The 71,141-nt window shown below is 34.2% G+C and overlaps 6 protein-coding genes, 2 long non-coding RNA genes and 1 other non-coding gene across 24 annotated transcripts; 4 read left to right on the top strand and 5 right to left on the bottom strand.

The window, feature by feature from the left end:
• The first annotated feature begins 11,310 nt into the window (after positions 1–11,310).
• Positions 11,311–13,301, top strand: LOC112276918 (large ribosomal subunit protein eL20). 2 transcript variants are annotated; one of them, XM_090246911.1, is made up of 4 exons: positions 11,311–11,429; positions 12,042–12,157; positions 12,417–12,480; positions 12,799–13,301. In XM_090246911.1, exons 2-4 carry the CDS (start codon positions 12,111–12,113, stop codon positions 13,138–13,140), a joined length of 453 nt encoding a protein of 150 aa, XP_090103037.1. In that variant the 5' UTR covers positions 11,311–11,429; positions 12,042–12,110; the 3' UTR covers positions 13,141–13,301. The 2 variants fall into 2 exon arrangements, with proteins under 2 accessions (XP_090103037.1, XP_024364503.1); XM_024508735.3 differs by lacking the exon at positions 11,311–11,429 and adding an exon at positions 11,587–11,649.
• A 12,360-nt stretch (positions 13,302–25,661) lies between these two features.
• Positions 25,662–31,907, bottom strand: LOC149986444 (uncharacterized). Of its 14 annotated transcripts, none has more exons than XR_016500553.1 (9): positions 31,530–31,803; positions 31,237–31,369; positions 30,534–30,665; positions 30,339–30,412; positions 29,820–29,923; positions 29,495–29,560; positions 29,047–29,113; positions 28,221–28,360; positions 25,662–26,241 (listed from the first exon to the last, which is right to left on the bottom strand). It is a non-coding gene; the product is annotated as an uncharacterized LOC149986444 (long non-coding RNA). The 14 variants fall into 14 exon arrangements; XR_016500555.1 differs by lacking the exon at positions 25,662–26,241 and adding an exon at positions 26,843–27,629; XR_016500554.1 differs by lacking the exon at positions 25,662–26,241 and adding an exon at positions 27,565–27,701.
• Positions 31,908–36,450: 4,543 nt separating this feature from the next.
• LOC112276364 (KRR1 small subunit processome component) lies at positions 36,451–40,666 on the top strand. The gene is made up of 12 exons (XM_024507611.3): positions 36,451–36,634; positions 36,836–37,062; positions 37,313–37,389; positions 37,623–37,733; positions 37,920–37,988; positions 38,156–38,251; positions 38,676–38,777; positions 38,919–39,001; positions 39,131–39,215; positions 39,412–39,555; positions 39,801–39,884; positions 40,176–40,666. Exons 2-12 carry the CDS (start codon positions 36,840–36,842, stop codon positions 40,341–40,343), a joined length of 1,242 nt encoding a protein of 413 aa, XP_024363379.1. The 5' UTR covers positions 36,451–36,634; positions 36,836–36,839; the 3' UTR covers positions 40,344–40,666.
• Positions 40,667–43,844: 3,178 nt separating this feature from the next.
• On the top strand, positions 43,845–48,084 carry LOC112276317 (farnesyl pyrophosphate synthase). Its single transcript, XM_024507503.3, has 14 exons — positions 43,845–43,944; positions 44,249–44,425; positions 44,746–44,770; positions 44,990–45,105; positions 45,268–45,354; positions 45,524–45,640; positions 45,881–45,969; positions 46,142–46,193; positions 46,556–46,654; positions 46,748–46,792; positions 47,094–47,183; positions 47,283–47,354; positions 47,514–47,594; positions 47,700–48,084. The coding sequence occupies exons 2-14, from the start codon at positions 44,264–44,266 to the stop codon at positions 47,745–47,747; spliced, it is 1,083 nt and encodes a 360-aa protein (XP_024363271.1). The 5' UTR covers positions 43,845–43,944; positions 44,249–44,263; the 3' UTR covers positions 47,748–48,084.
• Positions 48,085–51,649: 3,565 nt separating this feature from the next.
• Positions 51,650–53,206, bottom strand: LOC112276819 (aquaporin TIP1-3). The gene is made up of 2 exons (XM_024508546.3): positions 52,747–53,206; positions 51,650–52,332 (listed from the first exon to the last, which is right to left on the bottom strand). The coding sequence occupies exons 1-2, from the start codon at positions 53,084–53,086 to the stop codon at positions 51,917–51,919; spliced, it is 756 nt and encodes a 251-aa protein (XP_024364314.1). The 5' UTR covers positions 53,087–53,206; the 3' UTR covers positions 51,650–51,916.
• A 1,251-nt stretch (positions 53,207–54,457) lies between these two features.
• LOC149986443 (uncharacterized) lies at positions 54,458–55,982 on the top strand. Its single transcript, XR_016500706.1, has 2 exons — positions 54,458–55,175; positions 55,503–55,982. It is a non-coding gene; the product is annotated as an uncharacterized LOC149986443 (long non-coding RNA).
• A 3,280-nt stretch (positions 55,983–59,262) lies between these two features.
• On the bottom strand, positions 59,263–63,256 carry LOC112276333 (uncharacterized). Its single transcript, XM_024507560.3, has 8 exons — positions 62,860–63,256; positions 61,614–61,751; positions 61,311–61,426; positions 61,068–61,159; positions 60,613–60,634; positions 60,416–60,484; positions 60,231–60,293; positions 59,263–59,887 (listed from the first exon to the last, which is right to left on the bottom strand). Exons 1-8 carry the CDS (start codon positions 63,227–63,229, stop codon positions 59,804–59,806), a joined length of 954 nt encoding a protein of 317 aa, XP_024363328.1. The 5' UTR covers positions 63,230–63,256; the 3' UTR covers positions 59,263–59,803.
• On the bottom strand, positions 61,967–62,062 carry LOC112277064 (small nucleolar RNA Z43). Its single transcript, XR_002968245.1, has one exon. It is a non-coding gene; the product is annotated as a small nucleolar RNA Z43 (small nucleolar RNA).
• Positions 63,257–63,970: 714 nt separating the features above from the next.
• On the bottom strand, positions 63,971–66,044 carry LOC112276504 (uncharacterized). Of its 2 annotated transcripts, XR_016500694.1 has the most exons (6): positions 65,934–66,044; positions 65,645–65,782; positions 65,221–65,516; positions 64,778–65,085; positions 64,580–64,640; positions 63,971–64,445 (listed from the first exon to the last, which is right to left on the bottom strand). XR_016500694.1 is itself a non-coding variant. In XM_090247153.1 (5 exons), the coding sequence occupies exons 2-3, from the start codon at positions 65,509–65,511 to the stop codon at positions 65,071–65,073; spliced, it is 306 nt and encodes a 101-aa protein (XP_090103279.1). In that variant the 5' UTR covers positions 65,512–65,516; positions 65,645–65,783; the 3' UTR covers positions 64,259–64,445; positions 64,580–64,640; positions 64,778–65,070. The 2 variants fall into 2 exon arrangements, 1 of the variants encoding a protein (XP_090103279.1); XM_090247153.1 differs by lacking the exon at positions 65,934–66,044 and having other exon boundaries at positions 64,259–64,445; positions 65,645–65,783.
• Positions 66,045–71,141: the final 5,097 nt, after the last annotated feature.

Below are 71,141 nucleotides of genomic sequence, written 5' to 3'. Positions count from 1 at the left end.
TTCATCCAATTAAACCATAGATTCTATTTAACCTAACCGTCACTCCAAATCCTAGCTGCCACTTAACCTAGCTGCCACTACAAACCTTAGCTGCCACCTTGGTAACTTTCCTATTACCTTTTGCTGTCCTTTAACCATTAGCAACTTACATTAGGTAATATCTTTTATTTGTCCAACATTTACTTTATCAATTCTAAGCCAATATCAAAAATTACTAAGATATTTTTGAGAATAAAAATAAAAATATTCTTTTAGATCATTGTTCCTATGATTATTCAATTGATCTTTAAGAAAAATTCAATTGCCATTTGGATCAATCTATAGCTTATCTCAAGTGAAATTAGTTGTATTAAAAGAATACATTGATATAAACTTAGCTAAGAATTTCAGACATCATTCAAAATCTCTTGTATGAGCTTCTAGCTTATTTGTGAAGAAAAAAGATAAATCACTCTAAATATACGTAGATTATTGAGGATTCAATAAGATCATTATTAAAAATAGATATTCTTTATATTTGATATCAAGACTTTTTAATCAATTCAATGAAGCAAAAATTTATATTAAAATAGATCCAGAAAGAGCATATAATATTGTATGCATTTAAAAAAGAGATGAATAGAAGACTTTGTTTTGAATCAAGTATAGGTATTTTGAATACAATATCATGCTTTTTGGACTTATAAATATATCGGCTATTTTTTAATATATTATAAATGATATTTTTTAAAAATTTCTAAATGATTTTATTTATTTTTATTTAGAAGATATCTTAATCTATCCTAAAAATATAAAACAACATGAACTTTGTGCTTGTCATGTATTACAAAAATTTAGAAATATAAAACTATATGCAAAGATGGTCATATGATGGATTTGTTACAAACAAGAGTTTGACAAATGCAAATAAAGTGAAATATTTTTTAAAGAAGATAAATAATAATAATAATAATAATAATATATTTATATATATATATATATATATATATATATATATATATTTAAAAAAAACTAAAATAAAATTGCCAAAAGGAAAAAAAAATAAATATTCTTAAAATTAGACTAGAAGTAAGAAAGAAATTAATAAGAATGAGGAAGACTTCACTCTTGCCCCTATATATACTATCTAATTAGGAGCTATGAAGTGATGTTTTATAGGATCTCTAATACATGACCAACCTATAAGACACATGTCTAACTTATAAAAAAAGCTTCTTATATGTGCAACACATATTTAATTTATACCACAAGTTACCAATATGTGCAAGTTGTAGCCAATTTTTTAGACAAGTTTTCAACCTATCAATTACCTATAGACACATTAAAAAAATAAAATTATATTTATAAAGCTTTTATAAAGCTTTTCAATAAGATATTATCAAATTCATCTACTTTCATTTATTTCTACTAAATCACATTATCTAAATAAATATTAGAGTAAATATAGATGTTTATGATAAGATTCTAAGAAAATTCAAACTATTAGATTGGAAGATTTCAAAGATAATAAAAGATATTTAATTTTTTTTGGTTTTTTTAATTATTATTGAATTTTTATTAAGAATTTTTTAAAAGTTGCAACTCCACTTATATGTTTCAATAATAAAGAAAAATTTAAGTAGAATAAAGAATCAAAAATAATATTCAAAGTTTTAAAGATAATTTTTACTTTTGTATTTATCTTGTATTGCATCGACTTTTCTAAAGCATTATTAATGGAAACAAATACATAGAACTTTAATTTGGTTGCAATATAGGAGTAGATGACATATAGGAGTAGATGAAAAACTTCACCTAGTAAATTTTCATTCAAGAATATTTTTAGCAATCAAGATTAATTATAAGATCCATAATAAAGAGCTTCTTGCAAATGTGGATTTATTTTAAGAATGGAATTATTATCTAGAAGATGCTTTTTGTCAAGTCATTATGTATATAGATCGTAAAAATCTTAAGTATTTTATATTGACACATGTTTTGAATTATTGCTATGACAATTAGATCATGTCTTTGTTAAGATTTAATTTTAAGATTATTTATTCATCAAAAAAATAAAAAGGTTTATCAAACACATCTTTTAGATGTTTTTATCTTGCACCAAAAGAAAGAGACGTAACTTTTAATTAACAAAGTACAATCTTCTTAAAACTAGAATATTTTCATCTTCAACCAATGAAATTAACATTGTCTATTGATTCAATATTTTTTAAGAAAATTCAATTAAGTATGTTCTTTGATCCTCTTGTTTCTAATATTAAAAATAATTCTTATAAGTATCATGATATTTCTAAGTTTGAGTTCAAAAAAAATCTATTATATTTTTAAAAATACATATATGTTCTTATAAATATATATTCTTTAAGCTTATCATAAATTTCTAATTATAAGATATTTTGAATATAATAAGATTTTAAAGATAATATCTAAAGATTTTTGGTGGTCTCAATTTAAAAAGTAATTAAAAAAATTATACAATCATGTGACGTTTGTTCAAGTTTGAAAGTTCATTTTTATTAACTTTATAGAATTCTTTAGCCATTATCTATATCAAATCAACTATAGTCTTTTGTTTCTAAGAATTTTAATATAAATTTTGTACTCTCGTGTTTTTATAACTCTATATTTGTGATAGTAGATTATTTTCTTAAGATGGCACTTTTTGTATAAAGTACAAAATCTATCAAAAGTAAAGAAGCAACTAAGTTTTTCTTTGAAAATATCTATTGTTATCATGGACTATCAAAGGATATTATATTAAATAGGAGAATGCAATTTGTATCAAAATTTTGGAGAAATCTTTTTAAGATTCTAAAAGTGGACATAAAACTATCTTCAGCTTTCAATCCTCAAATTGATGGACAAATGGAGTAAGTAAATCAAGTTTTAGAATAATATTTAAAGTATACTATCAACTATCAAAAAGATGATTGAAAAATTGTTTTTCTATTGGCAAATTTAGCTTATAATAATATGATACATTCTTCTATTTAAGAAACATTTTTCTTTGCTAATTAATGTTATCATCCATAACTTGATAATTTTGACTTTTCAAAAGTTGATAGAATATTATAATATTATAGAATAATAGAATATTATAATAAATTACGAAATTATTTATAAATAATTTTATAAAATAATAATAAAATCTTATAACCGTCTAATAAATTCTCTTAAATATAATTAAAGATTTAAAAGAATATTTGTAAGTATACAAAGATGTTTGATATATTTATAAGCTTTTAAAGATGTAAGAAAGCATATATATATATATATATATATATATAGTATTTTTAATTAATTTTTTATTAAAATTATTGTTAAAAATTATTCTTTATATACAAATTTGAGCATGGATGTTTATATTGCTAAATAGATATGATTAAGTAAAAGTACATAATAACATGAATCTACACATATAGAGTATATTATACATATATATACAATTAAAAAAATATAAAAGAATTATTTTAGAAAATTATTTTTTATTTGAAATATCATAAAGATTTTTAAATAAAAAAATTGATTTAAAGTTAGCTTCTAATAGATCGTATGATTATAAATGATTTATGAATTTAAGAAAGATAAGATGGATGTATGTATGGATATATATATATATATATATATATATATATTTATTTCTTATTTATAATATTTTAATATATCAAAGAACTTATGTTTATTGTTAAATTAATAAAAATAACATGTATTGTGGCAATGATATCAAAAATTGAGAATGTTGATGCTTGAAGTGTATTCATTTTGTATACTATTACAATTAATAGTACTGATAAAATTTTAAAGTATTTTTAAGGTAAATAATATTTATAAATAATTTGAATGGTTTTTATATAAAATTAGTTACGACAACATTGATAATGATTAAATAATTGTGTGGTCTTTATATTTGAGAATAGATTATTTTTGTTCTCTTTAAAAGACATATGAACAATTGTTATATATATATATATATACACACACACTTATATTTATCTTTTAGATATTTTCAATCTACAAATGAATTTAGAATGTCACTCTTTTGTGTAGAACTTCTTTTTAGAATAATAGTGCAATTATGTACTTCTATATTATTTGAATAAATGATAATAAATAAAAATAAACAAGTAAATAAAATACTTTTACTTGAATTATATCTTCTTTGTAAAACATTATGGATTCTTCATAGATATGTACTATATCTAAAAATAGTATTTTAAAGTTCAATATATCATCATTTTATTACCAATTTTTTCTTAATTTAGAAAAATAAATATAATTTTTTAAATATATTTATTTTAATTTTTTTCCTTTCTATTTTTGATTTTTGATTTTTTTTTTCTTCTAAAGTCCCTAATTAACAGATTCTAAAGTGTCATTCACCCATAGGTCGAACATATATAGTGGAAACTTTTATATTAGTTAAATGAATTCTGTTGTACAGTAGACGTATTAAAGAAGACATAATTTCTATTTAGTTATAGATTATTTAAAAAATATCAAGTTTTCTTTGTGAAATAAAATTCTATGTTACAACATCTACAATTGTTTGGAATTAAGTTGGAGAAATTAACTATTTGTATGTAGAATTTCTGGAATTCTCTTATAAACACTAGATGTTTGTAAATACCGGATTTTAGACGAATGTATCCAAATATTTACCAAATATAAGTACTTTCTTGAAAATAGGGTATTTTTGGTACCTTCTGTATAAATCACGTGTTTATGAATCTTTAGGTTGCAAAGATTATAAATTTAAGATTTAAGTTTTATCATGCATTTTTGAAGATACTATGATGCTCCAAGTATCAAGTAACAAGGAAACTTACAAAGTACATAAAAATTCTTTATTTGAAAAATCAAAATTCTCCAATATGGTGCGTATTAATAATAGCAATCAGACATGAGTTAGAAGCTTATATGCTGTTGACAGTACATTGTTTTTCAAAAAGGCAGTGCTTATTAAAAAAAATAATAGTATTATAAGAGAATAATATTTTTAAATTGAAATATTTGTGATGTTTGTAGATCAATTTTATATTTTTTTTTCTCTTTGTAACATTAAATATTATAATTTTTATAATAAAATATGTAAAACCAGATACTTTGAACTGCATGAATTGGCTTGCAGAACTCAAAGGGCAATTGGTAAATCTATTTCGTTTTTGTCTTACATTTATCTCTGTTTTATTTACTTTCTCATTTCTTAATAACAGATGAAATATTGTGTTTTTAAATTTTTGTTGTGAATCATGTCTTCAGCAATTGTGTATGGTCCAATATACAAGTATATTTGTGTATCTTACATTTATTGAGCAATTAGGAAGACAAATCCAATAACATAATGTAGAGAAATATTTATAATACAGTAAGTAAATAATAAAATAATATAATATAATGAATTTTAAAATAGATAAATTAAATAGAAAAATGTTTTATTATACATACAATAAATCACCATTATTTTTTATTATATATTAAAATATTCAAAAAATAAATAATAATAATAATAATAATAGTAATAATATTCATTATTATCATAATCATGATAGTAATGATATTCATTATTATCATAATCATGATAGTAATGATATTCATTATTATCATAATCATGATAGTAATGATATTCATTATTATCATAATCATGATAGTAATAATATTCTCAAAATTGTGTAACAATTTATAATTCTATTATTTTTTATGTAATTATTTAATATATCAAGAGTTGTGTAAAACTTTCTATAATTATTTATACCTATTTTTTAAAAACATATATTCCATTTAAATATATATATATATATATATATAATATTTTTAAATAATCATTTTTTAAAATTCACCTAAAAAACTAATTTAAAATTTAAATATTTTATTATTTTTATAATAATTATATTAGATGTATATATAAATAAATAATAAATATGTATATTTAAAAGAAAAAAAACTATAAATCCTTGAAATTAGACTAGAAGCCAAAAAGAAATTGATAAGAGTGAGGAAGGTTTGGCTCTTGCATTTATATATACTATCTAACTAAGAGCTATGTAGCAATGTTCTATAAGACTTCAAATAGGTATCCAACTCACATCACACATGTCTAACTTATAAGAAAAGTTTTCTATATGTATGTCACATGCTTAGCTTGTATCATAAGTTATCAACATATGCAACACGTGGCTAACTTATTGGCCAAGTTTCTAATCTATCAATTAATTATGAACACTTATAAAGTCAAAGTTGTATATATAAAGCTTCTAAAAAGCTTTTATAAAAGATATTATTAAATTTATTTATTTCTATTTATTTCTATCAATTCATATTATCTAGATAATTAATGAAATATATATATATATATATATATGTAATATGGTATTATATTGTAAAATAATTATATAGTATAAATATAATCAAAAATAAATTTTTGATTAATATCTAATCATTTTGGTTCAATAATAATTCAAGACATTTAAACATGGTTTTATAAAAGCCTCTAAGTTTATTTTTTTTATCTTAATAGGTAATAGATTAAAGGTTGACTGATAATTTTACCTTCTACATTATAAAAATACTTTTATTGCTATAAATTGGTAAAAATAAGATGAAAGAAGTAAATAATTAGTATGGTTGATACTAAAGTTATGTTAAAGATAGGATTGGACTAAAAAAACTCTTTGGATAGTTTGGATTGATATCTAAGAGTCAATTGTTTATGAAATAGGATTGAAATCAGACCTCTAAGTATTAAAACGGCCGCATAGAACAAAGTATAGAGATATTTGGAGATCAGTAATTAAAATTAGAAATCTTGCTTCAAGTTTATTTTGGAGGCATAAATCTTATTTTTATAGGATTTGAAATGACTTTGCAATTTTTGTTCAAAGTTAGGATTAATATTGGTGACTTTGGATATATGCAATATAATTAGGACTAGCACTTTTAACTAATTTGTGTAATTGGTGTCACATCTATGGTTTAAAATTTAATAGTGTTTGGTTAATTAAGTGTGCTAAGTATACATAAAATTTTATATTAATCTAATCATGAAGTTTAGAGATATTGATTTTTTGTAGAAGAAAGTATCAAAAGTTGGCAATTTAGGATTGAATAGGGTTTCTACAATAACCAAAGATTTATTAATTAAAACAAGGTGAAATTTAATATGGTGTAAGAAGACTTAAAGATCAAGCTATATACCAATTTTTAGCTGAAGTTAATAGTTGGAGAAGGAGAAATCGCTATTGAAACATTTGCATCAACTTTTGAATTGGCAACTAAGTGACATCAATGTGGTTTTTTGGACGTCTTCTTACAATTTGTAAGTTGGATTGGGCTAAATTTTTTTGAGCTTATAGAAGACTTATAGTGGCATTTTTGTCCAAAATTTTGCACCAAGTGGATGGTCAGATTAGGAATTACATCTTGCTGAAACTTACTAATTAGAATTAGGACTTGCAAAGAAAAATTGAAATTGCCAAATTATAAAAGTAATAACTCAATTTGAATTTGTATATGATTGAGGTTTCTAAAAAGAGTGTTTTTGAGCACTTTGTATTGACTTTAAGCACTTTTGAATCAAAATTGGAATTACATTCTTCTTACATAGATAAAATCTATTAAGATTTCTTGGATACTTATAAAACACTTCACCTTCCACAACTAAGTGTCTGATACATTTCCAAACAAGACAACATGCAATATAACAATGGTGGCATCAAAAATCTTTTCAACTTTTTTAGTTTCTATATGTAATACTCTTCTTCTATTTATTACTATCTAATTATTTTTTAATATCAAACTTAAAGTCCATGAAACTTCAATATAAGAATAAAGTTTTTTTATCACCTCCAATTTAAATAGTTTTAAGTAATTTTTCCTTCACCTTGTAGATATATAATAAAGTATTATATTTATAATAATAATGCATCCATATTTTGAGCCAAATTAAATTAAATATAAAATTGATATTATTTAAAATAAAAATCAGACTAAATATTCTTCTAAAGACAAGTTGTTCAAAAGTCAATAGCTCTTTTAAGGTTGTTATATTCAATGTGTTGTTGTATTGTAATACTACTATTGAACAAAAGATAGAAGAAAGTATTATATTATAGAAGAATTTATCTTGAAATGTAGGAGCAAATTGCCTTATATATATAAATAAAAGTTAGGGAGGTAATAAAACTTAAAAGTATTGATATTGGTTTTTTATAAAAAATAATTTAATTAATTTTTAAAACCATAAATAAGAAATAATAAATTATATTAGAAAAAATATTATCATAGGAATTTTCAAATAGATATAAAGGATGTTAGTCAGCAAAAATTACTTAAATAAATTTTTAATAGATATCCATAGAAGACTAGTTCCAAACTAGGATCAAAATTAGATCCTAAGATACAAATTTGTGTGCCTAAAGAAAATTGGTTTTTTTTTTTTTTTTTTTTAATTTATTGAAGAGGAAGGTTATGGAGCATGACGAAGTTTGTTTAAGAATTGATTTAAATTGATTTGGATCAATATTGATTTTGCAAGAAATTTGCAAAATCAAAGTTGTTTTAGGTGATTTGAGCTTTTGAGAAATAAAAAAGGTGAAATGCATATGTTTCCATAAAAAATATCTTTGAAAGTCAACACAATATAAGATTAATGTTGTAATAAAAGTTGACTTTAAAGCTTAAAATGCTACTTTGACTTCTCTATTTTACTTTAGTTTATCTTTACAAGTTAAATATATAAGTGGAGCTGTGACTTGAGAAAAATTCTTAATAAAAATCTAATAGTCTAAGACACATAAATTTAGGCAACTCAAATTAGTAGTATTATAAGGCTAAAAAATACAAACCAATTTTTTTTGTAGTATTATATAAATAACAACATATTTAATAAGAAAAAGAAAAAAATAATGTATTTGATTTAATAAATATTTTTTATTAATTTAAATTGAGATTGTTTCTATGAATAAATTAGTTTAAATTAACTAAATATTAGAAATATAAAAAAATTATTTTAAAATATATTAATTATTTAAAAATAAATTTGATAACTTATACAACAAAATTAAATAGAGAATTAATTGGTTAGAATTTAAAAGATTAGAATTTCAAAAAATCTGAACAAAGATTAATTCTTGATTTTAAATTAATTTTGATTAAAAGATAATCAATTTTAATCTAAAATTCATGAAGAACTTTAGCTATTGTGGCTTATATAGAACAAAGAAGTAATATCAAACATATAAAAAACATAAACTAACTTAGAGATATCTTCACAATATATACTATGTAGCCTTTTAATAATAATAATAATAATAAAAATCTATACAAATTTTAGAAATGTACAAATACTACAATTTTGTGGAATTAGGTTATAATTTTTTTTTCACAAATTAGCTTTAAGTCTAAGACGTTGTAGACTTTAAAAGTTCTTTAAAGGTGATATTGTTTTTTGCATAGTATCCTTTATTAATCTAAATATTTAACACTATATGATTTGCGATTTAATAACTATGTATATAGACTATTTGAATAACGTATATTTAAAAATAAAAATACAATCACTTACATACAACAAAACCGATTTAGTCTAATTTAATAAACATGTTGAAGTTTTATAGTATGTTACTTGCAAGAGGATTAAAAAATCGCAATTTTTTTAAAGTGATGGTATAAATCATAGATAGCCAAAAATATGTTAGATATTAAAAAAAAAAAAAAACAAAAAAAAAAAAAAAAAAAAAAAAAATGACTATTAGATAAAATCCTATAATTCTACAAAGTGGGGTAATAATTTATAAAATAGTAGTAAAATATTAAAAATAGTAGTGTCAAAGGATTAAAAATTAAATTTGATATAATATTATTTAAGGTTAGTTATGATTGTATTTTAGATAGAATTTGATATTCTTTGTTGTTTATTATTGAATTTCAAGCTGTTCAAAATATTTTTGACACCTATAATAATAACAATCAATGTATTACAATATTGTAATGATCATAGTAGTACTATATTTGTAATAAAAAAATATAAATGATTGATATTTAAGAGCTTTTTAGCTTTGATATAATGAAAAGATGTCTTACATGTGACCTCTTTTTAAAGTTTATTTTTCGATAATTGAAAAATACAAATTTTAATAGAATGTCTTTTAATGCTTTATTTTTTGTTATTTTTGTTATTTTTTTCTTTTTTGAAAACTTTGAAGATATAAAGAATAAAATTAATAAATTTCATTCCAATTTTTAAATATTGGTTGGTATACAAGAATATATTGTTAAGAAGATGATCAGTAATTGCAAAGAATTTATACCCCAATTATATATATATATATATATATATATATAACTAGTGCTTCTATGACCTTACAAACTAATTATTCTTATTACAAACTTTTAGAAGGCAAAAAGTCTTATCACTATTAAGAGATTATACCTTTAGAAATAATTCTCATTCGCATTCTAATTCAAAAAAATACAAATAGATGGCTTATAACCATTCTTATATATTGTAATAATTTTTTTAATAAAATAATAGTCTCCTTAAATTTCTTTGTTATATTCACAAAATTTTTAAAAAATTTTCACTATAGTTTTTTAAAAGATAGTAATTATTCAGTAAATACAACTTAATTATAGTCTAAGTTTTTTTTTTTTTTTTTTTTTTTTTGATGCTCTAAAAAAATAACTTAATTTAATGCATCTGCATCCAATTCTTGACAACTTCCCCAAAAATACTCCTAAATTCAATTCCTTAATATTGTCTTGTAGATTACTATCCACAAAGTTAATGTGGATAGTGTCTTCCAAGCTCGAAGGACATTAAACTAGTAGGAACAATGAATGTAATCATTATTTTATTGTTTATTACTAAATTTAAGAAATCTATTGTTTGTTAAAAATGCTTGTGTGCATGGCAAAGAAGAGTCTCAATGCATATAAAGTATTAAAATCAAACCTATATGAAAGCAAAGTCAACTTGTTCAACTTCCTCTATTCATTCATTTATAAATATCATATTGTTTTAAGAGAATATATTTACCATCATCACCCATGGACTACACTCACTACCTTTATGCCACTAAAAGAAGCAAATATACCATTTAAAAAATAAAATAAAATAAAATAAACAATAAAAGAACTAAAATTCTTGAATAATTGAACATTCACTACCAATATTCTTAAACCCCAAGTCATAGAATAATTTCTAGATAACCATTCTAAAACCTCCCTTTTAAACCCTAATAGTCATAGCTTGAATCGGTGAACTAAAATACTTTACCACTTTGTTCACAATCAACCCAGCAAAAATCTACTGTTCAATTTGAACGTTGTAACTGTATATTGAGAAGAACGTCATTTTTATTTATTTATTTTTTGTGGTAACATTTGACACACTGAGAATATCCAGGAGATAGCCGAGACAATGCAGCAAGCTCCAGGTTGGTGAAAAACTCCATAAGCTTATTCATGGCTTTGGTGGGGTAAGAGTTGAACAGTTTCATTGGCATGCTGTGAAACCCTAAAACAGGGTCACTGCAGACCTTTCTCCCCCTCCCAAAACCCCCGGTCTTTTTTTTTTTTAGTGTTCTGTGTTTTTGGGTTCGGGCACGCCCCGCAGCAGATTCCGGCGATTTTCATCACGCAGCCATGAGCTTCCGAGTTCGTAACCTCCTTCTTCCTCTCTTGTCATTTCAATCCTAAATGTGTTACGCATTTCGACTTTGCCCGTGGAAATGGAAGATGTGAATATGTGGAAAAGAGATAGTTTCATAAAGAGTATATTAGGGTTGGGTTGGGTTGGGTTTTTAATTCAGGGTTTGTTGGTTTTGTAATCCATTGCGTAGCAGGTTTGGATTAAGGTTTTGCAAGTGTGCGAATGATGTCTTTCGAGAGTTAGGGTTTGGTGATTGGAACCTACCGAGGGTATGCGTTTCCTTTAGCTTTCAAGATAGCGTCGAGCCGGTAGGAAAGTGGAGATTGAATTGTCTCCATTTAAAGGCTTCTATCTGCGTGTGATTACTCTGATTGTGTTTGTGCGCTTGGTACAACAGTTTCACCAGTACCAGGTGGTGGGGCGGGCCCTCCCAACAGCTACCAATGAAACTCCCAAGGCCTACCGCATGAAATTATGGGCGACGAACGAAGTGCGCGCTAAATCCAAGTTTTGGTATGTTCCTCGCAGTTCAGTTTCAGCGAGTCGTATCGAGTGATTTGTGCTGGAAGGCCGGTTCATTTCTCTACTAGGACCTCTGAAGAAGTGCATTTAGACGAAGTTTTGGATAGTCATCGACGGAATTAGGTTTTTCTTGGGTTTCATCATGATCGTTGACCTCGCTAACTATTATGTACGCAATTTTGGTTGTGGTAATATGTCTGTTGTAATGGTTATGCGTCTAGTCCTAATCTTTGGGAATGCTCCTTTTCAGGTACTTCTTGAGAAAGTTGCAGAAAGTAAAGAAGGCCCACGGACAACTTCTTGCTATCAATGAGGTAATGAATACTCATTTTTGCTTGTCCATATATCTGAGAAATTTTTAGCCTTTCGTAATCGTATCTTACATCTCCATCTGAAGATGAAATAATGGTTTGTTGTTAAGTGATCTGTTATTTTTAGCGCATCCTTATGAATGCGTTTCAACGGGCAGACAGCTCTGAGACCGTTTGTTTTTAGTGTATTTCGATTGGTCCTATTAACAAGCAGGAGGGAACGGTCTCTGAGGGTATATAGCAATGCAGATATTTTGATACAGCCTACTTCAGGCGGAGTGTCCAATTTCGAATATTAAGGATGTCTGTTTCGCGGTTCAGATCTTTGAGAAGTATCCAACCACCATCAAGAACTACGGGATCTGGGTGCGATATCAAAGCCGAACCGGCTACCACAATATGTACAAGGAGTACCGTGATCTTACACTTAATGGAGCAGTGGAGCAGATGTATGACGAGATGGCTTCCCGTCATCGGGTGCGCTTCCCCTGCATCCAGATCATCAAGACTGCTACCATCCCTGTGTCTCTGTGCAAGCGTGTGAATACCAAACAGTTCCACAACTCGAAGATCAAGTTCCCTCTGACTACCCGAAAGATCCGGCCACCTTCGAGGAGTCTTAAGACTACATATAAGGCGTCCAGGCCTAACACTTTTGTCTAAACATTTGTTGAATTTTTTGGAATGCCCCTTTAGGAATTTCAATCAGTAAAGCCATGAGAGGGTTCTTTCATTTCCGGTTTTTTTTCACAGTTAATTCATTACAATGATGTCTTAAGTGTTCTTTTATACTCAATATCATTATCTGCTTTTACTCTGGGCCATTATGTACTGTTCATGGAAAAATACATGAAGCATATTCTGGCTCATCATGTCTTTGAATTGGGTTGTTATATCTTTCCTCTTTTCAGCACCTTTTGCAAATGAGGAATATATATGAGCTTTTATTTATTTATTTATTTATTTGGCGATGATCCCTGCACAAACTCTAACTGTCCCGCTGGCTTCAAGTCAGCTTTGTGTACTGTGGAGGCGCGTTCTGCTTAGAATATATGAAGTTGTAGCCTATACTGTATTTCTGTTTTCTCTTACTTGTTACAAAAGCACTCAATTTTGGATCGATGCAGGATTAATGTTAGCGTCAGTTGCTCCAAGATATGGAGGTAACTTGCCATGTATGCTATGACGCAAATTAGTCATGATACTGCGTTCTGTTGACAAGCATCGGCAGCTTGCACCAGCACGCTTGGGTTGGATCTAGAACGAGTTACAACTTCAAGCGAGATGCATAACATTGAGCTGAGCAGTAGCCGGATTCAACTCGCCGAGCCAGGTGAGAGAGAATCAAAATGCCGTAGCCTTCGAAGTATTCATCTTTGAGTGACCATTTGTGAAGATTATTTAAACATACTTTAAGAGTGTTGATTGTCATAGAGATCAATGAAGGGTTTTGCACTACTTTAGCCGACTTTATGACCTCCAAGGTTATTGTGAGGGTTTTTTTTAGTGCTTACAGCCTCACAATAAAACCTGTCTTGTTCGCTTTTGAAGTTTCATCGTCGTTGCCTGAAATTGAAGCGCTATCTCTTTCTTTCCGGCTAATTAATATTTTTTCTAGTGAGGAGGTTAGTACCTGTTGTTTGTGGTCTTGTGTGATTTGGATGTGCTTCCAAAACTCATTCTAAGGTGCAATGAATACGCAGGCACATGTGGATTCAAAGCGTGGGGAATCATGTGAGAACACACGGTCTTAATAAATGCTGGCATCGAAGTGCTCATTCCCAACCTGATGCATGACTTGGTGAAATTTCTGAACTTTTCATCGACTTCTTTTTGTATTGTCTTGAAAGATAATGATGTCCTTACAACCCTAGAGAGCCTTTTCCTCATTCGACTGTTGTGGTGGCTCTGCAAGGTGACATACCCAAGAATTCCCATCAACCATACATCCAATTTGTAGAATTCATGTTCTGTAGCTGTATCAATGGAGGCTTCAGTTGATGTCGCTTCTCATCATTAATTATTACTTATTTTTGGGCGACTATTTTTGTTGGACCCTCAAGGGTAACATAATCTCTTACGACGACAGAACGATGAAGCAGAGGACGGTACCCTGGACATGGATGCTACATTGTCGGCTATTGACAGTAGAGCGGGCTTGCTGACCTAGGTACGCTTGTGGGTCGAAGAAGTTGATCTTTACTTCCAACTTGTTTAACCTTAATGATATGAAACTCTACTCTTTATTCATTTAGAGCTTGTGGAAATTTTTCTATTATTTTGACTAGTTCTTGCTTCTTGACGTGACCAATGGAGTTAGTGGGTGTTTCAGACTGTCTGAGAGCAAGTGTCGTTTACCAAAAGCGCTTTCTTAGTCGTTTCCAACTAGATTCTGAAATTCCTCTTTAGATATTTGGATTAGATCTGTAAGTAAGTTAATCTCTACGACATGATATGATTCGAGATGTTGGTGGACAAGTGAAATCAACTTAATTATAATGAGAAGCTTTTCGAAGAAGTGTATCAAGTACTGGGATTCCGCTTTTGCCAATTCTATGAGACCTCCTCGTTTGAGGAATCTAGTGCAGCCTCTTCGGGGATTGGATCCATTACTCTGTTTCGTTGCCCTAAGATACTCGACCACCGCTGACTTCCGGTAAACGGTGAAACTTCAATGGTAAGATTTTTTCCCCAACTGTTTCGGACCACCTCACGACACATTTAACCTGTATTACATTCATATGCACGACTAGATTACATGCTCTGGAAGCTCCAGCTACTTGTGTCTCGCGTCTAAGTTATACCCCAGTGAATCAACACCTGAAAAGTAAGCTTTCTTTTCTATTTCAATCATTAAGAGGACTGGATGGATTCAACTTGCAAACAACGACAGAACAGATGATGTCGTGCATGACGGAGCCTAGTCAAGCTCTTGAACAATCCAATGGCGTTGTGGAGGGCTTTTCCTTGCGGTTCTGAACTTGAGGAGGAGAGCGTTTTCTTTTCGAAGACAAGCTCCACAATACGAGGCTTTCTCGGTGAAGCTCCACAATACGAGGCTTTCTCTGTGAGCCTGTTCACAATGTGACAGTTGAAGAATGTCCAAACTTGGAGATACTTAGAAACGTATGTGAAGGGGTAAACAGCACCTTACTCTTAATCAATTAATTAGAGAGGAGCTATGTCGGGCCTTCTCTGCCCCCCCTCCACCACGGGGTGCTCTTTTCATTTTCTTAACCAGTAACATCAGAAATTTATTTAATGTTAATATCAATCCCAAAACTTGATAGCTTTATGTATGTAATATTTTTTTTCAACAGAAAGAAAATCCCACAACTGAATAGAATAGTAACAGAAGTAGGGACAGAACCACTGAAATTCTAGTGTTCCCAAACATAACTTATGATTATATGGATAAATTCTAAAAGGAATCTAGAATAGCATTAGCCTTTGACACTAACTCTATTGCATCATCTGGGTGTAGCACCTTCTGTGCCATATGCAACTCAGGAGAAGTTTTACTGAATCTAACATCACCAGCTCTGCCATGTTTCACACAAATGACCATGTTTTGGTCAGGAATTGTAATGACTACAACATTCTATAGGATGAGGAATGTTGAGAATCTGAAATGCAAGTTGTAATATGAACATGAAACAAAATCAGCCAGGTGTTTTGAACTCTTTTTGAGCTTTGTGTAGATCAAATGAAGTTTTAACCTTTCAGGCATGGGGAGTATTTCTTCTCTTTTGTTTGTTTGTTCTATTTATTTACAAGTAACATGTTGGTGTGGAGTAGTAGTCCACAGCACTGAGAATATCTTCAACTGCAGGAGATGAAACAGTGTCAAATCGAAATGTGAAAAATGCTAAGGTTAGATGTTGCTCATAGTGCCAGAACTTGTGTGTCTAGTAACCATTCACACGGCCAGGGGGGACTCTTATGTAGAGGTGGACCTGGTTTTGGGGCCTCCATCTGTGCCTTAGTCTCACCCCACCCCTAAACAAGTTTCCTATGTGATTCCTGCCTTGTGACACATGGTGGTTATCTGATGATTTGATCCATTGACTCTTTCTTGTGAAAGCTCAACTTCAGGAAAAGAAACACATGGAAAACACTCAGCTGTATGGGGATTTGTGTTGTGAAATTCTGTGTTACGTTCTACATTCACCTTTTAGCTAAAAAAACAAGTTGACATGATCCTGTGTTGTTTTTTTTTTTTTTCATCTTTGTGGGTGAGTTTGTTTAACATAGTTGTTAAGGTCAACAGGAGTTATATCATATCACTAGTTCAGAAGAATGACATCCCAGTAATTAGCATTGGATTGAGGCAGATGAGATAGACCCTAACCTCTATTTTTATGTTCAAAAAAACACCCCAAGTCTACTCCTAAAGCCTACTGGGGAGAAGAGGGAAAGAAATAATAGAATAATAACAGAAAAAAATGAAAAACCAAAAGTTGAGGTCAGATTTGCCACGAGAACAGAAACTCTGCTGTTTATCACTGTGAGGTCTGAATAAGCCATGCCTAAGTTAAGAGGGACAACATTGCCATCATTGTTGGCCTTAACAAGAGCATGACAAGAAGGTTTTGATTGAACAAATGAAAAAAATATACTCTAATTGCTGCAAACCAGGACAACAACATTTTTGTAGTCAAGCTGTTTGGACATTTGTGAGAAGAATTTATCCAAATTAGGTTAATAAGACAAACGTTGAACAGAAAGATGATGCCATACAATTGCCTTCATTACCAAATAACTTCATGTCTAAACATTCCATGGGAAAATGGCAAACAAAAAGGAGTCTGGTTCTAAAAATCATAATCACCTTTTTGGTTACCATGACACTAGCATAATCACCTCACTAATTTATATATATATATATACATATATATTTTTGATGAACTATTATCATGACTTTATCTTGTATTGTTGTGTTTTACAATAGAAAAAAATATATTTCTTTTTGTGTATCCAAAGATTGATACATGAGGACCAATTTTCATGTATAAGAAATCCTTTGATTACATATAACCAAGATTATTATTATATTTTGCTCAATTGAATACAGTATAAGTTATAAGAGCAAGAAACATCATATGAAAACATGGTATAAAAGTTGAGAATACTCCTGAAATTGTTGTGTACTTTAAAATCCTATCAGATAATGATAATCATTTATTTGGTTTAGGAAGACCTTGTGGAAACAGGGTTTGAATTTTCCAAAATTTGCAATATTTCCACCGTCAAATCCATCATTTTCCACCAATATAAAACATTCATTAAAAACTTCACTGAAAGTGAAATTTATCGGATTATTTGATTTTATTGGATATGATAAATGCACTGCATATATTTGATATAATAAGAATAATAAAAAAATACTATATATTGCCATTTACATATAGCGGCGTTAATATATATATATATATATATATATATATATATTCTCATAATTTGGTAGACTTAAGCAAAGTTTTTTTTGTACCAAAGTGGAATAGTATGTTTTTTTCAAAATCAGCATGAATTAAAAAGAAATATCATTAGGGCTTACTTTGTATGTTGGAGTTACAAAAATTATGGAAATTGAATTTGAAAATGAATAAGTAGACATGATTTAACACATATCAAATGTTTTAAGTGTGTTATCTAAGAAAGAGTTCTTAAAGCACTAAAATAAATAAGAGAGTATTTGTTTATATATGCATATAGAGTTGAGAAACATTGCACAAGTGGGTATAAAGAAATGAAGCTAAAATGTTCAAAACTTAGGATCTTTGTGAATGTTATAAAAATTACATGTATGTTGAATTGGATTTGGAATTTGAACTTTTTTCACTAACGTTTGTGAAAGCAAAGAAAGAAAGAAGTCATCTAGTAAATCTCCTAAAAAAACAAACTATGTGTTGTTAAAAAACAATAATCAAACAAGTAATTGATATTCTCCATAGCAGTGCATTTGGTTTCACACAATGATTCATTCCATAGATCACCTGCTTCAAAGTTCAAATAGCACCACAAGCAACCCTGTAACACTTTATGTGCTCTCAAAATCATAAAAGTGCTCCCACTGCAACACAAACAAAAGTATAATAATGGTGTGGTTTGTTATGAAATCAAATCAAGGACTACAAAATTAGTAAAACACAGAAATAGATTCAAAGCAACTACGTGATTATAAAAAGTAGAAATAATACTAATAATAATAATAATAATACTTGCACAAGGTGGGGCTTTTACAGGGTAAGAACGGGGCTGAGGGGATGAGGAACATGATCTCATACTCTCAGACCCATTCTGCCAACATATCTTTGCTCTGCTATACTGCCAGGGAACGTAAGGGGAACAAATAAAAATAAATAAATGAATCTGTTCCCTGTGCTAGGGGAACAGATTCCCTGAAGCCCCCATGAGCGTGTATTTCCTATTGAAGGTTTGTGAAAGTGCACAATGGTGTACAAACCTGACTGACTGCCACAATTTTCCTGCAGGAATATGTCAACTTAGAGGAATATTAAACAATAGAATTTGCCAGTGTAGCATTTCAAAAGGTTTAGTCGGGAGTTGATTTTTATAACAATTTTTTGGGGCAGTGTTTGGGGGCACTGAATGCACTTTACACATGCAGCAGGAATGGCTTGAATGGAAGCCCTCACTGTGATACATTTTTCAAACAATGTATAAAATTAGAATTGAGGCTGCTGCTGCGCTCACTGTCTAAGGAGCCAAATCGTTTTTGCTTTGTGAGCCACTGAGCTTGGATTTGTATTGTCGTTTGCCATGCCTGAAATTTTCGAGGTTTTCAAGGTCCGTCGAGGTGTGAACGCCATGCCTTTGACGCAGGGGACTTTGTTGTGCGGCCACTTGGCAGTCGAAGATTTTGTACACAAATCTCATGGTACCATTCATAAAGGAATACTGACTTTTGTTTCAATGGGTTTCATATTTTAATTCCATCTTGAACTTATTATTAATATTCTTCTGCAGCATGTCATTAAGTCGTAGGAAAAAAAAAAAAAAAAAAAAAAAAAAAAACTCATGTACCCATATGTTGACTTTGCCAACAGCCTCCTGGACTTTGACATATATACCAGACCATATATGCATATATTTATATAGAAATAAATAAATAAATAAATAATTTGTCTTCATGTATATAGAGTGAGTTATTAATTCCCATATTGTGCTAATTGTTGTGCATGTCTGGTGTATCATAGTTTGCAACATTTTTTTTTTTTTTTTTTTTTTTTTTTTTTGTTTCCTTCAATGACCACATTTAGAAATAATATATGCAGTTGGTGGAAGAGTTGGAGGTTCTTGTGTGGTCACTGAGCAAGAATTTTGATGATGGGTAGTAAAATTTAATGTGGTCATTTTAGTGAATGAACGATTTTTAAAAAAAATTCTTTCTTTCTTTTGTGTAGAGAGGGTTTGGTTCTATTCACAATCATATATTTGATAGTAGATTTGTTGTCCCTTGATTTTATAAATGTTCTCAATGGCACTGTTATAAATAATTTGCAATTGGATATGTTGTTGCATTTGTGTATGCACACAAGTATGCATTCAAAAAACAACATTATTAGTGTTGGTTGGATTTAATATGTTTACATGTATTAGCCTAAATTAAATATAAATTTATACGATATATATATATATATATATATATATATATATATATATTTATAAGTCTTACAAAACTTGGTATTATACAATAACAATCATTAGCAAGAATAGACAATTGTTTAATTTATGATCTTAGGATATAATAAGAATTTTTCAATCTAAATCATTATGTATTATACTATTGTGTTTCTTGCATTTTTAAGCCTTTTTTTTAAGTAAAGACATTTTGGTGCCATATTCTTTGTAGCTTCTTGAAAGCAATATCTACTTGGTTTTTTTGTTTGCAAAGTATTTTTTTTGTTCCTTAACCTTGTTTTTAACTTAATTAAGATTCTATGTGCCAAATTTGTGGTACAAGCTTTAATCTAATTTAAGGTATAATATTTTAGATATAAATTTATAGAAGATAAATCAAATGTTCTAAAAAAATAGTGGTTAGATATTTTGTAGATATTTAAAATTTAATCATAAATATAATGTAAGATCTAAAAATAAGAATAATACAAAATATAATGACATCTTTTATTAATCTAAAAACTCACACTTTGTTTTATAAAATTTAGGTCATTTTTCTTCAATGTGATCTAAATAGTCTTCTAATAATCATATACATTTAATTAAAACATGCAACTATAATATTTTATTATTGCATGAATAAAATGCAAGAGCTATTTGTATGAATGTATCTATAACTATTATTATCAGATGAGTACAAAGAAGCTAATAACTTACTTTAGAGGATGAAGAAATTTAGAAACATCTTGCATATTTATTATATAGCTCTTAGCATAATATAATAGCAAATTATGTGCTACCGCCTAAAACTAAAGATTGGATAAGTATATTAAATCATATATATATATATATATATATATATATATATTATTGTGGTATTCCAATTTTAATTTTAAATATGTTTTCTTTAGTAAAAACATAAAATTTATTAAACCAAGATCAACCAAAATCAAGTTTATAGGCAATCATTAATGTTATACTAAGATATATATATATATATATTTAAAAAAATATGAATTAATATCTAAATTAATCCTTTTAATAATATATTATTAGTCATTTGGATAAAATTGATATCTTATTTGGCAAAGTTTGAAAGAATTCAATTAATAAGAATTATCAACCTTAAGACTTAAGATCATCTAAATGTAATCTAATTTGCAATTCTAACTTTTAATAAGTTATCAGAATTATTTAAGTTTCAAGCATTAAGTTAGTAAAAATGTAATGATTCTATGGCTTATTTGACTTAGAAGTATTAAAGTAAATACATGGAGAGTCTATAATAATTTAAACATTAAATTGATTGTACTTTATTCATGTTCTACAACCAATATATTTTAAATTATATTTCTAAAAATAGAAATAAGAAGAATACAAGATTCAACTACATTGTTATTATACAATGTAGCTTTAAGCCCACAATATTGAAAAATACAAAAAAAAAAAAAATCTATAAATAAACATAATTTCCCATTACTTGCCTTTCAAATCTAAGCAATCCTTTATGGCAAAGAAAGAATGTCTATAGACTATTTGGATCTAACAAAACAAGTTTATACTTAAAAATAAAGTATACAGTGACATCCACACAACAACAACAAGCAAAAAAAAAAAAAAAAAAAAAAAAAAAACACTACAATTTAAATCAACAAATATGGTCAAGTTTTGTAGAAATCACATGTAATCACATGTAACAAGATAAAATAAAGAACCTTATATATTTAATAAAATCCTTCTTAGGTAGGACAAATAATTAACGGTTAGAAATATGCTAAAGCGACAGCTAGCGTAACTATTAGACAGAAATTCAGAATTCCGGATGGTAGACCAATAACCCCAAAATAATACACAAGTTGAGTGTGATCTAGCTGAGTTTTATTTTTGTCTTCGCATGTATCTTATGTCTACACTTAACCAAAACCCGACATTACATCACAGCTTACAAATAAAGCATCAGGTCTACCCAATTGTGTGTTGTATATAATTAGTGCTCTATTTTATACAGAAACAGCAGCTTCCTCTGTTGGGCAGACACAAGATCCGATCCGGTTACTCTTGAGGTGTCGGTAATCACTAACCATGTGCCGTTGCCATGGTGCAAGGGCGAAATCAATGTGTGCAAAAAGGGAAGTATATATTTATATATAAAAGAAAGATATAGAAAGGGGAGGGGGAGGAGGAGGGGGACTGTAAGTTGCGGTGCCAAAAGGCGACGACGACGACGAACTGGGTGGACTCGATTTCCAACTCAACGCGATTTCGGCCCTCGGTAATGAAAGGAAAGGGAAGGGAAGCAGGGTGGCCAGAAACGCTCATCATCAGCACCATTACCTATGATTGCCTCGTATCTATCCTGGTTGAAATTCAATTTCTGCGCTGACAGATTGCGGTGGTGGCTTTGATTCAACCACGAGCTACATATTACACCCCCCCCCCCCCGCCCTATCTGAAGCTCCGACCTAGACTTGCCTAGCTTCACCGGACGGTTCGTCTCAAGGTTTCAGCTCCTCGCCGCACCCTGGATTGCCTTCTAACCATGACAAACAGCGCCTGAAACGACAATTGACTGCGCAGTAAAATTAAAACTGGAAAATTTGGAAATATACTTATATATATATATATATATATAAATGTGTGTGTGTGTGTGTTTTGCCGCATCGCTTGGAGAAGAAGAAGCCAACAAAGGGAGCTGTTCCGCTTTTCAAGAACTTATGTCGTTTCACCCGCCTTTCGGCTGACAACAAATCCCTCCAGTGCTCCATACTTGCCGACGAATCTAAAAGGTAAACGAGGCGCCAAGGGCGATTTTTCATTAGTACATTCTGACAACGGCGAGCACTCTGGATAGAACTTGGCACTTGATGGTCCAGATTCAGGTCTCGTGCCAAGGCTAGCGATCATCGCGCTAACCGCCCGGGGCTCACCGATGACTGGTAAAGTTCCAGTGTAAAATTTTCGCATTCCCACCGCATTAGTGACTGGTATGCCCAGCTCTCAGCCTTCGAAGTCCCCTTGTTGACGTACTTGACAACGTGTTTAAAGTCGAGATCTCTCTGTGTCGTGATCGCTTTCCAGCACTGACCCAATTGCATTCCCCGGCGCCATTCACTAGGAGACCACCGTCGAACCCAGTATCTTATCATTCATTTCTAGTTCTTCAAAGACCATTTGGTAACCTCGTAATCAGAGAACCTGATGTGGTACCCTGGAAAAGGGAAAAGAAATCACTAGGGGCTGCAAGCATGCAGCAGAGGTGATACCATCTTCAAAAACAGGTAGCTAGAAAATCACAATTCAAAATATTACCAGAGAATGCTCAGTTCAACTACTTGTAGAAACATAACTCAAACGAAACCAGCTAACTGTCACAAAGGTTGGTAGTTTGAGGCGTGGTTTCAACTGTAGAACTTCCTGAGACTTGGTCTTTTCAACGCTTGCATCATTCCTGCCAGCATTCAATTGTAAATTCTCCATATTGTCATGGTCTCCGTCTCTTCACTGGACGTGGGCCCCGAGGTTGGCATCCGAAATCCTTTAAATTGAGACACCACCGGCTCCCTCCTCATGCATTTGACATCTTCACCAACTCCTCCTATGAGTTTGAATGGCACGGAATTGATTTTGTACTTCGCCAAGTAGGGCCCAGTGTGACCGGTTTTCCTCGGACTGTTAGACCTGCTCCTGTATCCCCCACCAGTTTTAAAGGCTTCCGCATCGCTCAGTTGGCTTGTCTTGCGCTGCAACACTTGGGGCGTCGCTCAATCTGCAATGTTTCATGAGCTTGGTCCCCTCCACTCCCCAACTCTATTGCAATTTTTGGGCGTGAGTCAGTGTTTCTGTCGACTGGAAGACAATCCTGCAGGAGAGACGGTGACCATTCCTCCACCTTCAGTGCGGCTCATTTTCGTCAGATTTGTTGGACTTGTAAGGCTTATCGCCTAGCCACCTTGCCAGTATATCCCATGGTAGAAGAAGAAGAAGAAGTGTCGGTGACCCTTAGTGACAACGAGAGAGAGCACGCTGGAATGCTTTCACGCAATAAGCCTGGATGTGTTCTTGCGTGCCCTTTCCCGTTGTCGCCAACTATCTTGTCGATGAGTTCTCTCCTCCTATGTTGCATGGTCTGTGATACTTGGTGTGATTTTCTGTACATTTCACTCCACCCATTTCTCAGGGATTGAAGCCCAGAAAGTCTACTCAGAGGTTTCATGCTGTCGTTTACAGTCAAAAGGTGATCGAGGTAAAGTCGTGTTAATCAGTTGGCTAATTGTTGAAAAGCTTGGTTTCAATTCTTTCAATAATACTTTGTGGCCCTCTGTTTTCTAGAATGGAAAACATCTCCTCCAGGATTGCACAGATCTTCAAAGTGTAGTTGAAGCTAGAACCTTATTGAATCGTTGCTTTTGGGTTCACTCCAATGTTCAATTCTATTCAGCAGTGTACTTTTTCTGAGCCTGTGTTTCGATATAATTGAGTTTCTTTGATTCGGGAACTTAGAGCTCACTTGTGTGAGCACCCTTGTTGAGAGTGCCGAGTGAAATTATAACTGATGACGCCTCTCTCTGTCTCAAGGGCGTGCAGTATATGCTATTTATGTTATTTTACATGTGTGCAGAGATTATTGCTAGAATGGGTTCCTTCATGTCAAGATAAAGACCTTATCAGAAGTGTTGCAGCCAAAGCTGAAACTCTATTTCTTCGGATTGGTGTTGTTCTGTAGTCAGACTGCGTGGCCTTTGATTATGTAGTTTTGCAGTGAAACTTCTACGTTCAGAGATAAAGAGTGGAATTAGTATATTAAATGCTCAAAGGATTAGGTGCTGCACTACTGCTGAGACGTTGCAAGCTTAAAGGAGGTTGGTAACCGCTCTTCAATCATTCCTTCGAGATTGGATACACGCCTGTATCACACAGTTCTATCACGATTTGTCTGGAAGCATTCATTCAGGTTGCATGCTTTGATACTTCTGAAAGAATGAAGAAGAAAACTTAGCAAAGCACAACAGTTGCGGTCCATCTAGTTTTGCGGTCATGATCTTTGAATACAAACACTTTCATTCATTATTCGAAGAGTTGGTATCGTTTCTGCGTCAACCAACCCCCTTGTAGTAGTACCCTCTTTGCACGCAAGTGTGGAATGTCTGCACCTGAATGACAGACTTATTTTTCGTCGCATTCGTTGTCATCGTACTGAATTTTTTTTCTTGGCCTGCAACGCAAATGGCGCACAATAAACCAATCACAGAATGAGCAGCTCCAGATAGAATATATCGCAGTCGTAAGTTAAGAACAGAGATATGTGGAGGTATTTATATGCCGATAATTCGGCCTTTTTTATTTTAATTTTTCATATTGCTCATTGTTCACTAAACCAATTACTAATGGCTTACAGCTCACCAGCACAATACGCCTACTTTCACCCTCTCACAGACTGTGCAAAATCCTGTGTTGCAAGCCTGTAAACGAACCATCTGTAGAACACATCGTAGTATGGCATGAATGAAGTACTTGATACTAACGAGCAAGTGGTCAGTGGAGCAGCAGTCAATATTTTTGTTCCATTTCATGTAATGCAATCCTACAACTCGAAATTGCCCGAGTGGAAGGAAGCGTCGGCTGGTACAATATTGTCAGACACTCAGAAATAATAAACCACGTTCATGATTGTAACATAATCTGCGCTCGGGAACGCAAAGGTACGCCAATGACACCATTGTCTGCTGGCATTCATTTAGCTCTGAAGCAACAAGGACAAGCTAGATTCACTGTATATTTGAGGAGGCTAAGGACAGTACTTCAACTGTATTTTAGTGTGACAAATGAAGGACGACATATGGATCACAGCCTCAATCATGCAGCTTGCAACGTGATACCACGTTAGTGAATGTAGGCGATCTGAAAAAAAAAGATTTGTGTATCTGCAGCTCAGGCACTCGAGCCTCAGTACGCTGAGATAGTATAACTCGCTTCATGTGCCCCGACTGCTATTGCATCTCAAGCTGCGTTTCTGCTGTCTCGAATATCGTGATAAATGTAATCTGGCAGAAAAGTTCCTGTAGATGATTCACCTCAATACCTGGTCTCAAATGTGGGAGTACTGTCACTGGAATTTTCGAGCTGTTCATGAAAAAACAACCAAGACCAGTAGTTTTCAGTCTTTACTAGTGCCACGGTCCAATCTCTAGAATACAAATCGACGTACTCTCCTCGTCCTGATCAACACTGAATTATCTATATGTCACAACGAGTTCGGTCCGTCCACTTTCACACCAAAGCCTGATCAATTCATTCTTCTTAACTCCTTGATCATCCTGCATGGCGAAATTTACAAGAGTTTTCCACGGAGATATACAAGCTTCTGTTCGAGGAGATGCTTGCATTCTGAGTCGGTCTTTCTGGGATAATATCTGATTCGATACAACTAGAGCCTGAGATTTATGGAGAAAGTTTCGGAATTTTCACATTACTGGATGAGTGTTATTGCTCATGGAACCAAGCTACGAGATAACTGGATCTTATAGTTGGCAAGAGAACAATGAACCAATTCATAGGAACATATCCAAGCCTCAGTTTCAAACCTTCCTTCAGATATGTTCTTTATGGCCACGTCTCAAACTTAGGATCTGCTACCTAGACAAGCTCTACACAAAATTGCAAGCACACGGTTCGAAACTATCAACGTTCTCTTTAGTGCACAGTGACAAATCACTCAATATGATGCTCAATTTGAAAACAGTCGTATCGCATAATCTAATCAGGATTTACAACTCAAAAAAGTATTTTAAAAAACTGTGACTGACATGACATCTATACAATGAATTATTTCAAGACTAGACAACTGAAAAGCGACTTTGATGGGTATTCTACAGATCAATGCGCGTTTCAGAGAACAAAGAACTAGCTTTGCAAATGTAAAGCTTATCTTATAAGAATCGGAGCTACATTAGTGTACCCCACAATGCTCAGACTTCAACTCAGGCTTCAGAATGCCGCTGGTGTACACACTTAACTTCGCCGCTGCATCTTCAAAGCTCACACAGAAAATACTTTATAGGATTTCTACTTTTTGTGGCTCATACAGGAACTCATCTTAAACGGGTCATGCTCCAAAAACTAGGGCATAACTCCATGAAACCCGTCCTTCATGTGTTTTAGTTCCTCAGTGCCAGACAACAAGCCAGCACCGAACGCTCTAATCTCGATATCCTACTTCACTGCACCAAACTGTAAGGTAAACGGGTAGAGCTTCATACAATGTCAGTTATTCAACGGTCAGACTCCACGGGGGCCTAGCCGAGAACTCACGCCAAATAAGAAAACTCAGGACAAGCTAGCATGGGGACGTGACCTAAACCGTCATGATAGTTGCGAGGTTCTGGGGTGTACACGGAAATGCTGCCGTGACGAAAATAATAAGTTGAAAAGAACGTGCGGAAGGGTAAGCTGTTGAGGAAGTTACGAGAGTGGGGAAATCCTGACACTGGGCAGATATGCCATCCAGTAGTCTGTTCCAGCTCCCGCAAGATCACAACCAACTGAATAATTCAACAAACGACTCTACATCGAATCCGCAAAAACTGCAAGCAGGTTGAAAATCAGGATACAAGGTTTAGAGTCGTTCCATCCTATCCATCGGGGTTAGCAGGGAAGAGTTTGAACAATCCGAGAATACAACAAGCTAAGATTGTTGTTCACGTAACAGGTCTATTAAGCACACATCTAAACTAGTTTGTAGCAGGTTCCCCCAGTATTAAAACTGTGATCTCTCTGGATAGGTGAGGAGAATCACCAGATAGCCCACTGTAGGTAAAGTTACGGTCTGTAAGTGTAGGATGGTTACAGAACAGACAACCAAACTCCAGAATCAATGGACATATATGTGAGAAGGAGGTCCATGCAGTCTTAACGTTTAGCTTTTAGTTAGAAACAAAAGTTATAAAGGCACACTACATGCAGTCCATGACAGATTTTCTAACGAGATCCCTGTTCTATTTATTTTTTAATATCAGAATGCGTATTAATAGAAGACACAGTTGCGTAAAATTTATTCGGTTTGATGACTCAAAGTTAACATGGAAGAGAAGAATAATTATCACCTTTCAAAATATCGGACATGTTGAAGATGGTTGGGCCTGAAGTGGAAAACTTAGGGGTAATCCAAGAAAACCAAGCGTGAGAAGCGTAGAGGTCCAATAGAATTTCGAACACGAATTTCTCCTGCGGAATAGATTACCCTCTGCGATAATAATCCAATTGATTCCAGTTTCGAAGCAAAATTAGTAACCTTGCATATAGACCCTATTCTTTTAGTGGGAAAAAAAAAAAACAAACAAACAAACAAACAAACAACAACAACAATGATTTCATAAAATTCAATATGAAAAGCAATTACAAACTAGTTGAAAAGAAATTACAAGTAAACTTGAAAGTCATCTAAAGTTCGGAAAATTGGATTCAGATATTTCCTTGTACAAAAGGACTCCCAAACCTACTAAGAACAAGTGAAAATGGACATGCCTAAGTATAACAGGGCATGAAACTTTTGGCCAATGGCTGGCTGTACTAGAGTATTACGCAAAAATAGGCTTGCGAAGAGTCCAGGATGTGTAAAAGAAAAGCACAAGTTCATCCAAATACAATATATGGTACATATACACTGATGTTGGTCAAGATTATTATGATGTTTTTCACGAAAGGAGGATAATTTATCCGATCCAAGTGCTTGGCTTGCACGGCACTTGACTTAGTACGACCCACGAGGCAGGTTTTGCGTTAAGTACACAGGATAAATGTGATAAGGTATTCAATCATTAAGGCATTATTTCACTTGGATTCTAGCTTGAACATAAAATCTAGGGCACAATAAACTTGTATAGCCTCCTTGTTCAGGCTCCAGCAAATCTAAGACAGATTGTGGCTTACAGCGTGCAATAAAATATAGCACAAGCGGTGAACACTGGGAAGGCGGGGAGACACTTTGAAAGGTGGGCTGCATTCGCGTACCGAACATCACCGAATGTTGAGTCTTGGGTAACGTAGCCACCATAAAGCCAACATTCTATCTGTAATCAAGGAAAAATCTAATGCATGCTGCAAACAAATCTTTGACATCAAATGCAGTCAGGAAGGCCTGGCAATGCACACACTTCTCGTACAGTGTGCTGAACAGGTGCGCCGTTGTACTACACTATCATGATTAACTTTCCCAAAGGAGTTCTACCCTAAACAATCCTCAGTAATACTGAAAATCTTACACTTCTTTCGAGCCTGAACTAGAGAAATAATGTGCCACATGTTGATGCAGAACATGACCAGCTATCATGGTAATTGAAAATTATTTTCTACATGGGATGAGGAAAAAATTGCTTACCCTTCCTGTATCTTGGCAACGTCAGCAATATAGTTCTGCCTTTTACATTCAAGTTTCATAGCAGCCCTGCGAACAGTTAAATCAGATATCGAGAACATGGCGCCATTGACTTTTCCATTGAAATGTATATCCTAAAAATAAATAGCCACTAGTTAACACAAAGACTGGACAAAAGTGAGCCATTGCCATTATGCAACTCTTAATCTCTTGAAATAGGACGAAGGCCTAAAGTCTCAGTCTGAGTCTATAATCTCATGCAGACCCTATTCAGACGGACCAAGACTAAGCCTAGAAATAGAGGAATGCATGGGACAACTCAACTTACAGGATGATGACCGCTCAAAATCAAGCTCCGAAGCCAACAAAGTGATGTCCATTTGAAATATTCAAGATACTTCTGGTAATTGGTGGAAAGGATGTCCTGTCCGTCTTCACCCAGTGTTGTAATGGGAGTGCGAAGAAGTTATTAGAATTGGAAAACGAGAAATCCCAGTGGCAAGAACATTAAGTCAATTCGTCTGGCTATTCCTTCCGTTAGTACTGTGACAAATCTTCGTGACCCAAAGAACTGAACGTTGGGATGTAAATCAGCTAAATCCTGAAACCACTATTTCCTCAGTGAAGAGTATTTAATCACCTTAACCTAACAGGCTTGCATGAAATATATCTAGATCTGAGGTATCTCTTTACTATACATCACGCTTGTATGATGCAAATGGTTGGAAACTATTAGTCTATCACAGATAAGAGACGCTTGTTCAGTTACTGAGCGACAAAAACAATGTTCTGTTTTGTGCAAAGCTGGACGTGACTGTTCATACGATTGTTGCAGTAATTGACTCACCTTGTATCTGGTTTAGCCAATTCCTGCTTTAAAGACAAATTTCGATATACTGAAGCTGCTTAAATTTGAAGTTGCTGCAGGAAAATATTCTATCGTTAAAAACAGCCGATCTCTGGCTTTGTATGGGCGAATCATACTGTGCGATGATGCCTATTATGAAAACGGCGCGCTTTAGGGCTAGGAGATCATCATTACCACTTGGTCTCTTTTTGATCGCAGTCCAATAGAGTAAGCAGTTTACTTCCACCGCCATCCGTTAATGCCAGATCTTTCTCTCACCCTTCAATTCCGAATCTAGATCACTACACAGACCTCCAATTTCGCTAACTGCACGAAATGATAATTTCATCAAGCTAGGGTGCAAAACTGTAGAGGAACTGGTGTCAGACACACGGTCCTCTACGACAATAATATGATTGCAAGATGCAGAAAATCAACAACTTTAAAGAAATCAAAGAATGTTGGTTGAAACTCCAAACAAGAACGCTAAAATGTTCATTAAGAAATCGCGCTGCAAAGAGCGCCTGTGTCAGTAAAGAATGCTTGGTTTGTCGACATTCTCAGACAGCCACTCACATTCTCAAAGGCCGTAAAAAAGCTTATTTTGTATTCTAATTTTTCACGCTCGAGGATCGAGAGTGGTCATCCAGTCATATTCTAAATATAAGATGTATAGAAAAAGAAAATAAAATCTACTTGAACAGCTGGCACCCACACATCGCAGCTCCCCAACAAGCTCGACAATTTATTCGCTATACCAACTTGCTGGATGAGTGAACTTTTATGATCGTAAGACAAATAGTATTGTCTGTAGAAGTGGCTAACTGTGAGGATGCAGTTATTGGCAGCAAAAATCGACGAGAAACTAATTTGCACTGAAGGTGTCTGAAGAGGATACCTGATGGCTAACGCCACAAATGCACCCAGTGAACAGAACGCGAGCGTGGACAGCAATACGCGTCGTAACCTTCACGTACTGAGTCAACTTCCTCTTGGATCTCGATCAGCAGAATGCGCCACCTCTCAGTTATCTTCTTGCAAACACCAACCAGTATATTCTCTTGTTCCAAAACTTCAAATCTTAGTTCGAGCTAAAACCAAAAAAAACAGCAGCATACTTGTGCTACATAGCGAAAGATATTGATATCGATGAAGTCAGAAAGCATGAGATAAGATGAGATTCAAGGCTACCAGATCGCCGATGTGAAGGTTAGGGTGGTAGCAGTGCGAACGCACAGCTGATGCTAGAAGCTCCCACTTTATGACAATCGGATTAGAATCCATCTGCTACATGGGCAGCAATGAATTCAGTGGACTGATTGATCCGGCAGCACGTTGCCAGATGGCTCCAGAGCGCCACCCAGCTCTCTCTGCTTCACTACCCCATCTCTTCTCACACGGTCCAAAACCTCAGTTGTTCACAAGCAAAGTTATTGCCGCATCCCCAAGAGCAGCTAGCCCAGCCACGAGCTGCAACAGGTGATGACCGCATGCCTGGCCAAGCTAAGAGCTCTACGTCCCCTCCCTTCCATCCTTTCCTCCTCGCCACCGCGATCTATCCTCACGAAAAAACAACATAAATGCTCAAACAACACCCCAAAAAACAACAGTATTCAAAAATTAAAATGTTACATTGCGTCGGAAAAAAAAAAAAAAAAAAAAAAAAAACTCGCTTGCCATGGCCCCGTATCACCAAATACGAATCGCGAAAGGCTACAACGCTCTGAGAAAAAAAAAAATCACTGCCGAATTGCCAGTAAATGGCCAGAGTAAAACAAAATCTTTAAGACTAGACAGGAGGAATCAAGTACAAAACCACGATCCTCGAATCTAGCACAATACACAATTTAAAAAGCAAAGCTGCACTGACATAGAGTTGCTACAGCACCGTAACTCAACAGCTGGTAACTGATTAGTGGTTCGAATCCCACCTGTGACACAAGGAAAGTGTCTACCTGTACGGAAACATGTGAGTATGATGTTCTTTTTAAGGCCAAATATGCCACAGTCTTCTTCAGCACATCACATTAATCCATTACGTGGTGGGGTAAGGACTTCCCAGTTCTTTCCCAGTTTAGGAAATGCCATGGGGAACGGGAGGGAACGAATCCTCGTGTTGGTTCCCTTCCCTTCGAGGGCATGCTCGCCCTGCTACTCTCTCATCCGCATGTGAACGTTTCAACTTCCACATTGTCAAAATCTAAGATAAAACGGGGTTCACATGAAAAATAGCACACGTGGGGTTAGTTGAACGGCAATCAGAAATTTAATTGGTTGGGATGGTTTTAGGCTATTTTACATACCTTAATTTACAAAGAACACTTATATATATATATATATATATATATATATATATTTTTTATTTATTTATTTATTACATACATACATACATACATACATACATGCATGCATGCTAAATGTATGTGTAAGATAATTATAGTTGTATAAAAAAAATTATACAAATCAAATCTAGAACTTACAATATATGTAATGTCAAGTCAAATGAATTTATACAACTACATATATTGTAAGTTCTATGTATAAAGTAACGTCAAGTCAAATGAATTTTAAAATAATGTCAAGTCAAATATGATCTTAAAGTAGGTATGTGTAACCAAATTTCACAAAAATCATATTTTCTTTATCTCCATATAGATACTACCGATACAGATTTTATGCCAATTTTTTAACAAATTAATTACTATAATTTATTTTATTTTTCTACATTATAATATAAACAATATAAGCTTCTATTCAATGTGTGTAACTATTTTAGAAATTCTAAACTATATCTATTATTTTACTTAATTTTCTCATGTATTGTTTTAAAATACATTTTGCACAGATTGTACTTGACTGGTGCTCAGAATATGAAAATTCAAAATTTGACTGTAACATCAGATATTAAAATTCAAATAACTAGTAATTCCTCAATATATATGTTCATAAAGTCTCAATAACTTGTATATTCTTTAACACACAAAAAAAAAAAAAAAAAAAAAAATGCATATGTATTCAAATCAATTAAAAATAGTAAAACCTAATATAAAATTTAATTAATTAAATAAATAATTATATATTCAAATATTCAAATATAATTTTAAAAATAATCTATAAGTCCAAAAATAAATTCGTGATAAAAAACATCAGTTCTTGCTAATTTATATGAGTGTTTTCAATATATAAGTATATAAACACACATCTAATTTTGTTATGGTTATTATGATTTTCTCTTCTTTATATAAAAAATAACTTGTCAACTTTAGTGTAAATTCTTTGTATTTTTTACTGAAAAGATTTCCAAATGAGCCTTGTCTGAATTGAAGTTGAGTCAAAAAATAAGCTTCTAATCTACCAATTTATTTTTTCTTTTTTCTTTTTTCTTTTTTAAATTCAAAGGTTATAAAGTCCTTAAGCTTTGCAATGCCATTAACTTCAATGGCAAAGCCCACAAAGCCATTAAACTCAACTCACTTAGAAACAACCTTTAAGATGCTTAAAATTACAAGTGATTTTTAACATTCAATACAACAAATCCAACTCACTTATTCAAAGACATGTTGACCATGCTTTAACTTCAATTCTTTAATGTATTCAATTTTTAAGGCACTTGTTATTTAACATATTCAATTTTTTATTCAAATGCATATTAATTTTTGCATCCAAATGCATATTTAATAATAAGTTTAATAAATTAAAATTAAAATAGAATGTTTATATTTTGAAACTTACTTTTTATTTTGTGTTGATTGAATATAATATTTGGCATTATATAGAAAATTTAATATAAATGATTAAGTTGTAGATTATCAAAATAAATGTATAATTCTAAAAAAGAATAAAAGAGATTAGAAAAATCATGTTATGGCTAAATAAGATTAACCTCTTTAGTTTGAGGTAACATAATTTAATGCTCCACAATTTAATAAACATATATATAATTATATATATATATATAATTATTTGTAACATATTAAGTCGCTTGAAATTTTACACTAATATTTATCATTTTTAATTTTCTAAAATTAATTTAGTATTCACACTTAACAAAAATATTTTGGATATGAACAAAGACAACTAGTAAACATATCCAAAGCATTTCAAATATTTTGTAACAATGAAAAGAATTTCGTATTAAATTAAATTAATCATTTCAATAATATTGACATCCTTCATATTTTTGCTGGACTTTCAATTTTATTTTATCAAGTTTTTTTGCTCCTTTTATCATTTTATTTTTTAACCTCATGTTTAACTTACTGTATTTTATTTTTGTTTTAGGTTTTATTTTAATTGCATTGTAAAAAGTACAAAATAAAATTTAAATTAATAAATTTAGAATATATTAATTTATTTTTAATTATTAATAATACAATGTACTAAATATGTTAATTTTATGTCTTGTGCGTATTTAGTTTATGAAATATATTTCAACTCCTCACTTTATTGTGCATGCAATTATTTCAAAAAGAATCTTTCATGAAATGATGATTACTAAAAAACATAACCTTAAATAATGTGGTATGTATTCAATTGTACTTTATATTTAAAAAAAATAAAAAATAGAGAGCGATTTATATAATTAAGTTTGGTTGCAACATTGGTCTTCTTTTTCCTGTTTTATTTACAGCTTATCTTATATCAATTTGTTTTATCACAAATACAAACGTTTGGAAGTAAAACCAGTTTGCTTTTGTTATTTTTTTTCAAACTTGTGTGCAGTATTTATTTCCTTCTCACTTTTCATCCCTAGATCTCACTACCTAACCACAAAATATTAACTTTAAAATAGATATATTTACTACATTAAACCTTGAAATGTTTTCATGGGGCATTGTGTCATTTCCTGGACAATTATAGTGCAACTTGCTAAATTTTTAATTGGTTTTTTATTGTAACCTTGGTATTCTTCACTTTTTGGTTTCTACTTATAACAAGGAATTGTTTAATACAGTGTTATCTAATTTTGTCTAAATAAATGCCATTACAGCCATATTGTCTGGTTTTAAACTGTGTTAAGAGGCAATATTTATTCATCATGTGAATTTATTCATCTTTTCTATATTTAGATGGTTTTATTACACGTTATTTTATGCTAGTTTTTATGTAAACTTACAGAATCTGTAAGGTTTAAAATTAAACCTATACACAGAGAAAAAATTTTAAAAAAAAAACAAGATATATGTTTAAAAAAGTTATGTTATCAATTTTAAAAGATCTCCATTGTTGCTGATATTTTCTGGTTCTTAGCTTAGTTTTTATAAAATTATAATATATACCTCAATGCAATTAATGTTATTCTAGCATTAGGAATCTTACCATGCTTTGGAATTTAGATGTCAAAGAGCATTATTATTGCATAATAAAAAATCAAAATAATAAAGTTAATAATTATATATATATATATATATATATATATATATATTTATTGTTAACATCTTTTTGAATAATAAATAAGTTACATAATAAATTTAAAAAACTGCTTTTGTAATAATCAAATAAATTCAATAGTATGGGTTGGTGATATAGTACTTAAAATTTATGTGTAAACGTCAAAACTAGTTCTATATATATATATATATAAAGAGAGAGAGAGAGAGAGAGAGAGAGAGAGAATTATGAATGCACTTAATAATAAAGTTTTATTTAAATATGCCTTACAAATGAAATTTCATTAAAAGTTTTGGATCAAAAAAATGATTGTGTATTCATACCATCTATCTTTAAAAGTTTGTAATTGATAACATTTATATGTCAAATACTTTCTTAAACAGATACTTTTATAGAAGATACTGTTTTATAGAAGAGATGTTAAGATTGTAGCAGCCCTTTTTCCTCTGATTTATTAATCTAAGGCAGCAAACAATCTCCACACATTTCAAAGGAAAGAAAAAACCAAATCGAACCATATTAATTGAAGACATAAATGAACAGAATAAGTAAGAGATCAGAATTTTCGAAATCATTCGCAATTCGCATTTGACCGGGCCTCAATCTCTTAGTCGGTTCTCATCATGGCCTTGGAGGAGGCGGACTTCAGCGCCTAGGTAATCGCAGGGTATCATATCTCGTAATTTCCTGAGAGGTTTATGCGTCTGCTGTCTGAGGGAGAGTTAAACTTTGTAACTGTGTTTTTAGGGTTTGGAGGTTTCCAGAACAATGCAGTGCTGCGACTCAGGCTCTTCTTTCTTTGTAGTTCGCAGACCCCGCTAACTTCTTTTGAGCTTGCACAGTTCTTTACTTCTAGCCTCTAGTGGATTGGATTGGTATACTTATCAGGAGCAAGGATCAACTGAGTAAGTCACTTGACCTGGACTCGAATTGTATGCTCAGTTTGTAGTGGGGTGCCAACTGGAGTTTTCGGGTTTATCGATATCGAATAATGGAGGAATGTAGTTTATGAAATTCGCGCATTAGATTAGGTTTTGAGTTTGAGATTCAGGGTTTAGGGTTTATGGCTTAAGTATCCATGTTGTTGAATGAATTGTATATGTTAGGGGTATGGATTCCCTCGAGAGGGACGAGGATACGAAGGAGGTAGCTCCAGAGTTGGAGATTGAAGTAACCGGGAAGAAGCCAAAGCACAAAGGGAAGCATGATAAACCGAAGCCCTGGGATACGGATGATATTGAGCATTGGAAGCTCGAGAAATTTGACCCTTCGTTCAACGAGGGTGGTATGCTGGAGGAGAGCTCGTTCGCTACCTTATTTCCAGCGTATAGAGGTACATTCACCAAGCATTTGGGTGAATTGCGTCTAGGTTTACGTTTCAGGTCTTTGAACTCTTGCAAGGCGGTGCGCAACTAGCAGACAGTCTATCAATTGCTTTGAATGCACCTTGTCGCGGGTTTTCTATGGTTGGTGGGTTGAAGCCCTGTTAAGGTGATGTTAGGTTATCGGTCGCGACGGGACTCTCGTATTTGTTACTTTAGGAGTTAATAACAATGAATCGTGACTGGTACTTGAGGGTGCAGAAAAGTACTTGCGAGAAACATGGCCAGTGATCACGCAGGCGCTAAAGGAGCACGGAATCAAAGCCGTACTAGACTTGGTAAGATCTTGTACTTAATTTACATTTTCTTGATGAATTTCTGAGCGCTGTGTAATGGTTTCTCTGAATTTTATTATTTGAGGTTTATCTGACCATCTCATCGAATTGCTTCCGTAGTTACTCTGAGGTCTTATAAGAGATCATCTGATTTCATATTAATATTGATAAAATATGCAGTAGACTGTACCCCACTTTTAAAATTAGAAGTAACATGCGCTGGTGCCAACATGCAGGTGAAAGGATCTATGACTGTATCAACAACGAGGAAGACGCGAGACCCCTATATTATCATGAAGGCTCGTGATCTCATGAAGCTTTTGTCTAGGAGTGTCCCAGCACCTCAGGTTGGATATTTAGAGATTTCGTTTAGATGCATTTTTCTTACAGCATGGGATTGTAATTATCCTTGGGATATGTACAGCGTTCACTAATCAGTCATCAGACTTGTGTGTGTGTGTGTGTGTGAGAGAGAGAGAGAGAGAGAGATTCTGAACATCTCATTACTGTTTTCATAACTATTTTGATTGCAGGCACTCAAAATTTTGGAGGACGATATGCAATGTGACATTATTAAAATAGGCAATCTTATTCGTAATAAGGTGAGTCTGAACTGTAGGCAATCTTATTCATAAAATAAACGCCACATTAAATTTTAGTCTGCGTTTATATTGTTTTGTGCTTTGATACATTTGGTAGGCAAGTTTTGGTATGACAATCTACTATCTTTGTTAATATCCATTCTTTTATTCGTTGTTTGTATGTGTAGGAAAGGTTTGTAAAGAGGAGGCAACGGCTGTTGGGTCCCAATGGTGCTACATTGAAGGCTCTCGAACTTCTAACAGGCTGCTACGTCCTTGTTCAGGTGGGTTTCTTTATTTTACTTTGCGGAACTAGTTTAATATCATGGATATTAATGCGAAGCTGTAACCTTATGAAGTTATACTATTACTATTACTACTAGTGTATTGTTAGTATTATTATTATTATTGTTATTATTGTTATTCATAATTATTAATTTAATTTGATTATTAGGTTAACTATCGTCTCGAATTACTTTAATTTCAAATTAATAGTTCACAGGCTATGCTGGGGGGACAAATAGAGCTTTTAGCATCAGAGATCTCTCAGATGTATATTTCGTGGTTGAGTGATTCATGCCATACAATGTTAGATCTTTTGTGTGGAGTTCATTCCATCGAGTGTTACAAAAGGATCTGTACCTCAGAATTTTGAGTTGTATTATCGATTTCTATGAGAGATTAATTCGATGTTTTCCAATGTTTCAGGGTTCCACAGTCTCTGCAATGGGACCTTGGAAGGGCCTTAAGGCCGTACGTCGAGTTGTTGAAGACTGCATCAAAAATGTGCATCCCATATACCACATCAAGGTAATTGTGACTTCTTAGCCTCTAGTACAATAATTGGCATTTAACCGGCACTATCTGGTATTCCTTGTTCTTGACTTCTTGGATTTTATTTCATGTTTTCCTCTGTTTAACTTGGTTACCCTGGTTTTCTGGTAAGGACAGGCTTTGATGATTAAGCGAGAGCTTGCGAAGGACCCCGAGCTCAAGGATCAAAATTGGGATAGATTTTTACCAAAATTCAAGAAGTATTTTTCTATGCCCGTTTTCAACGTTGTCTTTTCAAAGTGCCAATATCCCTCCATTTTTCATTAAAGTACTTCGCACAAGTCTGTCTTGGAACTCTTGTAGACTGAACATTGTCGTGAATGTTACAGGAAGAATGTCAAAGCCAAGAAGGTCAGCAAGGATAAGGAAAAGAAGGACTATACACCTTTCCCACCTCCCCAACAACCCAGCAAGGTATACTTTCGATTTGCAATTTTTAATCACACTTGAAATTATGGTGATCAATGATATAATCCACATTTTTCAACTAGGTGTGACAGGCTGCTCCAAGTGTAGTCATTGTATGCGAGGTCTTATCTGCAGCGACTTTCTTGTTATGCTCTTGTGTGTTTTTTCTCTTGTGCTTAACCTACATTACTTCAAAATTCAGGTCGACTTGCAATTGGAGAGTGGAGAGTATTTTCTCAGTGCTGAAATGAAGGCAGCTAAAAAATGGGAAGCCAAAAAGGAGAAACAGAGTGAAAAGGCTGTCGAAAACAAGCGCAAGCGTGAGGCTGCATTTATAGCTCCTAAGGTTGTTGAACTACATCCTTATGAATTCCTGTTCTTTTGCGTTGAATAGACAACCATTTTTACGAAAAAACAGCAAAGTTATACAGGCAATTGTTGTTAGCTAGCGAAGGTTCAGTTGCGAGCAGGAGTTACATTCAGCATGTTGCAATCTGAGTTGCTTATCCCATGCATGGCTTGGAACTTTGACTTGATATACTCCACGCTGATCGGTCTTCTGATCATGAAACACTATTGTTTCTGGTTCAGGAAGAAAAGAGAACTGCAGAGAATTCCTCGAAGGCAGATCGATCTAGTCAGAATGATGTCGCCGCTATGGCCGCGTCACTCAAGGTTCGTCTTATTGGATTAACTTTCTGGACATTGACTTTACTTTCTATTTTCATGCGTATGATAACTAGGCGTGTGATGTGTACATTGCGTTGCTGATCATTTTATTCGGTAGATAATAACTGGTTGTTTTAGGTGCTTGATACTAAACCTAAATGGTTGAAGGCGAAAAAGAAAGGTTTAACTGGTTTACAAGGTTTTGGAATGACTTCGTCTCGGGTTTTGTCACCACATGTATGAAATGCAGAGTTTTGTTTATGCTCGTCTCTTATTTTGTGAGTTTCTGATTCGCAGAGCAAGATGAAAAACACCTCAGAAACTACAGGAAACCAAGCGAAAGGAATTGAAGCTTATTTGGCAACACCCTCATCATCGAAAAAGCAAAAGGTTGCAAACGGTGAGCAAAGTGGTGAGAAGAAGAAAAAGTCCAAGAAATCAGCTGAGATTAAATCTGAATTTTGAAGTAGATTAAATCTAGTATAGCAGAGATGGATGGGAGAAATTGGGAAAAAAAAATGTCTTTCAGACTGATGAGTGTAGTTTTGCTATTTAGTTTACTGGTTGAAATTGCAAGTTTCTGTCGCAACATTTGACGAAAATTGGCACAATGGGCTCATGTGCGTTTGCGCAACAGATCTATCTGCTTACCTGATCCGTTGGCTCTTTCTGATTACAAAACCTGCAAATGCTTGTAAAAGTGTTCCCACTGTTTTGAGGATATGATGTGGGCACCAATCCTATTGGATGTAACCTAATAGAAAATTGATTCGAGCTTTTCCGTTGAATTCCTCTTTGTCATTCCAGTCACTTCTAAGGCAGAAGTTCTTCAAGGCAACGCCCCTCATTATTTGAAATCCCCCTTCAACTGCTTTTTCTTTTTAGGCACGATCAGGGAATGTCTCCTTGCATAGGTTGAGAAAAGGGATAATTTCAAGCATCCAGAGTTTTTACAATGTCTTGTAGGGCAGACTTGGAGTTCACTTACCCACTGAATTATCAATCCTTAGGTGGATTATGTATGATTACTTTGTTGTGAAGGATGTTGGATTTCTATTAATGGTTTAATCATGTTGTATCTAATGATGCTATGAGCTGTCTGTAAGGAAATTTTAGCTTGTGTCATGTTTTTCTATTTTTGATATTAATTAATTTTGAATGATCTTATTAACATTGTATTGTATTTTTGCATTGTTAACATGCACATGTCATTTGGTAGTGACCAAATTTGATTTAATTATTTAAATGTGAAAGAAAGTTTCTCAACAAAAATAGGTTGTATTTAACTGAAGTTTCTTTGTAGTCCCTATTGTCAAAGAATTGTGAATAATTTGTTAAACAAAGTAGTTCAATTCCATTTATTTATTTATTTATTTATTGCTTAAAGACCATGCCAGTACAAAAACCCAATTGATTATTTTTCTTGACAATGTTTGACAACTGTTTAAAAAATTGTTAAACAAATCAAATGTTATAACTCTTGACAATGTTTGACAACTGTTTAAAAAATTGTTAAATAAATCAAATGTTATAACTCTTGACAATGTTTGCCAATGGCACAATCAACTATGTATTGATATTCCAAAATTTACATTTGTCCTCTATTTGTTTATTGCTATATATTGGTGCCAAATGAGCTTTGTCACATAAATTCTTAGTTTGCTTGCATGTCACACTAAATACTTTGCCAATAATATCATAATTTAGAAATATACTTCTTTGTATGAATACTTAGAAATTATTATGTAGTCATCTTCTTCTTTTTATTTATTTTGTTAAACTTTTATATTGCTAATGTTCTTGTGTTGTAAATTATTATTGACATTTTGGTGTTGTTTTTATGCCTTTCACCCTCATTAATGTCTAGCTTGTTGAAAAACTTGTAGCAATGGCATAGAGAAGAGAGTAAACTCCACCTTTTGTAGATTAAACACAATAATTTGCTAATTAATCTTGCAAAATATATTATCAATTCTTTTTGCTATTGCTACTTCTAATTAAGTGGATAAAATTCTAGCTCCTTTACTTAATCATAGAATGATTTTCATATTTAAAAATTATCATTATATTATATTATTTTTTCAATTAGACCTTTTAAGCAAAACATTTCCTACTATGAGAATTATTAGAAATCTTAGACTTTAATTTTAAATTTTAAATTTAATTAAAAATTATTTGTTTAAGTGTCAAGTATTAATTTAGCGGCCAAAATTTAATTAAATTTCTTTTATCAAATTAATATCGTTCTAATGGAAGTTTTATAAAAAGATTAAAAATAAGTTTTAAATTTTAAACATGTTAGATGATGTTATGTTTAAAATTAATCTAAAAAAACCAATTTATTCTTTAAGTAGAGGATCTAAACTAAGAATTGTATTCCATCAAAATAAAAGAGAATTATTAGACATAATCTAAATTTTAAAATTTATTTATTTTAACTAAATCTTAATCTTGATTATCTTTAAAGATAAGAAAAAATCATCTATCATATTATATACATCATTTATATGTTACATTCTATATTTATAAAATATACTATCTATTTTAAAAAGATAAAGATGTCAATTAAGGATTTTTTGCATCTTATTATTATGATATTTTTCTAATTATATGAAAGGGCCTTAGATGACATAGACACGTCTTTGACCATATCATGCCACATCTTATGTATCTAAGACTAATTTTAAATTTTTATTTTATCCTTTTAATTAGTAAAAAGTGCCCATGTAGAATAAAACTAATAAACTTTGTTCTTGTGTCTGTGTATATATATATATATATATATATAGTTAGAATGCTATATTAATTACTTTGCTAATATAAAAAACATTGCATCTTTTAGATTGATAATTCCTAGTCCACAACATAACTTGAACTTGCATTCAACATGTGATGCTACTTTTCTTGAGGATGCATATTACCTATATTTCTAAAACAAATTCTTACCATAAATCTAATCTTTAATATACTATATAAATACTTTGTTAATACAATACTATAATAATATAAGAAAGAGAGTGGTTTCTTTTGACAATAATAATATATTTTTTTACATTAAGACATATTAAATGTTAAGAAGTTAATTCTTATTAAACCTAATGTAGTAATATTTATCTAAATTCTTTGTGTCTATTAATTTTTTTTAAAAAATAATCTAAAATTTTATTGATGTTATTATTCTTTATCCAATTCCAACCAAGTTTATGTGCCTTGTGTGGTGTAATTTAAAAAATATATCAATATGCTACAAATTAGCCCAATTAATTTGTAATGTTTAAAAAACACAAAAACTGCATAGAATTTTAACTGTATGTTTAATATATTTTTCTTCTTCCTGTACAATAAAAGTAGAATCATTTACATATTTGCCAGTCAATTGTTGTTTTTCTTACAAAGAAGTTTTATATCCTTCATTTTGAATCATTTGAATGACAAAAATGTCTAATTTAATACTTCTCTCATAATAACAAAATAATGAGGTGATGATAGACATTATTGCTTCTTACCTTGCTTAATAAAAAGAACGTAAACTAAATCTCTTACTAATACTAATTCTTGCTTCTACATCCTTCAATAACATTATGACTATAACTAAAAACTTTGCATTAAAGTCTATCTTTTTCTAGAATTAACAACAATTTTTTTTTAAAAAAAAAATCTCTATATCACACCCAATTTTATTATTTATTTATTTTTTAATATTTTTTGTGTGACATATGAGTTCTTTCAGAATATTTTATTTAAAACTTCGTTTTAATTTTGACAAATAATAAAGAGTGAGGCAATCACCCGTCGATCTTCACGGGTCACGGGCACAACGCAGGAGAACCCGTCCGGTTCACATGCGCTAGATGAATGAAGAGAATATCATCCATAAATCAACGGCACATTTCGCTCATCCATCCAGGGGCCCTTCGTCTTCTTCGCCCTCTTCCGGCACTGCTTTGCTTCTTCATAAGCACTTGCTGCATTTCAGGAATCCGTCTCCGCCCCTGTCTGTTTGTTTGTTTGTCTCTGCGCCTTTGCAATCTCACCATTCCGGGCTGTCCCCTTCGTATTCTATCAGGTGCTAGATCTTCTCTCTGTGTTTTATTTTTTGAGTTTCGTTTTCCGCGTTTTTTTTTGTGGTCTGTGTCAGTGTTTTCGGTTGTAATGCCTGTGCTGTGCGGATGTTAAAACGAGTGCTGGAGGTTTAGAGGCGGAGGTGGTGCGTGATACCCGGGATATTGAGTCCATCCGCAGATTGAACCAACTGTGGCTCGCATTATTTTGTATTTCCTTAACATTGCTGCGATCAATGGGATCTATTGAGATCGGCCGAGGTGCTCCGGAGGTTTGAACAAGGGAGTGTGTTTGGCGGGACCGCGCAGGTAAGGAGAGCGGAAATGGATTCCGTTGCCGCTGTTCCCTCTGCGTTGGTGGAGAAGAAGAGCAATGCGGCAGGCCGGGAAAAGTTTATGGACGTTTACCAGCAGCTGAAGAAGGAGATTCTGTCTGATTCCGAGCTTGTCACATACACGGAGGAGTCTCGTGCTTGGGTTGAAGAGGTCACTTGGCTTCCTAACCTGTCTTTCGGTGATCTCCATCTATAGTGTCTTCACGATTTTTGATATGCTACGGCTGTATTTTGGTATAAACGTCTAGTAGCACGCATTGTGTTGCAGATATGTTATTGAGGTCTTTATTGGATTCTGCAACCCACACTTATTGCGTCTCGTAATAAAATTCTTATAATTTTATTCTCCTTCATTCTGAGGTTCTGACGACCTGCATTTGGCTCTTAGCACAAACTAAGTCAATTGATTCGCTGACTTACGGTATATCATTTGTTTTGTGTGTTTTGTTATTTTTTTCTTATTTTGTGCAGATGCTGGACTATACTGTGCCTGGAGGTGTGACCTCTTCTCTCCCATCACGTTTAGAGGCCCTCCGATCTATTTGAATCGAAAGCACACCTAATTACTGTTTGTTTTTATTTTTTTATTTTTGGTTTTTTGTTGGTCTGTTTTATATGAAGCTGTTCCAGCAAGGAAAATAATCTGTGGAGGCGGCAGACGGTTTGCAAATGTTAGCATTTGAATTTCAACTCTGATACATTGGATCTTTTGCAGGAAAATTGAACAGAGGTTTGTCAGTCGTCCACAGCTTGGAACTTTTGAAGAAAGATACACCACTTTCTGAGCAAGATACATTCAATGCGTGTGCCCTTGGTTGGTGCATTGAGTGGGTATGACGTTTCCAACTTAAAGGAAATGGTGCAATTTTGTTGATTATATTCACTACACGATTTCAGCATATAACCTTACATTTTTGTATCGCGAATATTCAATTTCTTTGGAGACCAGTCTCTCAGTTTTATTTATTTATTTATTTTTGGTACCTGTAACAGCTGCAAGGCTACTTCCTAGTCATGGATGACATTATGGACAATTCAGTCACTCGTCGAGGACAACCTTGCTGGTACCGCGTTCCAAAGGTGATCTACTTTTGAAGCTGAGGGTTTTAGATTCATGATGGAAAATGATGCGGCAATTTGATCCCTTTTCTAGTGCAAAGTCCTCGTGAATATTACACCCATAGAGTCAATTCGCGGTTTGCTACATATGTTGGCGTGTTACGCAGTTAATCGACGTCTTGCTGTGCAGGTTGGCCTCATTGCTATCAACGATGGAATAATCTTGAGAACGCATATCTCTCGTGTTCTGAAGAGACATTTCCGGCAGTCCCCAATCTATGTGGAACTTGTCGACTTATTCAATGATGTAAGTTTGTTCCTCCAATGATGATTCTCGCTCATGGGAGTTCTATATTTGCAATTCAGTATCAGTATCGTAGTGTGTGCTAAACTGTGTACTAGTTCTGCTTTAGTGCTGCGTGTAGTTTGATCTGTTCTCTGCCTCCTGCCATTCCTGTTGGTCTAGATATCTTATTTAGATTAGCTCTCTTCGGGATCATATCCAGGGTTAGAGTTTCTGAAATGTACCGGAGGTTGAGAGACGCAGGTCGAGTATCAGACAGCCTCTGGACAGATGTTGGACCTGATCACCACTCCAGCAGGAGAAGTTGATTTGTCGAAATATGTATTACCCACGTACGTATCTTATTTTTGACTGGATGTTGAACCACTAGTATTACGTGTTTTTGTTATACATTTATTTGTATAATAATTTGTTACAGTTTAGCTTTTTCCTTGATGCCTTAAGATGACGTCATTGTTCAGTGAATATACGTGTTGACAAGACATTGCACTTTGTGGATTGCAGTTATCTGCGAATCGTAAAATACAAAACTGCATATTATTCATTTTATCTTCCTGTAAGGTTCCTTCGCTCCAAGTGTTGGTTTTTTGAATACTTGACAACTAGTCATGTGTTTAAAGATGTTTTCTGTGGATTATCTGGCAATATATGCAATCAGGAAATCAACTTATCTTATTTTGCTGATCGGAGGTTCAAAATAAAGCATGTGGTAGTCTGGAACATACTATCATGGTCCTTGGGTAGTCCATCTGTAATAGACAGATACCGTTTGAAACTGAATTTCCCTGTCAAAGTTTGTTACGTGTAGCCTGTAGCTTGATTGCATGATCCCTATACTGTTTTTACGTGTGAGATTTTCTTGTCCCTCCTGCCCAAATCACTTTGAGGTTGACTTGGCTGAATTCTGATGTGTTGCAGGTGGCATGTGCCTTGCTTTTAGCTGGGGAGACGAGCGTGGCCAAGTTTGAGGCAGCTAAGGAAGTCCTTGTACAGATGGGCACATACTTCCAAGTCCAGGTATGATTTCGATATTGGATAGCTCCTGAAATGTCGAATTTTTGTAGATCTATCTTCAAATACTCTGAAACTTTGAAATGGCTTGTGTTGTAGGACGACTATCTTGACTGTTACGGCGCGCCAGAAGTGATTGGAAAGGTACGTGATTGCCTCGAATTTAACCATCCTTAATATGGATGAAACAAAGGACTGTTCGTGTAACGTATCTCTAAACCCCTGCTTTCATAATACATTGTCGAAATCTGAACTCGACCTAGTCATTTGGTTATCTTATTTATAAATGATCTCTTCGATTTATCCCACTCAGCATTAGTTGTCATTGAAATCAATTTGAGTTCCTTGCGCCCTCAATGCCATCTTCAGTAGAGAAGCTAGTAGTGAATCTTGTTCCTGAGTTGGTTGTCTAAATATACAGTTAAAATGTTGTGCATGGTTACAGATCGGAACTGACATTGAAGACACTAAATGTTCCTGGCTGATAGTTCAAGCCTTAAAGCGTGCCAATGAATCCCAGAAACAGTTATTGAAGGTGAGCTCCTCTCTTGAATGGGTTTTCAAATTCATATATTTTGTAAGTAAACTATATTTATTTGTGTGTTCTTAAGTATTCTATCGTTTCATGTTTCAGGAAAAATATGGAAAGAAGGACCCAGCGTGCGTAGTTGAAGTAAAGCGCGTTTACAATGAACTTGAACTCCAGGTGAGTGGAATGATTTTCAAGTTCACTAATGCCACATTCGAATTCTTGAATCCTAATGATACTGTGCTCTTGGAGGAGCCTCTACGGGTGCTTTTTTATTCAGTTTCTGATTTGTCCTTTACCTGTGAATTGCTGATTGATAGTATTGTGTGTTTTCAGAAAGTGTTCGAGGACTATGAACGCGACAGCTACGTAAAGCTTATTGCTGACATCGAAAAGTTAGATGATCAAGCCTTGCAAGTGAGTAACCTTACTCTGCATGCATCTCACTACCTCTTTTCAGCTCACTGTTGACTCCCTTTTTCTTTTGATCTGGCTAGTACTGACTTGTTGAGTTTGACCCAGGTGGTTTTGAAATCATTTTTGGCCAAAATCTACAAGCGCGAAAAGTAGGGTACGTAATCCTATTTGGAAGATGGCAACTATCCTCGTTAAGATCTTTACTCGAGGCTTTTCCACTTGGAAAGATGTGACGCGAGCAGCTTGCTGGAGATGTTTCGGTCTTGCTGCGATCCTTGCGCTGCAATACCCGACTTTCACTAGTGTGTGCTATGATAGCCTTGTATTCACACCTTTAGATCTGCATGATCAAGGAAACGATTCCTGCTAGTCTATGGTGATAACCAAAGATTATTTTCGTTAGTATTTTGCGATATATCGCCTTATTTTTTGTTTCCTGCCAGAATGGCTCCAAGTTAAAAAGATTCCTCTCCAGAGATATATTGCAGAATATCTAATTGCATTATGGTTAGCTTTTGGAAGCTGTTTTTTATGTCAGAATTTGTACTTGGAAAAACAGCATTTACTCAGCATAACTCTTCTGATAAATCGATCGAAATGTCATTGCATCCCTAAATGGCTTATTGATGTCTGTTTTTTTCAAGCTGTTTGGCTGACGAAGGATACTTTTTTAGTGATATTTTGCAAGAGCTGTGATGCTGTCGATGTGAAGTGTGGCCTTTCTCAACAAAAGTGGACTCATCTAATTGTATAAAAACTTAATTTGTAATATATGTGTAATAAATAACAATATGTTACCTTATACAAGCTTTATGATATGAACTTAATTAATAATGCTGATACTCCTATGGAATGTCTTCTGGTAGGTTTTTGCGAGCACAAAAATTAAGACAAGCCAACATATTTCATGAATAAGTATGAATAGGAATCAGACTGTAGAGGAAGCTTGAAAAGTCATGGACATTCTCAACTGGCTCCCTTCATTACTCCTTTGAAATCCTTCCACTTATGAAAAAATGCATTCTCAACTCATTGTCCCAAATGTGAGCATCCAGATGTTAAAGCCACCAACATTTGTGAGCACAATGATTATACTTCTCTTTTTCCTTTTCCTTCTTCTTCTTCATTATTTCATTCCTATTCTTTTTCACCTTCCTCTTTGATAAATTTGTTTACTTTTGTTTTTAATAACATCTACTACTGTTTGAGGGACCCTTGATCCTACACACGTTCTCACCAGGTACAGACAACACCACATAGATCAACATTTCTAAACAGTTGCCAAAGCCCTTCAGCACTTACCCAAGTACAGGATTAATTTGGTTTCAGGCATAACCATGGATTGTAGAACGATATTCCACATCTTAGTCACATCTATGATTCTGATAATAACAAAAAACTTGGCAAACACCCACTTCTCATGCACAAAATTTGCACAGCATGTGATTAGAATTATTGCATACTTTTCAATCCACTCGATTTAATTTTATTATCATTATTATTCTTTTAAGATTTTGGTGAGGCCATAGTTTTTGTGTGGCTGGTCTTGATCTGTTGCTCTTCTGCACAGCCTGGGACACTATCATCAAGCACTCTGGGCCAACATTAAGGCTGTCAAGTTTCCTTTTCCACCAGTTTCCCTGGAAGTACAAGCTGCTGAAAGAGTTGCTGATTTCACTAAATTTTATTTTTATGCTGCTTGGTCTCATGCCTTTCCTGCTATGCTTCAAGACCCCCTTTGGAGCAGTGAATGTTAATTCAATAAATCAGATTCAATTTTCATGCAACATTACAATTAATATATAGAAGAAAACAACTATTGCACTCATATATGTTTTTTTTCTTTTTTCTTTATTAACATTTCTTACTAAAACATTAATTTTGTGATATTTAGGGTCCACTTAATTTTAAACCATTATTCTTTTAAGAGATAGATCTTATTTTCTACTAGAACTACAAGATTATAGCTTATTATCTGAATACTTAAGCTAAAAAAGTAAGCAATATAATTTTAAAGTCAAAGTCTAGACTTTGAAGAAGATAAAACGTATTGTGTAGATTATGATTACTAATTATGATAGAGTGTGGTAGTATAAAGCATACAAATATATTATTAGATTCTTGCAAAAACATGAGAATTATATTTTTAAGTTCAATTGTATATAACCCATTTATAAGTTTATTTAATATTCAAATCAGTTTCAAGATCTATAGAATTCTCTAGTGTCTTATCTTTCTCTTCATGTTGTTATCTAACTTAAAGAAACTTTTCAACCAAATAATCATCAAGTTCTGTAAGACTACAGATAGCCACATTATTAAGCTAGATATATAGATATGTATATAATAATAATAATAACATTTTTTTCTTACCACCAATTGCATAGGGCTTTGCATTCTAAAAAGCCAAAAAGTAAAAAAATAATAATCAAACTCTACGATAAAAAAGATGTTGTTGTTGTGTGTAAGTGTGTTTTTTTTTTTTTTTTTTTTTTTTTGTTAATGTTAGAAAAGAAAAAAAATTAATAACCAATGTCATCCAATAAAAAAGTAGTAATTAAATAACCAATTGAAGTCCTTGGCAGAGAAATACGTGATTCTATTTTGAAAACAAATAAAATATAAAAATATAAAATTGGAAAAAAGACTGAAAACAACCTTGTACAGTTCCATGTACCTCCATGCAACAATCTCTATAAATTCATGCTCTATCTTCCTCCTTCTTCCATAACACAATAGATTCCATGTGGACACTAAGTTATATTTGCTTTCTATTGCCCTAAAATAATAACCCACCTGACAACGCTCCTTTGTTTTGATGCCACCCATTGAAACGCTCTAAAAATGATTGAAGAGAGTTTTGACCTTCACGTTGGATTGGCCTCCACTTGGAAGCACTGTGTCGTAATTGACATCTAGACAAAAGGACACACATACACATATCTATATATCTATGTATATTTTGGCCCTCCTCGAGGCGTGTGCCGCTGTCAAGTCCCCACCATATTGTTGTGTTTCACAGTTTGCTCTCTACTCGATTTTAACCTCGTATTGTATTGTATAGTAGCACTGTTTTGAAGAAGAGAAAAGTGAGAGAGAGACAAAAAAGAATCCTGTCACTGGAGTGTGGTTGCAGGAACAGCCTGACGATCCAATCTGTACACAGTACAACTGAATTGAAAGGACGTCTGATTTTGTTACTACCAATTGGACCCTTCAGCAAAGATGCTGACACGCAAGCGCGACTCTCCTTTTGTTACAGAGAGGAAAATGAAATAAAATAAAGCAAAAATGATAGGAAAAAAACGAAAAGAAAGAAAAGAAATATCATTTATCGTGTTGCCTCTGCTGCTGCTGCAGTGCGATTCACAGTCTCACTGGGTTGGGCCAGGCAGCAAAGGAGGACTGTGTAACAAGTAGTGATTTATGTGGAGAAAACAAAAACTGCTCTTATAGTGTTCCGTAACACCTACACTGGCACTGATCACGAAGGCTGTTGGACTAGGGGATAAGACTGACATCCGAAGCTTATCCTCACAACCCTGCCTTTCCTTTGAAAAATTGGCGATTGTTTTTAGAGAACCTTTACAAAACTGATAACTGGCGTTTTTTTTTTTTTTTTTTTTTTTTTTTTTCCCACTTCTGCAATAAACATTACACAAAAAGTGGTTTCAATGACAGTTTCAGTGAAGTCACCGTGCCTAGCAGTGATGGGAGAACGGTTCAGTAATCAGTCGCTGTTTGCAGGAGCAGTTGCAATGAAATTCATTGCAGCCAATGCAAATGCTGCTTGTGCAATTGCTTTGTGCTGTACTTCTCTCCAATCACCCAAGCTCACTATCTAAGAATCACAATGCACAAAAACAGAGTATACTTCATGAAGTAGCTATGCATGTCACTAGCGTTTTGTGTAATTCCTGGCATTGAGCATAAGTAGCTGAATCATGGAAGCGAAAAACAATAGGCACAGAACAAACGCAATTGAATCAGCAGACAAGCAGGCAAGTCAATGTACAAAAAGGGTGCGAATGGGAAGGTACTGCAAGTCGACGAAATTGTGGAGAAAAGTGTGTGCAATTACACTTGATTTATGAACATATACAATGGAAACATACACCTCGGCGGCAAGAGCAATCACCGCCACTGTCACCAAAAACCTTTACTCGTACAGATCAATCGCAACCTGACCAGATCACGACGTTGCCTCTCTCTCTCTCTCTCTCTCTCCCATTTTTCACTCCCAGACAAAGAGTGAAACACGAAGGCTGGAGGTGGAGAAGACCCATTGCAACGTGCGATGGAATATATGTCATCGTGGTGATCTAAAAGTCGCTGGGGATGGCTTGGTGGCCTGCAGGAGGAGAGGGGGAGATGAAAACGCCGTCGTAGATAACCGCAGCTAGGGCAGCACCAATGAAGGGACCAACCCAGTACACCCAGTGGTTGGTGAAGTCCATGGCGATCACAGCGGGGCCGAAGGAGCGTCCAGGGTTCATTGAAGCGCCGGAGAAGGGAGCTCCAACGAAGATCTGAGCCAGAACGGTGAAGCCGATGGCCAAGGGAGCGATCACTCCCACGGTACCCTTCTTGGGGTCCACTGCGGTGGCGAACACCACGAACACAAGCGTGAAGGTGAGCACGATCTCCATCAGCACCGCAGACATGGGAGACATGCCCACTCCGATAGCGTGGCGGGCGACGTCTTCTCCCGTGGTGACCATTTTCAGAACCCATGCGCCTGCGCATTGCAAAACCACATCTCACACTTGTTAGCCGCTGAGTGAGCCCCCAACAATTTCGGTTGTACACAATGCACATAACAACCTATGGACTTCTGTATCAAGCACAAGCTTCGCGGTCGGCTTGTGAAACATCCTAGGAAACAGAGCGACCAGAGAAGTGATCGATCATGTGGTTCTTTCATGACTGATAGTCGATGATAAATTGCAGCAACATGTAGTAAAAGCTTCGGATAGGCACAATTGATTAGATCAATATATCAGGGAGGTCACTTCCTCTGATGTGGCATTGTTAAGAATGCTGAGGTCAATGCTTGTACACAGGGAGCTCGTAATAAGAGTGAAGGACAACTGGGCGCCGAAAAACAAAACCGGGTAGAATAATAGACAAAAACAGGGACGTGCATTCATACCAGCGACAGCGCCCAAGAGCTGGGCAACCCAGTAAAGGACGAGGCGAATGACGGTGATCTTTCCGGCAAGAGCAAGACCGAGAGAAACAGCGGGGTTGACATGCCCTCCGCTGATGTTCGCAGTGGCAGCCACCAGGATCGCAATAGCAAGACCGTGAGCGATGGCGATCATGAGCAGACCACCAGCTTCCAAGTCACCGACGTGAATCTTCTCATAGGACATCACCGATCCCACTCCGATGAACACAAACAGGAACAAGGAGATGAACTCCGCCAACGCCCCCTTCAACGCATCGGGGCTGGAGGCTTCATCAGACTCGCCGAATGCCAATTTCACCATGGTTACTAGTGGATGGTTACACACACACTAAAAAAAACACAACAATAACCCAGAGTGTGAGTAGAGCTAGCTAGCTAGCAACACCGGAAGAGCTGCACAGACACTGCGACAACAGGAATGGTGCAATGGAATGCGTATTGGGGTGCAGTGAAGGAGCTCTTATACAAACCCGGAGGATGATGCTCCCACAGAAGATGCTACAGTTAAATGCTACAACTAAAAAAATATAAATAAAAAAGGCTTCGTTCCCATCCACAGGTGGCCGCGTGACAACTTCCCAGTGAGGTCCGACAGCGTATATTTCATCCCTTGTTATAAAAGGAAAACTAATTATTAATTAATTAATTAAAACTGTCCCCCCCTCCCCCATGTGCCCAGCGTCACTCGTAGGTTAAGTGCCAGACCTTCAAGAGCTCTCTCGCTGCAGTCGCCAACAATTTTCCCAGGCTCCTGCAACCAGGAGTAAAACAAAACAAAACCAAACTAACTAACTAACTAACTTACTAACTATCACCGCGCTTCAGAAAGTTTTCCGTTATTTTTTCAACATATATATATATTTATTTATATTTATATATATTTATATACATATTTATATATATATTTATATTCATTTATATATTTCTTTGCAGGAAATCCATCCTTGCTCATATACAATATACAGTTGATAAGTAATGTCATTACGAAGTTAAAACTTGAAGAACTGGGTAACTAAAACCAACAACGGAAATGCATGGTTGTTGTAACTGCCTCGAGGAGTGTAGAAAGCTTTATTACGAAAAAGAGTTTGTGTGTGGCTCTGGTTTAAGCATAATCCAAAGTGACTCAAAAGCTGCATTAACACGAGATAAAAACAAATCAACCACGGTACTACCCAATAGCCATAACAGTGTCATACACAAAGAGATTGAATTAATGCCACCAAATGTCCTGTGTGGCTGGCTGTGAGCATGACGCACCAGGAGATTCAACCTTGCCACCATTGTAAGTTACTTCAGGTTTCCTCGCACTTTGTGTGGCCACACTATTGTGGCAATAGTATACATGACTTTTGGAGATGGCTTCACACACAAACTTGCAAATAAAAACTGGGGTTGAATAACTTAACTCTTCTGAAGACACACGCACAGACAGACAGACAGACAGACTGCACAGTAAAAAGCTATAGTGGTGCTGCAGCCACCCAGCCGGCCCCTAGGATGCCTTTTGCCGCCCCCCCTACAGTGCAAGCAAGTCCAGTGTATCATTTTGTAACCTTGCGCCCCCTCCCCACCTGCCCATAAAAAATATAAAAAGCAACTAGAAAAATTGAAAAGGAAAAGGAGAAATCAGCAGAAAAAGGGAAAGTAAAAGACGAAGAATCAGGGGGTGTGAAGCGCACGGGCACAGGGGGAAAGTGGATGCCGGAGTGGGTTGCTGTGTGAATGCAGCCACTAAAACACAAAACAAAACAAAAGCAGGACATTCCTGGCTCTAAAATTGGACGGATGATAATGCCACAAATGAATGGATGGATGAATGGGATGGAATCATCCTTTAGGGAGTAGTGTGCTCTAAATTGCTGACACTTGGTTGAAGCTCATTTCATTGGAGTCCGTTCCTCGCCCTTGCCAGCTGTGCAGTCCCTTCCACGTCAGCCCTTCATGGCACACAATTCTTCAGACTTGTAGAATTATATATATATATACATATATGTTTATTTTTTATTTTTTTTTATTTACAGCCTCTATCATTGTGCACGAGTGAAAAGCTGTTTGTTTGCTTACAAATTTCCTTTGTCGAAGGCATATGTATGATTGGTTTATTGTTAGGACAAATAAATTTTAATAAGATTAGATATTTGCATTAGGGTAGTTTACATTTAATAAGTTTACATTTTTGTAATTTTTTTTGTTTATACTGTTGTGTTTAAACAACGATTTATTGAATTTTCTGCATTAATTAAAATTTGAGCTTTGTTCACTCAAAAAGAATGCCTTTTTCTTGGATATTTAATTGCATAATCATGTATTTTAGATAACTGTATATATCTTTTCTTTGTTGTTGAGTAATACAAACGGATGTATCAAAAATGAAATATATAAACTTGGTATGTATATTTTTCACTTTTATTTCATTTTGAAGTATCTGAATTTCAAGTAACATTTGAATGAACCAAACCAAAATGAACTTAAAAACTATTTCACGTTCTTAATGTTGTTAGTATTCTTATTTTTCAAATGTAAAATGTATAGATATTCTGTATAAGAAAACGAATAAATAGACAGACAAAGAACATGAATAAGTGCTTTATTTTATTGTTCAAGTCTACATTTTTGCTTCTACTTTTATCAACTATATTATTATATTGAACTCAGGGGAGATGATTTTCAAGGGAGAGAGTTGTGACTAACTTGTAAAGAGGGAAATGTTTCAGGATGGAATAACAATAATCAGAGGCTAAATTAAATCTCCAAGAGATGTTATTAAATTTTTCAACATGATTGAGTAAACAACCAATTGATTCAATTTTTGTAAGTATCAATTTATGGTAGAATGTGATATTGAGTTATGTAATACATAAACAACAAATTGAGTAAATTTCACATTAACACATTCTAATACAAATTACAAAAGTTATCCCATAACACATGCTGCATTTAGGATATTGCTAATGCTATCACAGTTTTTGCTACTGCCACCCAATTGACATATTTATTTAGTTTTTTTTTTCAATCAATTTTTTTGTTAATATTCCCAATATACATATCAAACAATGATGAAAATGGTTGTGGTGGAAGTGACAAAAATACAATTTTAATTAAATTTTGACCATAATTTTCATAGGGTTGTAGTGAGAGGAGCAATAATTGTGATGGCATTAGCAATACCATGCATAGACCAAGAATGTAATATTGAGTTAGAAGTAAAAAAAAGAAATTTAAATTTAAATTTAACTAAAATTAAAAAATCTTTAATTACAAGAACATGATATTTAAAGTGCAAAAACCATTCAAGTCGAAAATTCATGTAACATAAAAATTCGGTTGACAACAACCGTGTAATATGTCTTCCTTATAAACACAATCCAATGCTAATTAATACATCATTTTATTTAGTTATTCATTTTCATCATATACCATGATCAAGAGGTGGTAATTCAAAACCCACTCGAAAATTGTGCTAAAAATTTGAGTTAAATAATCTTGCGACCAAAAGTATTGAAGGAATCCCTCTTTCATGTTACTTCAAAATCTTAAATTTATACTTTAAAGAGAAACACAAAATTATAAATAGAAAGTTAAAGTTCCGGTTATTGGGAACGGTCCAATGCATTGGAGTGGGTCAATATTTATTTTCATGGGACGGCCAAAATAATCCCACGTGGACGCGCGTGGGACAGGTGTACACCTGGAAAGGCTGACCGGACAGGCCGACCATGTGACCTTCCACCTACTCCATGTCCACGTGGACAAAGTTCTGCTGACAAGGCAGCCCTCGTGGCCCCGTGCTCTTAACTTGCTACTTGACCCCTTCTGCTGCTGCCCCCTATCCCCACTCCCCCCCTATGACCGTCTGTTCTCTTCAATCAATTCCTCTCTTTGCTTTTGCTCACTTTCGGTGGTGACAGGCTCTCGTTCCCACTCCCAATTCCACATTATCCATGCATTCTTAATATCGTGGATTAGTTTTTTTTCTCTCTTTTTTTTTCTTTTTTTTTCACTATGTTTTAAAATGATGCATCTCAGTTGCATTTATTGATGAAGTACAGCATTGGAGTCTACTGAATGCCATGTGTGTGTGCATGTCTTTGTATTGGATACAGTAAATTGGAATTTAGTGTGACTACTTTTTAGTTTGAATTCAATTTTCATTTGTGAAGAAAGTTGTGGGCTGTTTGGATGTGTGGAGGTTTCATTCCTCATGTTGCACATGTGTGTGTAGGATATTGTGTGTATGATAATGTTTGCAATGCTAACACCCATACATTGATCTTGATTGTATAAGTTTTACTTTATTTTTAATTTACTACATGTGTAATTTCTTTTGGACACTGATGTGTGATTGATAGTTTTAAAGTGGTAAGATTTCACATTTTTAGTATGAATTCTTAGTTCAATTTTTTTTGAAATAAAGCAAATCAAGTTTAATGAGACAAAAGATGATTAATGTTTTATTAATTAAAATTATTTTTGTAAAAAGTTAATGGATATCAAGGATTTTTTTTCTATTTTTTTGAATGAGAAAACATGGAGAAGCTACATTATAATTGCATATTCTCAAGTGTGTAGATATTTGATCTGTACGTTTTTATTTTTTTTTGCTTTTCATGTTGAAATCAAACAAAAGATTTTTTTGTTTGTAATATTATTCAATATATATTACTACATAAATATTAAAAATAAAACAAAAGAATGAATTTCTCTTCATTCTATGAACAATTTAAGTACATTATGTTTTGGCTTGAATTTTTGAATTGTTATGAATAATTATATATATATATATATATATCAACTTCTTCATATTATTTTCTTAGAAAAGGAATAATAATTATAATAATATTATTAAAAGAAAAATCTGAGTAAATAATAACAAAAGTGGTAGTTCAATAAGTTAAACAACTCTCAAAAGTCAATGTTGTAATTATTATTTTTCAAAAGTGTTGCTTTTTATAATCCAAGTTTTCAAGGATTTGCCTGAAAATTAATTGCCTATTGTATGAGCAGAGGATGCAATTAAATACTTCGCTGCACAAATTTGGTTATTCTACAAAAAAAAAAAAAAAAAAAAAAAAAAATACTAACTAAGTATAGTGGCCTCCACAAAATACAATAACTACATTAATTATAAATTAAAAGACTTCCAACAACAAACATGGATAACATAAAGTTTTACATTGAAAAATGGCTTGAATATTAAAAGCTACTGAAACTTTTAACTTCAAAGCAAAAAAGAACTTAAAAAGAAGGATTCCATTTATGAATTACGTTTTCTTTACTTTAAACATGTTGTCTTCATCTGGGCAATTTAAAATTTTAGCAGATTTGATAAGGTTTTATTAAATATTGCAAATATCACAAATACATCAATTAGGCCTCTTCTTTCTATTTATTTAATTTTGTTTTTTTTTTGGTAAAAGATTTTCGTATTTTACAACACATACCTTAAAATGAAAATATACATTTATATTAATATATATATTAGCTATAAAAATTAACTAACATTGGTTATTCCTTAATATATATATTTATTCAGTTTGATATTTGTAAGAGAATTGTGCAAGCAGTCACTATTAGGGGAAGCAACAAGGTTTCAAGAAGACAAAAAAAATGACTTTTTTTTAATCACTTAATTATCTAATATATTGATATACATGTAATGTAAACTAAGATTTCTCCTTCGCTCTAATCAAATTCATATCAAAGAGAACGTTGTCAAAAGCAACCTGTAAAGAAAAAATGAAAGTACACTAGAATTCAGTTCAGAAAACTAAATGCATTATTCAATGAATATATACTATTATTGCATCAATTTCAAGTACAATGAAATTTAAGAGTCTCACTAAAATTATAAAAATACAATCACACTAATATAGACCAAGCCATGGAGTAAATAGCTAGTTGCATTTTGAAACCAGAAATTTCAAATCATTGAAATATTAACAAAGCCAGTGTCTATGTGTGTGTGGGTGAGTGAGATAAATTCATATTGTCAATTAGTTGAAACCTTTTTCGGAATTGAGTTAGAATAATCATAAGTTCAAGAATACTTCAGAAAAGTGAAATACTGTGAACAACAGCATCATTTAGGCAAAACAGAGTATTTCATCATTATCAAGTCAGAACAATCACCTTTGTTTGTATGCGAGCATGTATAATATTGTGGAAACCAAGCAAGGTGAACGAGACCATTTCCTAAAATAGTTTACAGCATCTGATTGAAGTTGTAGAATGATGCAGATGGTGACCTTGGAATCCTAGGAACAAGTTCAGTGGAACATTACAAAAAACATGAATGGGCTTTGGCCGTTGGCACGAGAATCAAGGAACCAAAGCAGCCTTTCCCAAGCGTTTACCACACAGAATCTTCACGACTTGATGACGTGGTTTGACATGGTGAGAGCCCATGAGGCACTAACACTTGGAGCATTGTAAGAGAACATTGAGAAGAAGCACAGCTTCAAAGAATGCTGAGTCTTTCATTGGGGTACACATGTATGTTGCAACTTTATTCGATGAGGCGGAACCTCACAGCCAATGGGGAAATGATTGTATCCTTTCAACTCAAAGCAACAGTTCCACAACGTCAGTTTCTTATTTGTTTCCATGCTGAAGTCGCAGTTCATGGACAACAAATCTGATCGGTAAATTAAAGTAAAACACTTCACGATTAGAAACGACAACATGCTTCTAACACTTGCAGCCTATTCGCTTTGTGTACCCAACAGCTGCAAATCCTAACGAAAGTCTGGCTAATGAATCGTTGGCTTAAAATATGATAACCTTAGCTCAGAAATGAGATGATTTCACGTAACAAGGCAAGTGTTAAGCATCCTGATCTGACCACTGTAGTTCCGAATGAGGAAAAGCTAGGACATTAAGAATGCCCTATGCATCTGCTTCGTAACTCATCTCTAGCTAGGCCATGGATCGCTATTGTCGAAGTCGGAGACATTTGGTCCTGATTTCCACACATCAGACCCATCCCCTGATTTCTTAATGAAAAGATAAGCCAGACCTAGCTGTTACCCAGGATTTCCTTCTCTTTGGACTTGCAGGCTTCCTCGACTGACTTCACGTACTTCTTCGTCACATCTTCTACCTGCAATAACACCCGAAGTCATGGGCAAGGATGAGATACAGCCACTGACAAAAGCTGAACGGTAATTAGGTCAACTTTTAACAAAACCGTAAAGCGTTGACTATCATCCGGGCATGAGATCACCGGTGGTAATCAGGTTAGAATGACCAGCGTGGCTATTTATCCAATCTGCCGAAGGACGGTTTTCGTTGTCCCGTCATCGTTCTAACTCTGATACCAGAGGTGTCTAGAGATCCTCACGTCATTCGGTATTACCATCATCCACAAAAAATGTTTTTATCATAATGATATCATAAAACGGGTGAAAAATTGACACGAGACGATAAATGGTATCAATACTCACCTCTTTCTCGAATCTTTTCACTTCATCCTTGGAGTATCCACCTTTTGAGATGATATCCATAGCCTGAAATAACAGAACATTTCAACATTTCAATCCTCCGCAACTCGACAGTCTCATGTACGACACCAAAAGCAACTTTAAACACATAGTTTTAACCAAGTGAAAAAAAGAAGAAGTAAACTTACGTCTTTGCGTGCTCTACGCACACTAAGCTTCGCGGTTTCACCAGCTTTCCCTACAAGTTTACTCATGGTCTGCAAGAACCATAATCATAATCAAGAATAAATGACTGAAATCGGTGGTCAAACATCTATGGTGTGTCATTTTCAATACCCAAACGTATGCTGCTACTAAACATATACTACGGGGCTGAGAATCCTACCTGTATATGCTCCTTTGTTAGCCTGAAGGATTACCAGTTTCAAAGTCAACCCACCGCATCGACACCCATCACAACTGAGTCAGGATCACGCCCCTGCTATCACATGAAGTATGACTCGTAAACTTCGAATACTGACCTAGCTTGATCTTACAGCGCTATAAACCTACTCCACAAATACAGGAAAACGAATCGACACTCAGCTAATTCATTTCACATGATTGGACAGTCTGGACGGAACGCTACGAAATCTCAAGCACGTAAGCCGACAACATTGGCGACATTCGTAAAATTACGTTTTTATCTAAAAGTAGACAGAGAATCTCGGTACTGAAAACTTCATGATACAATCATCCAAGCAAGTTTACGTAATCTAATCAACATTATAACACTCTTTACGTACATGTACATGTTAATTTAAACGCAAACAAAGGAACATTCAAAGTCATTCTCCTTACTTAGGGATAGGAACCCTCAGGACTTCCCCTTCCGCCATGGGGTTTAGTTTGAGTGGAGAATTTCGAATAGCTTTCTCAACTTCTTTGACCATCTGTTCAGCCACACATGACAAATACAAGATCAGACAGGCAACACAAGGCTGCATACTCAGGTCCAGCAAAGAATTCAACGTCACTTAGGTCCAGCAATATTTGACAACACAACCAATAGAAGCAGCGAATTTCGGAAATACCGGAACTCACAGAAGTATCATATGGCATTACTGTCAATGTTTCAAGATTGGAAACCGAAACTGCGGCCACATGAGATAGAGGTGTTTGTACACCATGAGACATCACGTTCACATGATCTAGCATTCCTGCAATCGACCTAAATGAGTTAGATAATTACTTCACAATTAGAGAAAAAAGGCACTTCACTTGTCAGTGAATACGGTTGATGCTCCTCTATGAAGCGACAATGCAATGACTCTCGCACGAAAATGTACTGGGAGGTACTGCACTGTCATCGCACCATGCATTACTTCGAAAAGCATCGACACTAACCTGGAGTAGCTCTGCCAGTGCGAAGTTTCGAGAGCTCCACTGACAGAGCATTCAAGGCAGCCTCCATCAGCCTCGAAGCTGTTTCTTTGGCTGATGGTCCTGGAGTTGCAACAACTTGACCTCCGCCATCATCACCACCTAGACCAGCATGGACAAGCACAAAAATCTTTAGATTACGAGAAAAGTATTAATAAATGCAAAAGGCGAACCCATGTAATCACTTAGCGCACGCATGAGAATGTATGCACACGTTCACTAGAACGTATTTAAGAGTTTCTATGGTAATACCCTAGCATGCGTACTTTCTCATGGCTCATGTCATGGCTACTTCAGATAGACTATCCGTGCATATGGGACATCAGGTTATGGGTGGTGATCTTTTCAGAATGGTCAGCATGGCTTGTTAGCCAATATGCCGAACGAGACCTTTCATAATTTCGTCATTGTCCCGCGCACTGAGTCCATACCAAAGTATTCAGGTGTGAAATCACAAAAGAACCGATCGACAAACTATCCTTTTCCATAATGTAGGTTAAATCACATTTTGTTCTCTACAATGCGATTGAAGAAGTGACCGAATTATAGTGAGTTATTCCACGGTAAAGGGACATCAAATTATGGGAGGTGATCTTTTCAGAGTAGTCGGCAAGGCCATAAGGCGAATATGCTGAACGAGACCTTATGGTAACGTCATCGTCTCCACTTCGTCAGCGTTCGTGAGTTCAGAAACCAACATAATCTTGAAGCCTACATAGTTCTCATGTGGGTATTGTAAAAAGACATCAGACAAAGGGTAGTAATGTCCTCAGAATGGCCACCAGGACTTGTGATCTAATTTACAAAAGGAGACCATTCGTAGCGTTGTTATTTCTTAATCTCATTATTTCCCGGACGCGCAAAGACATTGACACATATCTTAAACCCTAAACCCTAAACCCTAAACCCAAACTAGTGTTAAGTGCTGAGGACCATCAAATTCTGGGTGGGGATCTAGACAGACTGGTTGGCATGTACTAAAGCCAATACGCCTAAGGGGATCACTCGTGGAGTCTACATTTTCCCACCATTCGTTCAATGAATGAACATTCAGCACATTTAACGCCAACAATTAATCAGAACAGAAACGACTCGAAAAAACGTTGTCGAAAAAGAGCTTGAGAAATTACATCCTTCCCTCCAAGAGGATCAAGCCCAACAACCACATAAACACAAGAACCAAAATGAGAGAGAGATCACGTCCACGTACGAGATTTTCCACCCGATTTCTTGGCCTTAGCAGCGAGACCTCGAACACCAACTCCTAAAACGTGAGAAAATACACCGTTCTCTGCGACTGAAGTATCACGTCTCCAACCCCAGGGCCAATCCGCCCCTCTCGGAAGCGAAAAACCCGATCGGCCCAACAAAGCAAGGGAAACCGACCCAACAACTTCAAAATCCTTCGAACAGAGTTCCTCCTGCGCGGAGCCCAACTGATCAATGTGAGCCACCTCGGCACAAAAAGCAGGTCCCGAAGAAGGAAACCGAGAAGTGAGAGGTGGTAGAGTCCGGGCGGCAAAGCCCAACAGGGAATGGCGAAGGCTTCGCAGCCGTCGCGTGGAAGCAGCAGCAGCCATGGCCTGCGAGGGGGCGAGAACTCACGCCACTGCAATAGCGCCCTGCTTAGAGCTTGCCGCAAACTTCATAGTGGAAAAATTGGCACTTCGGAGGCCGTCCGATGGACAACGAACTGGACGGTCTCGATGGGGCGTTCATCGTTGGATGAAATTAGGTCGCGTGAGATTTGGAAATGCCATCCATTGGCCATTTATCATCCGCTTTGTGGTGGTAGCTTGTGATTACTAATGATTTTTTTTTTTTTTTTTTTTTTTTTTAAAGAATGTGAAGTGTTTGCTGTTGCTTATGATGGTTGAAGTTGGTTCATTCAAATATGACTGATTAATTATTATTCCTGTTATTATGTTTTTGAGATCATACGCAAGGTCATATAATTTATGGTGCTCTTGAGGTTTTAAAGTAAATTAGATATTGGTCTCCTGTCCGGATTAGACACTAACACTGATCCCACAGTAATTTATGTTAAAAATCTGGCACCAAGGGAGATAAAGAAATTACAGAAACAGCGGTCGATAGGATATTTATTCATGAGCACTAACAATATACATGTTACTGTTTCAAAACAGGCTGTTCTAAAATATGAAGTCTTACACAAGCTTCGAAGTTGTTACTTGGGCAAACGTTAGAAGTAAACACATTCTTTGGGTCTATGAAGTATGATCCTCATTTACATCCACTTTTCAATTTACGTTTACACCCACATTCAACTTCAATAACAAACATGGAGAAGAAACTGACACTGAAAAAAGACTCAAGTAAATACCCGATAAAGCGCAGTTGAATAACAAGTGCAAATGTTTCCCATATCTTATCATACAGCATTCATACTGGAGCCATCACATTTTGTAAGCACCGGCATTGAAACGCTTTTTACTGCTTGCTTGTGTCGACGTAGAACACGAATTCATCTGCACTTGTGAAGACCGGGTGACACCAGCTTTGCAAACTGCAAACCTCATGTTCTGGTGGTGAGGTGCCGATCAGGCACTTGCAGTGAGAAGTTGGGTAACATCAACGACACCGAGACGTTGCAGCATTCAAATTGGTAATATTGTTGGAAACAACAATGACAAGGCTTGAAGATAGTAGCACAGCGAAGAGCACAGCGAAGATACTCTTTTAGGGGGTCCGCCACTAGGCAATGTCATTCATAGAGCTTGGCGATTACAAATCACCAAATTCTTTCTCGAAGTGATCCCACACGTAGTCGCCAATCTGCAAAGCATCCAGAGGGTTTAGAGCGGTTGCAGTGGTGGAGTGAGCGATGGTTAAGAGTTGCCATTGAGCACACGATGATCGACATAAAGACTAGGAGATGAGAGGGCATAAAGAGCTCAGAGAATGCTTACATCGACTCCCAGTTTTATGCCGTCTTCGACAGCTTTTCGAAAATGGACTCCTCCATAGATTCTGCAAGTACTCGGGAACACGCATAAAGTTTCAATGCTCCAAAAGCTTTTAATTCACGATGCTGATTTCAATCAATTCAAACAAGTTGACCAAAAGAGTTCAAGTAAATATGTTTTGATCGAACGCATGCAACAGACCTACTCACTCCAACTTCCACCGCAGCTGCTTCAAGCGTATTGTAAGTGCGTAATGGCAGCGGATACCCCTCAGTAGCGACAGAATAGGAGGAAATGTGTTGAGAGATGCCGACGCTCAAGTATCTGGCGAGCACTTTCGCCCAGGATCCTGCAGCAGTCGAGTGTGTACTCGGATACTCTGGGTGTGGGGGGGTTCGAAGGAAAGGAGTGAAAACAATCGGCTGGTGGCTGGAGTCTCCTTGACTGCAAGCTCAGAGGATGCAAAGATGTCGTCAACAGAACAGGACGAACGTTTACGGTCGATGTATCTGTGCAAATTATGGCGGAAATAGTGAGCAGAAGCACACCCAACTTTGGAAGTATTTAAAAGAAATCATCGCAATTAAGATTGGTCTCCGTCAGACAGCGAAAATTGAAGTGGAAGAGGGAGTTGTAACTCTTACTTGCGCCGGCCTCCCAAAACTTTGCCGTCTCCTTGAAAAAATCTGTGAATGACGACGAGTTCGAGTTGCCAACGATTGCGATCTCCTCGTAGTCAGTATTGTACTTGGAGCTGGGGATTGCATATGGGCCACCATTTGTGTCGAACTTAGCAACGGATTTGATGACGAAGGGACGAGGCTTGCCCTGTTGAGGGTGCAGGACGAACGTTTGATTTGGGGTGAATTGGTACTATCCAGTGGGACCTCCGGCAGGTGACGGAACGAACTTAATCCACTGCTGACTACCGTCATGTGTCCTGAACAATCATTCTCAAATGCGGCGGTGGAAATTTTAGCACACGAGTGATTCCATTGGAACGCGTTGAAGCTCTCAACCTTCAGGATAATGAAATCAATGTAAGCCTCAGGAGAAAGGGATCACTACCTTTTTTTCAGGAGAGATTTGGCAAATTGGAGGCCAATCTTGCGAATAGCCGCATCCTCTTCTTCTGTCAATTCCAGTGGAGTGATCTGCTTATCGATGAGGCCATCGAAGCTTGTGGACTGTTGCGTCGGGAAAATTCTGCACAAAACCAAACACCAATCCAGACAAAACTACGACCTCAGATCGCAACGAGGCGTTGTCCGAGATCGACTAAAACACAAACGACCAATCTCCGAGTGCTCCATGGCCCATTCTGAATTCAATAAGGAGAGGCGATGAGTAGGCTCACTCCGACAGCACATAATGGCCTGCATCCTCAGCAGCAGCCTCTAGATGCGAGTCACCGATCTTGTACTCGAGTTGGAGGGCTTTGTACTGCCACACGTGAAGCAGGGTGTAAGTCCGGGACGCAATTTGGTTAAGTACGCCGAGAGTCCTCACAACCTGTACATCAACAACAAAGCAAATTAAATTAAGTAATCAATTCAGCATTGAACTCACTGCCTCAGTATGGATCGAAACGGATTGAAGGTTTACTTGATATGAAGGTCTGGATCTAGGACATGCATGCAATTCTAGCTTTAGACGACGTCGACTTATTGTGTTTCTTTGCTGAGTTACATCATTGGTGCACTAGTATTGTGCTTTTGTGCTCTGAATTTTTTAAGAGGTTTTCTTATAGTGATAAGAAGATATTTGTGAGATTAGAAGTGTTCTTATGAGAGTTGAGAGTGATTAAAGAGTGAAATCACTTGTTTATTTATAAAAGAGGCATTTTAGGTTTCTAAGGCAGTAAGACCTTCTTATTTATTTGGTGAGTCTATCTTCTCTTTCTATTGATTTTATTTGATAATCTTTTTTATTAGACATGGCTTCAAATAAGGGTGAGGGTTTGAGAAGTTAAAATTGACAATTTCTACCACTAGAAGAAGAAAATGGAGCTTTTGTTGGCTTCATTAGACCTTCGAGACATTGTTGATGAAAGTGAAGAGCCTCCAAGTGATGATGCTAATGTTAAGGTGAAGAAAGAATACAAATGTTGTGAAAGAAAGGCTTTTGTCATGATTGTATCAAATTTGTATGATGCCAACTTTTCACATGTAATTGCTTAGAATGGAGTAGCAAAAGCATGAAAGACTCTTTACAACATTTGTAAGAGTAGAAATCTTACCAACATTCTATAGACAAAAAGGAAGTTCTTAACAATAAAGATGGAAGAAGAAGATGATTTCATGGCTCATGTCAACAAGATAAAAGTACTTGTAAACCAACTAGTAATTGTTGACAAGATAATTGATGATAAAGACATTGTGTTGATATTACTCATGAACTTTTCCTAGTCCTACAACTACCTCATTGGAGTCTATTAACATAAAGGAACTTATTATGCATTATGTCACATCAAGATTTGTCCATAAAGTGATTAAGAAGAAAGAAAAAAGCTTCAAAGTGATGATTGGACTCTATTTTCAAGACAAGGCAAAAGTAGCTATTTTTATTAATATGATAATTCAAAAAAAAACATGAAAAATTACTATATTTGTGAAAAACCATGTCACTTTATTAGAAATTACTACAAAGCCAAGAAAAGAAATAAGAAGAATACAAACAATACAAGTGATAGTTTTGGTAGAGATGATTATGCTTTCATGGCAAGTAAAAGAGCCTCCATGGCTATCATGTCCAAGTGGATTATAGATTCGTATACTACTAAGTACATGACACCATATAAGTATCTATTTGGCACTTATGAAAAAATTTCAGTAACAAATGTTTGGTTAGGAGACAATGGTATCGTGTAAGCTATTAAAATTGGCTCTATTGTAGTAGAGATCATTGTGAAGGACCAAATGAAGAGAATTAGATTCAAGAAAGTCTTACATATGCCAAAGATGTTGAAGAACCTCATTTCGGTGAGCAAACTTGTATCACATGGTGGTGAGGTTTAATTTGATATAAATGGATGTTTTGTGAAGATATTGAGTAGACAACATGTTGCCAAAGGCCTAGGAGATGGCAACCTCTACTTCATCAATTGTAAGAAGGTGAATGGAGTTAAAGTTATAATATCTACTCAAGTTCCACAAAATCAAGAAAAAATTAGAATTTGGCATCAACAACTTGATCATTTGAATGCCAAAAACATGAAAGAAATTCAATCTATGGTAAGTGGCTTAAATCTTGATCAATTTAGCCACAATTCCATAATACTTACTTGTTAAGGTTGTATTCAAGGCAAACAACAAAAGGCTTCATTTTCAAGAATAGTTGCAATATGTGCTACCAAATTGTTAGAAATTATGCATTCTAATATTTGTTGATCAATGAAAATGCCATCAATTAGAGGAGTAAGATATTTTATGATATTTATTGATGATTTTTCTAGAAAGATGTGGATTTATATCTTTAAAGCTAAAAATAGATATATTTTTAAGGTTTAAAGAGTTTAAGACACTTACAAAAAAATAATGTAAGTGCAAGATCAAAGTATTGCATATTGTCAAGGACATGAATTGGAAGATAATACATAAACCAATGAAATCCGTATCAAAGAAAAAGTGACAAAATAGAAATAAAGAAGTATACATATTAAAAAGAAATTAGAATGGCTTATTGCCAAAAGACAAGAAAACTTGAGACTCTTCAAATTGAACTAGAAGCAAGAAAAGAGTTGACAAGAGTGAAGAAGGCTTCACTCTTGTCTCTATATACACTATCGAATTAGGAGCTACATGGCAATATTCTATAGGACTTCCAATATGTGTTGATTTTGTAGGACACATGCCTTGATTTATAAGGCAAGTTTTTTTTATATGTATACTATATAGTTAGCTTATTCTTCAAGCTATCAACATGTGTGGCACATGGTTAATTTGTTGACTAACTTTTTAATTTAAAAGTCATTAATAGATACATATAAAATTAAATCAGTGTCTATGAAGCTTTTAGGAAGCTTCTTTAGAAGATATTATAGAATTAACTTACTTTTACTTATTTCTATCTATTTCTACCTATTTATATAGATAGTTATCAGCTTACATGTATATGTCTGTGACATTACCCCTTCTTTTAGAAATGAATTCTATGTGGAGTGGTTATCATATGTTGAAAAAATCTATGATGTGGCAAATTATATTTATCACATACTTAGATCTTTGTTCTCTTTGAAGATGCTTCATAGGACCTTTCAACCATCGATAGTGTCCCATACCAAGACAAAAAGACCACCCTCTTATTTTGTCATTGTTGAGGCCTTTATAACTTCTTTTAAATAAAACATTTAAAACATCATCAAGAGTTGTTTCTACCTCTAATAAAATTAGCAAACATCAGAAGTCTCTTCAAAGGTTGTGATACTAAACAAGTTATATCTCACCATCTATTCGAGGAAAAATATATTGTTTTTGAGGATCTTTATCTTGATTGGATCATCTTGAAGGTTGTGACAATGACAATGTCTTATCTAACAGATCAATAAATGAAGGCTCTTCAATCAAATCCAGTGGTTGTTAGTTCTCCATCTCCTCAGCATGACAAATACAAAAAAATTACAAACAAGGATTGAAAGTGTAATGTTATCTTGCCTAGATGTTATTTATTTTATAAGAAAGGTCTTCATCTTAATTTTGATGGATGTTGTTGATGAAAAGCCTCTACTTTCTTTATTGCATTTACAAGATTCTTTGCTAGCTCCCATGTGCATTCACTAATAATGTATCCGTGCCAATGAATAAGATATTTCAACTTATCTTAGGGTCACCTTAAATCTAAGACTTCTTCTACTTCAAATTCTTCATTATTATCCACTTCTATAGCAAGAGGTGGTACTTGTCTTCTTCTTGGTAAGTCTACTATCTTGTATGGTTCAAGAAGAGACACATGGAATATTAGATAGATTTTCATTGATTTTGGTAGGTATAAATAATATGCAACAACATTGATTTGTGCAGAAATAGGAAATGGTCCAAATCTATGATAGTCCAACTTGTCACAAAGACGAGTTGTCTTGATATTTTGATGAAATAATCATACCTTATCACACACGTGGAATGGTGGTTGTTCCTTTTGATAGACATCTGTATTGATCTTTTGTTGGTCTTTAGCTTTTTTTAACTATACCTTCATTATTACATATAGATCTCACAAACGATTTGTCAAATCTTTCGCAGCAAGATTATCAGCTTTTGAAAAGTCAAAAGTATTAAGTCATGGATGATAACCATAATTGGCAAAGCAAGGTGTTTGTTTTGTAGAAGAATGTATTGTATTATTATTGATAAACTTTACCAATGGCAAAAGAGTTGTCCAATCATCTTGTTAGTAGTTGATGGTACATCTTAAATACTACTCCAAAACTTGATTAACACGCTTTGTTTGTCCATTAGTTTGAAGATGGAATGCCAAAGATAGTTTTATATCTACTTTTAGAATCTTGAAAAGAGTCTGCCAAAATCTTGATACAAATTGAGTTCCTCTATTTGATATGATATCCTTGGATAATCTATGATAGTGATAGATGTTGTTAAGAAAGAGTTTAGCTATTTCTTTACTTATGATAGATTTTGTACATAATACAAAATGTGCCATCTTAGTAAAATAATCTACTATCACGAATATAGATTTATAAGAACTTGAGATTCAAAGATCCATTGTCGTATCACATGATTTGCTATCTAGGAATACACTAGATATCTAGCTATAGAGAATTTAGCTTAAACTTTTATATGTATCTTGTCTTAGCTTTCAAAACTTCTTTAATTTGCATAAAATTCAAAATATAGCAAAATCCCTTCAAAACATATTTTTTCCGTGAAGGGTTTTTTCTTCTTGAACTTTAAAAATTCATAATTCTTGATCTAACCATTCAATTTATTTCAAATTTATAAAGTAGGTAGAATTTATCCTTAAGTTTTACTACAAAAAAAAATCCAACCACAAATTCACTTCCGATCTTTTGACATCTAAGAAATCCTAGCAGATACTCTAACCTTAAATTGCAAGCATCTGAGTACTATTTTCTTAATATCTGAAAAATCCAATATTCAAATGCCATTAAACTTATGTATAAAGTTTATTAACATGAATATACACATTTTCTGAAAATTTGAGCCAAAACTTTATCAAATTGCTCAAGATATAGCTCAAGATAAAACTACTAGTAAATCAGGTCACTTACTATCCTTAGATTTCATGCATTGACTTCAAAATTCAATATCTCCTTCATCTTAACTTGGAATCCAGTAACTAGCATATAAAAAATATAACCGCAAAAGTGCTCTCTTTAGTTGCAATTGCCGATCCTCAATTGCCTTCCATATGCTTGTGTTATATTGAAAAGAGTGACAGTAGCTCTCAAATCAACACCTTAACTTTGAGCACCTATATTTCCTTCATTTAAACTCCAAATCATACAAGATTTGCACCAAAACCATTGCCAAAAACCTAAATTTACTGATCATAGTCTTCAAAGCTCAAATGGCTCCAAAAAACTAACCCT

The sequence above is a fragment of the Physcomitrium patens genome, chromosome 24, assembly GCF_059467195.1.
Source record: "Physcomitrium patens ecotype Gransden chromosome 24, ASM5946719v1, whole genome shotgun sequence".
Classification (NCBI taxonomy): Eukaryota; Viridiplantae; Streptophyta; class Bryopsida; order Funariales; family Funariaceae; genus Physcomitrium; species Physcomitrium patens.
The sequence above is the reverse complement of the archived record's forward strand: the minus strand, read 5'-3'. Positions and strand labels throughout refer to the sequence as shown.

Coding starts and splice junctions, on each gene's coding strand:
- LOC112276918 (XM_024508735.3), top strand. Junction 12,158..12,416: donor CGCGCTAAATCCAAGTTTTG/GTATGTTCCTCG, acceptor GCTCCTTTTCAG/GTACTTCTTGAGAAAGTTGC. Junction 12,481..12,798: donor AACTTCTTGCTATCAATGAG/GTAATGAATACT, acceptor TTCGCGGTTCAG/ATCTTTGAGAAGTATCCAAC.
- LOC112276364 (XM_024507611.3), top strand. CDS start 36,840: ATGGATTCCCTCGAGAGGGACGAGGATACGAAGGAGGTAGCTCCAGAG. Junction 38,252..38,675: donor GCTGCTACGTCCTTGTTCAG/GTGGGTTTCTTT, acceptor CCAATGTTTCAG/GGTTCCACAGTCTCTGCAAT. Junction 38,778..38,918: donor ATCCCATATACCACATCAAG/GTAATTGTGACT, acceptor TGGTAAGGACAG/GCTTTGATGATTAAGCGAGA.
- LOC112276317 (XM_024507503.3), top strand. CDS start 44,264: ATGGATTCCGTTGCCGCTGTTCCCTCTGCGTTGGTGGAGAAGAAGAGC. Junction 44,771..44,989: donor GGACTATACTGTGCCTGGAG/GTGTGACCTCTT, acceptor GATCTTTTGCAG/GAAAATTGAACAGAGGTTTG. Junction 45,355..45,523: donor GCTGGTACCGCGTTCCAAAG/GTGATCTACTTT, acceptor CTTGCTGTGCAG/GTTGGCCTCATTGCTATCAA.
- LOC112276819 (XM_024508546.3), bottom strand. CDS start 53,086: ATGGTGAAATTGGCATTCGGCGAGTCTGATGAAGCCTCCAGCCCCGAT. Junction 52,333..52,746: donor GCTCTTGGGCGCTGTCGCTG/GTATGAATGCAC, acceptor TGCAATGCGCAG/GCGCATGGGTTCTGAAAATG.
- LOC112276333 (XM_024507560.3), bottom strand. CDS start 63,229: ATGGCTGCTGCTGCTTCCACGCGACGGCTGCGAAGCCTTCGCCATTCC. Junction 60,635..61,067: donor CTGAGGGTTCCTATCCCTAA/GTAAGGAGAATG, acceptor GTAATCCTTCAG/GCTAACAAAGGAGCATATAC. Junction 60,294..60,415: donor TGCGTAGAGCACGCAAAGAC/GTAAGTTTACTT, acceptor CTGTTATTTCAG/GCTATGGATATCATCTCAAA.
- LOC112276504 (XM_090247153.1), bottom strand. CDS start 65,511: ATGACGGTAGTCAGCAGTGGATTAAGTTCGTTCCGTCACCTGCCGGAG.